General features: G+C 46.8%; 3 protein-coding genes across 3 annotated transcripts in view; 1 reads left to right on the top strand and 2 right to left on the bottom strand.

Annotated features, from left to right (window-relative positions):
• The first annotated feature begins 22,302 nt into the window (after positions 1–22,302).
• On the top strand, positions 22,303–30,685 carry LOC144601993 (putative G-protein coupled receptor 139). Its single transcript, XM_078414677.1, has 3 exons — positions 22,303–22,314; positions 28,301–28,457; positions 29,778–30,685. The coding sequence occupies exons 1-3, from the start codon at positions 22,303–22,305 to the stop codon at positions 30,683–30,685; spliced, it is 1,077 nt and encodes a 358-aa protein (XP_078270803.1).
• A 19,388-nt stretch (positions 30,686–50,073) lies between these two features.
• Positions 50,074–54,435, bottom strand: LOC144601573 (uncharacterized). The gene is made up of 6 exons (XM_078413776.1): positions 54,340–54,435; positions 52,754–52,953; positions 51,384–51,568; positions 50,799–51,275; positions 50,326–50,685; positions 50,074–50,206 (listed from the first exon to the last, which is right to left on the bottom strand). Exons 3-6 carry the CDS (start codon positions 51,426–51,428, stop codon positions 50,120–50,122), a joined length of 969 nt encoding a protein of 322 aa, XP_078269902.1. The 5' UTR covers positions 51,429–51,568; positions 52,754–52,953; positions 54,340–54,435; the 3' UTR covers positions 50,074–50,119.
• Positions 54,436–54,657: 222 nt separating this feature from the next.
• The window catches only part of LOC144601572 (uncharacterized), a 9,623-nt gene continuing 3,332 nt past the window's right edge, over positions 54,658–60,948 (bottom strand). The window contains exons 2-4 of the mRNA XM_078413775.1: positions 60,376–60,463; positions 58,671–58,860; positions 54,658–54,683 (exon numbers count right to left, since the gene is read on the bottom strand). Coding sequence (XP_078269901.1) covers positions 54,664–54,683; positions 58,671–58,860; positions 60,376–60,463 — 298 coding nt within the window. The 3' untranslated portion in view covers positions 54,658–54,663. The remainder of the gene's footprint in view (positions 54,684–58,670; positions 58,861–60,375; positions 60,464–60,948) is intronic.

The raw sequence follows: 60,948 nt of genomic DNA, 5'->3' as shown, positions 1-60,948 counted from the left end.
TGAACAATGATGCACAGAGCTATAGACCAGGAAACAGACTGTGGTTAGTTTGGTGAAAACAAGTATTAAAAATGAGACTCAACAAGATGACTGCCGATGGTACAACTTGAGTGTGGGAGGGGAGGAAGAGGGCTGCTTGAAGTGAGAGAAATCAATATTCATACCATGGTTGTAAGCTGGCCAAGTGAAATATGAGACACCCTTCCTCCAATTTGCATTTGAGCTCACTGACAATGGAAGAAGCCTCAGGCAGAGAGGTCAGTGTGGGAAGGGGAATAGAAGGGATTGGCAACCGGGAGATCAGGTAGGTTCAGGCGAACTTAGTGAAATGATTGCCCGCTCAAAGTTAGGCCTCGTCGATGTCCAATAGTTTCTACGCATATCATCTGCGAAATCTCAAGGTACATCTACATTGAAGAAGTCCTCTCTCTGACAAGAGTTCAGCAACATGCTCTCCCACTGCTCCCTCTCTGTGATTCCACCTGCTCCCCGACTACCACCAGGTTTTAACCCAGACTCACTACCACAGCCTCGTGTGTTTACTCGGTGTTTGCCTCCATCCTCTCCCCCGGGGTTTCCTGCTCCGGTCCCAGACCTTCCAGCCAACCCGGACTACACACTCCAACAGTCTATCTACAGCCAACCCTGACTACAGCCTCCCACAGTCTACAGCCAACCCGGACTATAGGCTCCCACAGTCTATCTGCAGCCAACCCGGACTACAGGCTCCCACAGTCTCCAGCCAACCTACAGCCTCCCACAGTCTACAACCAACCCTGACTACAGCCTCCCACAGTCTACAGCCAACCCTGACTACAGCCTCCCACAGTCTACAGCCAACCCGGACTACAGGCTCCCACAGTCTATCTGCTGCTTTTCGCAGGTTCCCAGTGCATGCCCTGCGTTGTTCCCAGTGCGTGCCCTGCGTTGTTCCCAGTGCATGCCCTGCGTTGTTCCCAGTGCGTGCCCTGCGTTGTTCCCAGTGCATGCCCTGCGTTGTTCCCAGTGCGTGCCCTGCGTTCCCAGTGCATGCCCTGCGTTGTTCCCAGTGCGTGCCCTGCGTTCCCAGTGCATGCCCTGCGTTGTTCCCAGTGCGTGCCCTGCGTTCCCAGTGCATGCCCTGCGTTGTTCCCAGTGCGTGCCCTGCGTTCCCAGTGCATGCCCTGCGTTGTTCCCAGTGCGTGCCCTGCGTTCCCAGTGCGTGCCCTGCGTTGTTCCCAGTGCGTGCCCTGCGTTCCCAGTGCGTGCTCTGCGTTGTTCCCAGTGCATGCCCTGCGTTCCCAGTGCATGCCCTGCGTTGTTCCCAGTGCGTGCCCTGCGTTGTTCCCAGTGCGTGCCCTGCATTGTTCCCAGTGCATGCCCTGCGTTGTTCCCAGTGCGTGCCCTGCGTTGTTCCCAGTGCATGCCCTGCATTGTACTCTGGCTGCCATGCACCAGGCCAGCAGGCCCTCACTCGGCCTTACTCACCCACACCTGCAGCAGGCCCCAACTGCACTTTATCCTATGTCAGGACCATAGACTTTCACAAATTCTTCCATGCACACCAAGACTTACTAAGGATCACAAGCTTGCCCGCCTCCCACACGACTGCCCACAGCTGCACCACGGGCTGAGACCGCGATGCCACCACCACCATGAGGAGCAGCCACAACATCCCTCATCCTAGGCCCAGAACACCCAAACTACCGCCTCTTCCCCAGAGCCAGTACGGCTGTCGCCACCTCTCACTGTCTCCTTAGTGCTGTTACTCCAGCCCCCCCGCGGGCAAACACCACGACTCTCCACTGCCCACCAGCCGGCTGGAGCCATCGCCTCACCTCAGCTCCAGGCTCTGCTCCATTCCAACAGCCTCCATGCTGTAGACTCTCTGACTCTGCTGGGTCCCACTGCTGCCTCCCTCCGACACGGCACTTCAGTAATGATTCCACAGGGTCTTCCTCTTCCCCCTCTTTTAACCAGGTTACCCCAACACCACCCCAACCCCCACCCACACACACACACACACACACACATGCACACACCCCCCCACACACACACACACACACACACACCCCACACACACGCACACACCCCCCCACACACACACACACCCCCCACACACACACCCCCACCCACACGCACACACACACCCCCCACACACACACACACCCCCCACACACACAAACCCCCCCCACACACACACACACCCCCCACACACACACACACACCCCCCACACACACACACCCCCCACACGCACGCACCCCCACACACACACACACACACACACACCCACATACACACACCCCCCCACACACACACACACCCCCACACACACACACACACACACACACACACACCCACACACACACACACACACACACACACACCCACACACACACACCCCCCCACATACACGCACACCCCCCCCACACACACACACACACCCACACACACGCACACCCCCCACACACACGCACACACCCCCCACACACACGCACACACCCCCCACACACACGCACACACCCCCCACACACACGCACACCCCCCCACACACACGCACACACCCCCCACACACACGCACACACCCCCCACACACACGCACACACCCCCCACACACACGCACACCCCCCCCACACACACGCACACACCCCCCACACACACGCACACCCCCACACACACGCACACCCCCCCACACACACACCCACACACACACACCCCCACACACACGCACACCCCCACACACACGCACACCTCCCCCACACACACACCCACACACACACACACCCCCACACACACACACACACACACCCCCCCCACACACACACACCCACACACACGCACAGACACCCCCACACACACACGCACACACCCCCCCACACACACACGCACACACCCCCCCACACACACACACACCCCCACACACACACGCACACCCCCCCACACACACACACGCACACACCCCCCCACACACACACACACACCCCATCCACACACTAGCCCTCCTCTCTAAAGACCCATCATCCCTCCCACAGGAACTCAGCTCCCCATCTGCCCACTCCCCGGCCCTCCTCTGACCCCAACCTCCACCCTTGTGTCTTCAAATCAAATCAAATAGCTTTTATTGTCATTCAAAAATAAATTTGAACGAAATTGTCGTTACCATGCAGTCACAAACAATAAAGAACACAAGACACACAACCACACAAGTTTAACACAGACCCTCCAGGCACACCCTCACTGTGATGGAAGGCAAGAAAAGTCTTATCTGCTCCTCCGTTCCTCATCCCGCAGTCAGGAGTCAAACTGCTGCTTCGAGGCGATCAAGGCTCCCGACTCCCGAAGCCCCGAGGAGGAGATTTAAAAACCATCTCCTCTGACCCCCTTTCCGATACGGAACGGTCTGTCCTCAGCAGAGGTCTCACCTTCGTTCCCCTCCATCCCCACTTCAATGAGCTCCGGGTCCTCCACGACGTGGAGCTTTTCTTCCATCGCCTCCGAGCCTTATTCTGTGGGAAGGAGTCCTCATCACTCAGTGATGACCCCTGCTCCCGTTTTCACCGGTCCCCCTCCTCTTGGACTCCCCCGGCTCACCATCTACCTTCTCTAGATCTTTTTATTTCTAACTGCTGGCGTGACAACAACCGTCTCAACGTTTCCACTCCCATTACCTGCTCTAAACTCACCCCCTCTGAACGTACAGCCCTCCGCTCACTCTGCACCACCAACCCCAACATCAAACCCGCTGATAAGGGAAGTGCCGTGACAGTCTGGCGCGCGGACGTCTACTGAGCTGAGCTGAGGCCATGTACCAGCTGATGGGCACCTCCTCCTGCTTATCCTTGGACCATGATCCCACAGATCAGCATGAGGCCATAATCTCACACATCATTTCTGATTTCATCACTCCTGGCTGTCTGCCCACCACAGTGCTTTCTCCCCAATACCCACAAACACAACTATCCTGGCACACCCATTTTATATGCCAGGTGCTGTCCTCCTGAAATCATTTCCATGTACTTTAACTATCCTATCCCTGCTGGTCCAATCCCTCCCTATCTATGTCCAAGATATCTCTCCTGCCCTTCATCTCTTTAATGACTTCCGCTTACTCAGCCCTACTCCCTCATATTTATCATGGACGTTCAGTCACTCAACGACTCTTTCAGCCATGAAGGCCACAAACCCCTCTGTTCCTTCACCGACCGCAGGACCTGCCGATTTCTCTCTACTAATACTCCTCCGCCTAGCGGAGCTGGGCCTCACTCAAAACTACTCCCACTTCCTGCAAATCAAAGGAGTGGCTATGGGCACTCGCATGGGCCCCAGCTATACATTGAACAATCCCTGTTCCAGGCGTACACTGGGCCTATCCCCAAACTCTATCTCTGTTGCATTGATGACTGCATTGGTGCTACCTCCAGCACCCATAGATTTCTTTAACCACCACCAATTTCCACCCTGCACTCAAATTTACCAACCATCTCTGACACCTCCCTCCCCTTTCTTGGTCTCACCATCTCTATCATACGTCTATTATAAACCTAGTGACTCCCACAACTATCTGGATGTCACTTCTTCCCATCCTAATTCCTGCAAAGACTCTATTCCTTATTCCTCCATGTACGCCGCATCTGTGCCCAGGACATCCGAGACATCCCTCATCCTTCAGGGAACGGTCTGTCCCCACTGCCATCACAGATGAGGCCCTAGCTTGTGTCTCCTCAGGACCCTGCAGCAAAGCTCTTGCACCCCCTCCCCCTATTCACAACAGGGACAGAGTCCCTCTGGTCCTTACCTTTCACCCCATCAGCCATCGCATACAGGACATAATCCTCTGATGTTTTCGCTACTTCCAACAGGATCCCACCACGAGTCACATCCTCCCATCTCCATCCCTTTCTGCCTTCCACAGAGATTGTTCCCTCTGCAAATCCCTGCTTAACTCATCCCTTCCCACCCAAACCTTCCCCTGCAACTGCAGGACATGCAACATGTGTCCTTATACCTCCTCCATCGGCTCTGATCATTTGGCTGAACACCTTTGCACAGTCCGCCTGAACCAACCTGATCTCCCTGTTGCCAAACACTTTAATTCTCCTTCCCATCCCCACACTGATCTTTCTGTCCTAGGTCTGCTCCATTGTCAGAGTGAGGTTAAACGCAAATTGGAGAAACAGCATCTCAAATTTCACTTGGGCAGTTTCCAACCCAGTGATATGAAAATGGATTTATCTCGCTTTAAGTAACCTTTGCATCCCCCTCTCTCCATCCCTCCCCCACCTAAGTCGGACCAGCTTGAAAGTCGTCTTGTTGAGTCACTTTGTCTATACTCATTTTCACCTGGGCCACAGCAAACAATGGCCTGTTTCCTTATTGTTGTTACTTTTTTTGCATATCTTTCATTTATTTTTTCTTTATCTGTCTACATCATTATCTTTATCTCCTGTTGCCTTTTATACGTAGAACGGTAGTTGAGATGCTGTGATCCTCGTACAAGACATTAATGAGGCTGCACTTGCTGTTTGGTTGTGCCACACTGCAATAGGAAACATGCCATTTCGCAGGCTAGAGTCGGGAGAAGGTTTATGATGATGTTGCCATGCTGAGGGCTTGACCTGTAGAGAGAGTTTGGGTAGGATAGGGCGACATTCTTGCAGGAGAATAGATCTGGTGAAGGCAGAGAATCTTTTACTCGGCTAGGTGAATCAAGAATTGGAGGGCATAGGTTTAAGCTGAGAGGGGAATGATTGAATAGTAAACTGAGATGCAACGTTTTGCACACAGTGAATGTAAGCATGTTGGAACGTGCTGCCAGTGGAAGTAAACGAGACAGTTACAATAACAAGTTTTATAGGACATTTAAATAGGCACTTGGGTGGGGGACGTTTAAATGGATGTGGGCCAATGGGACTATCTTAGATCGGCCTCGTTTTCGGCATGGATGAGTTGGGCCGAAAGGCCAGTTTAGGAGCTGTATAACTCTTTGATGTAATAAGAGAATTAAACTATGATATTGAACCATTTTGTATTTATTGTTTCAGCTGCTTTAAGTTGTGTGTATCTGGACATACAACGACGCTGGTTCTAGTGACGAGGATGTTATTGAGTGAGTGCCACTAAGCAGCTTGAGAGGCCACTTGAGCGACATTCATTGTCCCGTTTCACTCGGACGGATAGGCCAGCACGCAACATGTCCTCCCGTTTGCACACGTTGAATGTGGTGTCAGTTCAGGGCTGCACCTGGCGTAGCAAGTTCCTCTCACACGGTCACAATCGGCTGAAGGTTTAAAATAAAGAACATATCAATTACATGACCGAATACTATCTTTATAACTGCAGAGAAAACTGGGGGAGACTGTGAACGCACATAATGTAGGCATCAGGTCGACATAAATCCGAAGGAGCAACGCCTTATTGCTTTACATGATATTAGTGCAGAGCTGGTGGTACCTGTGGGAGCGGAAGTGTAAGTGAGGTTGAGCGGCGTTCAGACCTACAAGGTAAGCAATGGGGAATGCTGGGATCATTTACTCAAATTGTGTATTTCAATACCTTTTCCGATGCTGCAAATATAAACGGTGAGATCAATACAGTGAAGAGCAAAGTAGACAGGTGAAGCACGTTTTTAAAATATCAGCGCACGGAACAGAATGTAGGATCAAGAATCGTGCAACATTTTGCTCACTTTGTTTGAATGAAGAGAGACTGCACGAGGCACGGAATGTTAACACGCAGGCAAGTCAGTGACTGAACTTTGTGTAACTTTCTCACTTGCCTGCTGCAAAGGTGAGAACTGCTGTATGATTCACGTGTACCTCGGTACACGTGAAAATAAAGTATCATTGAATCGCTGAATCATTGCGTTAAAATGACCCATGACATTTGTTTTATAAGAGGTGGACTGTGAAGATTTGGAAGTGTTGATGCATTGTGGTCCTGACACTGCTCCTGGATTTATTACTTGATAGCCCAATGAAAGAGGAACAAGCTGTGGCAATTCAAAGAATGTTGTCGGCGTTGTCACATAGTCCCAGTGAAGTCTAGTGTTTGCACTCAGGCGCTAGATTAAACTAAAACAAATGAAAGGAAAGAATAGTATACCGGTGTAAAAGGGTAACTTTTCAGAACAATATTATGTGGCCATTTGGTAAATAAAATAAATAAAGTCATAGAGTCGTACAGTGATACAGTGTGGAATAAGGCCTTTCGGCCTAGGTTGCCCACACCGGCCAAATTGTCCCACTTACACTAGTCCCACCTGCCCGCGTTTGTTCCATATCCCTCCAAACCTGTCCTATCCATGTACTTGTCGATCAACTTGTTAAACGTTGGGATAGTCCCAGCCTCAACTACCTCCGCTGGCAACTTGTTCCATATACCCACAGCCCTTTGTGTGAAAAGGTTACCCCTCAGATTCTTATTAAATCTTTTCCCCTTCACCTTAAACCTATGTCGTCGGGTCCTCGATTCATCTAATCTGGGCAGGAGACTCTGCATCTACCGGATATATTCCTCTCATGATCTTGTACACCTTTATAAGATCATCCATCATCCTCCTGCGCTCCAATGAATAGAGTACCAGCCTGCTCATCCTCTCTCTACAGCGCAGACCCGCTAGTCCTGGCAACATCCTCGTAAATCTGTTCTATAATCTTTCCGGCTTGACAACATCATTCCTATAACATGGTGCCCAGAACCGAACACAATACTCTAAATGCGGCCTCACCAACCTCTTATACAACTGCAACGTGACCTCCCAACCTGGACATTCATTGCTGCTCTGTGTCTTCCCGCAGACTCACTATTACCAGTACTCCTGGCAAGTCCACAACAATAACTGAATTTCGCTCCTTTCTATTATTGTCCACAGACTGCGACATTATCTCATCCCAAACACAGATATCGCATCGGCTAATCGGAGAAGAAGACAGTTTTGAATCCACCCTCTGTAAATGCTGCCTGCCGCGTGTCTGGGAGGGGTGCAGGTACATACCATCGCCGAAAACTGTCACATAGCCGTCGGCGAGCGGCGGATTCAGTAGCAACATTGCCCAAACCAAGAGAAGTGCATTTGTCATCTTCCGCAATGCTTCCTGCTGAAGGTCAAAGAAGATCTGAAGGGCATCAGGGATGTTGTTGCATCTACACTGAAGCGGATGATGTGTGCTGTGGGGGTTGGTTTATTTATGGTGGGTGGTGCGTGTAGGGTATTGGTGGTGGGTGATAGAGAAGGACATGGTGTTAGTTGGTCGCGGTGGCCACTCAGATCACTGTTTCTATAAGGAGATATACATTTCCATCTGACCGTCAGTCCACGCTGCTTGACCAGGTGTACGATAGGTGTTGCATTAATAAATCTCTGTGCGATTCTGCTCCAAGACAGGCAGACGCCACACTGGTCCAAGTGGACACCTCCTCTCAACGTGACAAGCACAGAGAACGTAGAGCACAGAAAACATCGTAGACGAGTACAGCGCAGGTACAGGCGCACAATACGCCGAACACAAAGCCTGGATCAGCTCATATTTACCTGCACAAAATCAATATCCCACCATTCCCTATATATGTACATATGCCGATACAAAAGTGTCTTAAATGGCACTATGGCATCTGCCTCCAACAGAGCTTTCCATTCACGTACAAGCTCTGTGAAAGACTTGTCCGCCACATCTCCTGGAAACGCCAGCATCGCACCTTAAACTATGGCTCCAGGATTTGATGTTTCCGCCCTGGGGATTGGGTGCTGATTGGACCCCATGCTTCCCATAATGAAAACACTTTAATCAGGTCGCCCCTTGTGCTCCGGCATTAGGGAATGTGTTTTGTTATTCTTTACAAAGTGTTTGTGCAAAGTGTTGAGAGACTCTTTCATCACGGCTCCACAATGAGCAGCATAAACCTTCATCATTAACAGCAACGCAAATGGGATTTCAGAACTCTTTTCGCGTTTCAGCGATTCAACACCTGCTATAAATCCTCCTTAGAAGTCACGAGGATGTCTTCCTTTTCTAAACTCTTAAGCATCGCATTCTAGATTCCAATGTTCCCCGGCTAAAAATGTTTCACTCAGAACACACACGCACCTTCGGCTAAACTGAGGCGATCTGTGTAGAGATATCTTTGGTATATTTAGGTTTTTCAGCTATATTCCTATGCATGCCTTTCAGAAATAAGCCTACCTCTATCAGAATCCCGTCGGCCTCCACCACTCTGCTTCTGAAATGCTCCACCCGCAGCAGTACCCTGTTAATCTCTGTCAGCTTTACTGTGCAATCAGACGGACGGGTGGGAACTATGGAAACTACATGTACTATTCCAACTGTAACCTGAAAGATATCCCAGGAAGTTGTACGAAGGTTTCCACGCCTTTATGCCCAATGGGCGGTTTCATGATGCAGATGCGATATAGACTACCCAGTGTTCTCTTACTTTACATTAGGCCTTATGCTGGCAGCGGTGAAGGTCGTTGCAGGAGGCAGCGAGGGATCCGTATGTAAATGGGTAAATGGTTTGCGTCCCAAAGTGGATGACCCAACAATTAGAAGACACAGAGTGCTGGAGTAAATGAACATCCCAGGCAGCATCTCGAGGGAACATGGTGACATTTCGAGTCGGGGCCATACTTCAGGTGGAGGCTGAGAGAGGTGGAAGAGAGGAGCGGCGGACAAAGCCTTGGAGGTCATAGCTGATACTGTTGAGGAAGGTAGTTATTGGTAGGTGGTTGGACAAAGGTCTGAGATGAAAACTAAAAGGTGTGAACACAAAAGAATTTGAAGAATCACGAATGGAAGAAATCTAGTTGGGGAGGGGGGAATATGCACGAGGCTAGTTAGGGCACAGGATGAGGGCGGGGAGGAGGCACGGGGGGTATTATACAAGGGAGCAACAGAGTGGGGAGATACACGCAGTGACCCAACATTGGAACATTCAATAGAGTCATAGAGTGATATAGTATGGAAACAGGCCCTTCGGCCCAACTTGCCCACACCGCCCAACAATGCCCCAGTTACCCTCGTCCCACTTGCTTGCGCTTTATCCATATCCCTCCAAATCTGTCCTATCCATGTACCTATCTAACTTTCTTAAATTATGGGATAGTCCCAGCCTCAACTACCTCCTCTAGCAGCTTGTTCTATTCGCGCACCATCCTTTGTGTGGAAACGTTACCCCTCGGATTCCTATTAAATCTCTTCCCCTTCACCTTGAACCTATGTCTCCTGGTCCTTGACTTACCTACTCTGGGCAAGAGACTGTGCATCTACCTGATCTATTCCTCTCTTGATTTTGGATAAGATCACCCCTCATCCTCCTGCGCTCCTTGGAATAGAGAATTTAGAAGAATGAGAGGAGATCTTATCGAAACGTATAAGATTATTAAGGGATTGGACACGTTAGAGGCAGGAAGCATGTTCCCAATGTTGGGGGAGTCCAGAACAAGGGGCCACAGTTTAAGAATAAGGGGTAGGCCATTTAGAACGGAGATGAGGAAAAACTTTTTCAGTCAGAGAGTTGTGAATCTGTGGAATTCTCTGCCTCAGAAGGCAGTGGAGGTCAATTCTCTGAATGCATTCAAGAGAGAGCTAGATAGAGATCTTAAGGATAGCGGAGTCGGGGGGTATGGGGAGAAGGCAGGAACGGGGTACTGATTGAGAATGATCAGCCATGATCACATTGAATGGCGGTGCTGGCTCGAAGGGCCGAATGGCCTCCTCCTCTACCTATTGTCTATTGTCTATTGACCCAGCCTACTCAACCTCTCCTGATAGCTCACACCCTCTACTCCTGGCAACATTCTCGTCAATATTTTCTGAACCATTTCAAGCTTGACATTATCTTTCCAAAAAAATGGTGCCCACAATATTCCAAATGCAGTCTCACCAACGTCTTATACAACTGCAACATGACCTCCCAACGTCTTATACAACTGCAACATGACCTCCCAACGTCTTATACAACTGCAACATGACCTCCCAACGTCTTATACAACTGCAACATGACCTCCCAACGTCTTATACAACTGCAACATGACCTCCCAACGTCTTATACAACTGCAACATGACCTCCCAACGTCTTATACAACTGCAACATGACCTCCCAACGTCTATACTCAATACTCTGAATGATGAACGCCAAAGTGCTAAAAGCCTTTTTGACCACCTTATCTACCTGCGACTCGACCTTTCATTGAACCATGAACCTGTACTCCTAGATCCCTCTGCTCTACAACACTACCCAGATGCCTACCATTTACCGTGTAGGTCCTGCCCTTGTTGAACGTCCCAAAATGCAACACCTCACACTTCTCTGTATTAAATTCCATCAACCATTCCTCAGCCCACTTGGCCAATCCATCCAGATCCTGTTGCAATCGTTCACAACCATCTTCACTATCTGCCAAAACCACTAACTTTTGTAACATCAGCAAACTTGCTAATCTTGCCCTGTATGTTTTCATCAAAATCATTGATGTAGATGACAAACAGTAATGGGCCCAGCACCGAACCCTGAGGCACACCACTAGTCTCAGCCCTCCAGTCTGAGAAGCAACCTTCCACCATCACCCTCTGCTTCCTTGCATGGAGCCAATTCTCCATTCAGCTATCTCTCCTTGGATCCCATGCGATCTAACCTTCCAGAGCAGCCTACCATGCGGAACCTTGTCGAATGCCTTACTGAAATCCATGTACACAACATCTACAGCTCTGCCGTCATCGAACCTTTTGGTCACGTGTCCAAAGAAATCAATCAGATTTGTGAAACACGACCTCCCACGTATAAAACCATGCTGACTATCTCAAATCAGCCCTTGCCCGTCCAAATGCCTGTATATCCTATCCCTCAGAACATTCTCTAGTAACTTTCCAACTACAGATGTTAACCTCACCAGCCTATAATTCCCAGCATTTTCCCTGCCACCATTCTTGAACAGTGGCACAACATTTGCCACCCTCCATTCTTCCAGCATCTCTCCTGTAAATAAGGACGACTCTTAAATTTCAACCAGGGCTCCCGTAATTTCCTCTCTAGTTTTCCTCGAATATATCTGATCAGGCCCCTGAGATTTGTCTGCTTTCATACACAATAGTACCTTCAGTACTGCTTGGACAGTAACACCGACTGCTCTCAAGACACTTCCATTGACTGCCCCGAGTTCCTCCGTCCTATTGTCTTTCTCCTCGGTAAATACAGTGGAGAAATACTCATTGATAACCTTCCTCATCCCCTCTGGCTCCACACAGAGGTGACCTCTGAGTCCTGAGAGGTCCCACTCTCTCTCTAGTTACCCTTTCCCCCTTATGTATTTAAAACATATATTGGGATTGTCCTTAATGTTACTCGCCCATGCTACCCTCAGGCCCCGTTTTACCCTTCTGAACTCCTTTTTCAGTTTATTCCTTAGTTCCCTGCCTCTTCCTGTCCCACGCATCCTTCTTGTTTTTGACCAACGCCTCAATTTCCCTTGTCAGCCAAAGCTTCCTTCTGTTTGCATGCTTTGCCCTTCACTCTAACTGGGACGTACATATCCTGAGCTTTCGGCAGAACAATATTATGTGGCCATTTGGTAAATAAAATAAATAAAGTCATAGAGTCGTACAGTGATACAGTGTGGAATAAGGCCTTTCGGCCTAGGTTGCCCACACCGGCCAAATTGTCCCACTTACACTAGTCCCACCTGCCCGCGTTTGTTCCATATCCCTCCAAACCTGTCCTATCCATGTACTTGTCGATCAACTTGTTAAACGTTGGGATAGTACCAGCCTCAACTACCTCTGCTGGCAGCTTGTTCCAAATACCCACAGCCCTTTGTGTGAAAAGGTTACCCCTCAGATTCTTATTAAATCTTTTCCCCTTCACCTTAAACCTATGTCGTCGGGTCCTCGATTCATCTAATCTGGGCAGGAGACTCTGCATCTACCGGATATATTCCTCTCATGATCTTGTACACCTTTATAAGATCATCCATCATCCTCCTGCGCTCCAAGGAATAGAGTACCAGCCTGCTCATCCTCTCTCTACAGCGCAGACCCGCTAGTCCTGGCAACATCCTCGTAAATCTGTTCTATAATCTTTCCGGCTTGACAACATCATTCCTATAACATGGTGCCCAGAACCGAACACAATACTCTAAATGCGGCCTCACCAACCTCTTATACAACTGCAACGTGACCTCCCAACCTGGACATTCATTGCTGCTCTGTGTCTTCCCGCAGACTCACTATTACCAGTACTCCTGGCAAGTCCACAACAATAACTGAATTTCGCTCCTTTCTATTATTGTCCACAGACTGCGACATTATCTCATCCCAAACACAGATATCGCATCGGCTAATCGGAGAAGAAGACAGTTTTGAATCCACCCTCTGTAAATGCTGCCTGCCGCGTGTCTGGGAGGGGTGCAGGTACATACCATCGCCGAAAACTGTCACATAGCCGTCGGCGAGCGGCGGATTCAGTAGCAACATTGCCCAAACCAAGAGAAGTGCATTTGTCATCTTCCGCAATGCTTCCTGCTGAAGGTCAAAGAAGATCTGAAGGGCATCAGGGATGTTGTTGCATCTACACTGAAGCGGATGATGTGTGCTGTGGGGGTTGGTTTATTTATGGTGGGTGGTGCGTGTAGGGTATTGGTGGTGGGTGATAGAGAAGGACATGGTGTTAGTTGGTCGCGGTGGCCACTCAGATCACTGTTTCTATAAGGAGATATACATTTCCATCTGACCGTCAGTCCACGCTGCTTGACCTGGTATACGATAGGTGTTGCATTAATAAATCTCTGTGCGATTCTGCTCCAAGACAGGCAGACGCCACACTGGTCCAAGTGGACACCTCCTCTCAACGTGACAAGCACAGAGAACGTAGAGCACAGAAAACATCGCAGACGAGTACAGCGCAGGTACAGGCGCACAATACGCCGAACACAAAGCCTGGATCAGCTCATATTTACCTGCACAAAATCAATATCCCACCATTCCCTATATATGTACATATGCCGATACAAAAGTGTCTTAAATGGCACTATGGCATCTGCCTCCAACAGAGCTTTCCATTCACGTACAAGCTCTGTGAAAGACTTGTCCGCCACATCTCCTGGAAACGCCAGCATCGCACCTTAAACTATGGCTCCAGGATTTGATGTTTCCGCCCTGGGGATTGGGTGCTGATTGGACCCCATGCTTCCCATAATGAAAACACTTTAATCAGGTCGCCCCTTGTGCTCCGGCATTAGGGAATGTGTTTTGTTATTCTTTACAAAGTGTTTGTGCAAAGTGTTGAGAGACTCTTTCATCACGGCTCCACAATGAGCAGCATAAACCTTCATCATTAACACCAACGCAAATGGGATTTCAGAACTCTTTTCGCGTTTCGGCGATTCAACACCTGCTATAAATCCTCCTTAGAAGTCACGAGGATGTCTTCCTTTTCTAAACTCTTAAGCATCGCATTCTAGATTCCAATGTTCCCCGGCTAAAAATGTTTCACTCAGAACACACACGCACCTTCGGCTAAACTGAGGCGCTCTGTGTAGAGATATCTTTGGTATATTTAGGTTTTTCAGCTATATTCCTATGCATGCCTTTCAGAAATAAGCCTACCTCTGTCAGAATCCCGTCGGCCTCCACCACTCTGCTTCTGAAATGCTCCACCCGCAGCAGTACCCTGTTAATCTCTGTCAGCTTTACTGTGCAATCAGACGGACGGGTGGGAACTATGGAAACTACATGTACTATTCCAACTGTAACCTGAAAGATATCCCAGGAAGTTGTACGAAGGTTTCCACGCCTTTATGCCCAATGGGCGGTTTCATGATGCAGATGCGATATAGACTACCCAGTGTTCTCTTACTTTGGTGTGGTGTGGAGAAAATAACCTGCTCCTCAACACCTTAAAGACAAAGGAAATAATAATAGACTTTAGAAAGAATAAAACGGACATGGTACCATTATCTATCAGAGGGGAATGTGTGGAGAGGGTGGCGGATTTCCGCTTCCTGGGAATCCATATTGAGGAGGACCTGACGTGGAGCGTGAACACCTCTGCGCTGCTGAAAAAGGTCCAGCAGAGACTGCACTTCCTGAGGGTGCTCAGGAAGAATAACATCACTCAGAGACTGCTGTTGTCCTTTTATCGGTGCTACATTGAGAGCATCCTAACATACTGTGTATGCGTATGGTACACCAGCTGCACAGCGGCTCAGAGGAAAGCGCTCCAGAGGGCCATTGACAACGCCCAGAGGATTGTCGGCTGCCCTCTACTTACCTTGGAGGACTTACACAGTTCCCGCTGCATCAAAAAATCCCAGAGTATTATAAAGGACATTTCCCACCCCGGACACTCCCTGTTTGAACTGTTACCGTCAGGCAGACGGTACAGATCTACAAGGACAAGGACAAACAGATTTAAAAATAGTTTTTACCCCACTGCTATAAAGGCACTAAATGTAGCCGCCAAGGAACGCAGGGGCGATACATAATAAGAGACTGTGAAATCGACAGAAGGATGTAGGGTTGGGTGTTTATGCGTGCTATTTTCATGATATTTATTTTAGTTGTTTATCTGTTTTAAAATATTTTACCTTGTATGTATCGTTAGCTTTTAGAAATGTTTGAATGGTGCACTGACTGGCTGACATTTTACAATTTCGTTGTACATGGCTCATGTTACAATGACAATAAAGGAACTATTCTATTCTATTCTATTAGGCCTTATGCTGGCAGCGGTGAAGGTCGTTGCAGGAGGCAGCGAGGGATCCGTATGTAAATGGGTAAATGGTTTGCGTCCCAAAGTGGATGACCCAACAATTAGAAGACACAGAGTGCTGGAGTAAATGAACATCCCAGGCAGCATCTCGAGGGAACATGGTGACATTTCGAGTCGGGGCCATACTTCAGGTGGAGGCTGAGAGAGGTGGAAGAGAGGAGCGGCGGACAAAGCCTTGGAGGTCATAGCTGATACTGTTGAGGAAGGTAGTTATTGGTAGGTGGTTGGACAAAGGTCTGAGATGAAAACTAAAAGGTGTGAACACAAAAGAATTTGAAGAATCACGAATGGAAGAAATCTAGTTGGGGAGGGGGGAATATGCACGAGGCTAGTTAGGGCACAGGATGAGGGCGGGGAGGAGGCACGGGGGGTATTATACAAGGGAGCAACAGAGTGGGGAGATACACGCAGTGACCCAACATTGGAACATTCAATAGAGTCATAGAGTGATATAGTATGGAAACAGGCCCTTCGGCCCAACTTGCCCACACCGCCCAACAATGCCCCAGTTACCCTCGTCCCACTTGCTTGCGCTTTATCCATATCCCTCCAAATCTGTCCTATCCATGTACCTATCTAACTTTCTTAAATTATGGGATAGTCCCAGCCTCAACTACCTCCTCTAGCAGCTTGTTCTATTCGCGCACCATCCTTTGTGTGGAAACGTTACCCCTCGGATTCCTATTAAATCTCTTCCCCTTCACCTTGAACCTATGTCTCCTGGTCCTTGACTTACCTACTCTGGGCAAGAGACTGTGCATCTACCTGATCTATTCCTCTCTTGATTTTGGATAAGATCACCCCTCATCCTCCTGCGCTCCTTGGAATAGAGAATTTAGAAGAATGAGAGGAGATCTTATCGAAACGTATAAGATTATTAAGGGATTGGACACGTTAGAGGCAGGAAGCATGTTCCCAATGTTGGGGGAGTCCAGAACAAGGGGCCACAGTTTAAGAATAAGGGGTAGGCCATTTAGAACGGAGATGAGGAAAAACTTTTTCAGTCAGAGAGTTGTGAATCTGTGGAATTCTCTGCCTCAGAAGGCAGTGGAGGTCAATTCTCTGAATGCATTCAAGAGAGAGCTAGATAGAGATCTTAAGGATAGCGGAGTCGGGGGGTATGGGGAGAAGGCAGGAACGGGGTACTGATTGAGAATGATCAGCCATGATCACATTGAATGGCGGTGCTGGCTCGAAGGGCCGAATGGCCTCCTCCTCTACCTATTGTCTATTGTCTATTGACCCAGCCTACTCAACCTCTCCTGATAGCTCACACCCTCTACTCCTGGCAACATTCTCGTCAATATTTTCTGAACCATTTCAAGCTTGACATTATCTTTCCAAAAAAATGGTGCCCACAATATTCCAAATGCAGTCTCACCAACGTCTTATACAACTGCAACATGACCTCCCAACGTCTTATACAACTGCAACATGACCTCCCAACGTCTTATACAACTGCAACATGACCTCCCAACGTCTTATACAACTGCAACATGACCTCCCAACGACTTATACAACTGCAACTTGACCTCCCAACGTCTTATACAACTGCAACATGACCTCCCAACGTCTTATACAACTGCAACATGACCTCCCAACGTCTATACTCAATACTCTGAATGATGAACGCCAAAGTGCTAAAAGCCTTTTTGACCACCTTATCTACCTGCGACTCGACCTTTCATTGAACCATGAACCTGTACTCCTAGATCCCTCTGCTCTACAACACTACCCAGATGCCTACCATTTACCGTGTAGGTCCTGCCCTTGTTGAACGTCCCAAAATGCAACACCTCACACTTCTCTGTATTAAATTCCATCAACCATTCCTCAGCCCACTTGGCCAATCCATCCAGATCCTGTTGCAATCGTTCACAACCATCTTCACTATCTGCCAAAACCACTAACTTTTGTAACATCAGCAAACTTGCTAATCTTGCCCTGTATGTTTTCATCAAAATCATTGATGTAGATGACAAACAGTAATGGGCCCAGCACCGAACCCTGAGGCACACCACTAGTCTCAGCCCTCCAGTCTGAGAAGCAACCTTCCACCATCACCCTCTGCTTCCTTGCATGGAGCCAATTTGCTCTCCATTCAGCTATCTCTCCTTGGATCCCATGCGATCTAACCTTCCAGAGCAGCCTACCATGCGGAACCTTGTCGAATGCCTTACTGAAATCCATGTACACAACATCTACAGCTCTGCCGTCATCGAACCTTTTGGTCACGTGTCCAAAAAAATCAATCAGATTTGTGAAACACGACCTCCCACGTATAAAACCATGCTGACTATCTCAAATCAGCCCTTGCCCGTCCAAATGCCTGTATATCCTATCCCTCAGAACATTCTCTAGTAACTTTCCAACTACAGATGTTAACCTCACCAGCCTATAATTCCCAGCATTTTCCCTGCCACCATTCTTGAACAGTGGCACAACATTTGCCACCCTCCATTCTTCCAGCATCTCTCCTGTAAATAAGGACGACTCTTAAATTTCAACCAGGGCTCCCGTAATTTCCTCTCTAGTTTTCCTCGAATATATCTGATCAGGCCCCTGAGATTTGTCTGCTTTCATACACAATAGTACCTTCAGTACTGCTTGGACAGTAACACCGACTGCTCTCAAGACACTTCCATTGACTGCCCCGAGTTCCTCCGTCCTATTGTCTTTCTCCTCGGTAAATACAGTGGAGAAATACTCATTGATAACCTTCCTCATCCCATCTGGCTCCACACAGAGGTGACCTCTGAGTCCTGAGAGGTCCCACTCTCTCTCTAGTTACCCTTTCCCCCTTATGTATTTAAAACATATATTGGGATTGTCCTTAATGTTACTCGCCCCTGATACCCTCAGGCCCCGTTTTACCCTTCTGAACTCCTTTTTCAGTTTATTCCTTAGTTCCCTGCCTCTTCCTGTCCCACGCATCCTTCTTGTTTTTGACCAACGCCTCAATTTCCCTTGTCAGCCAAAGCTTCCTTCTGTTTGCATGCTTTGCCCTTCACTCTAACTGGGACGTACATATCCTGAGCTTTCGGCAGTACACTTTAAAAATCATCCGACTTGGCCGATGTTCCTTTATCCTTAAATAACCTGCTCCTGTCAACATGAGCGAGACCTTCTCTCATACCCACAAAGTTGGCCTTACCCCAGTTGAGCATTTTAACACATGGAACCACTCAGTCCCTATCCATAACTATCTTAAACCTAATTGAACTGTGGTCACTGGTCCCGAAAGGCTCCTCCACAAACACTTCATTAACTTTGCTTTCCCAATGTCCCAATGCAAGATCCAGCGTTGCCCTCTCACGATGTGGAGGCATCTACATACTGCTTAAGAAAATTATCCTGAACGCCTTTGAGAAATTGCATCCATTTAAACCCTTTACACTATGATTTTACCAGTCAATAATGGGAAAGTTACAATCCCCTGCGACAACAACCTTATTTGACCTGCAGCTGTCTGCAATCTCCTGACACATTTGTTCTTCTAATTCCCGTTGACTATTCGGGGGTCTGTAGTACACCCCCAACAAGGTGATCATCCCTTTCTTGTTCCTCAGCTCCACCCATATAACCTCACTAGACGAACCCTTTGTAATGTCACGTCTGACCATTGCCGTGACCTCCTCCTTCACCAACAATGTAGCCGCCCTCCTCTTTTTCCCTCACCCGTGTCTCTCCTGAAGCTCCTGTACCCGGAACATTGAGCTGCCAGTCCTGCCCCTCCCTGAACCAGGTTTCAGTCATGGCTACAACGTCCCAGTCGCTCGTACATATCCATGCCCTAAGCTCGTCTGCCTTCCCCGTCAGGTCCCTTGCATTAAAATACGTGCCGTTTAAATCAACCCTCCTTCCCCACAAAAGTTACGTTTAAACTAACAGGGCAAACATTGGGAACCAATGAAAGGGCACAGAGGGACATAAAAAGAGGACGGCAAAGGTTGTTCATCCCTGTCTGGTAAAAAAAACTAAAATGGGGAGGTGGCCTAACCAAGGGAAATCAAGACAGTGTTAAATCCACGGAAAAAGGCAGATGATTTGGACATATAAAGCAACAAAGCGGAGGATGGAGACATTTAGAACTCAACGGAGGAGGACAGAGGGTTCATTAGGTGGGGGGGGGGGGGGGGGTAGAAGAGCACGGAAGAAAGTTTGCGGGGAATAAAAGATTATTTCGATATGTAAAAGGGAAAAGATTAGTGAAGACAAATGTAGGTACATTACAATCAGAGACAGGTGGATTCCTAATGGGAAACAAGGAAATGGCAGAACATTTAAATGTTCTTCACTAAGGAAGACACAAACAATCTCCCAGAAATACTAGGGGACCGAGGACTTGGTGGGAGGGAGGAACTGTGGGGAATCCACTTGAGTCAGGAAATGGTGTTAGGTAAACTGTTGGGACTGAATGTAGATAAATCACATGGCCTGATGGTCTACATCCCAGACTACTCAAGAAGGTGGCCCCAGAAATTGTGGATGCACCGGTGATCATTTTCCAACGTTCTCTCAACTCTGGATCAGTCCCTGTGGACTCAAGGGTAGCTAATGTACATCCTACTTTTTAAGAAACGAGGGAGAGAGAAATCGGGGAATTATCGACCATTTAGCCTTACGTCGGTAGTGGGGAAGATGCTTGTTAAAGGTGTAATAGCAGCGCATTTGGAAAGCAGTGACTGGATCGGCCAAAATCTGCATGGATTTATGAAGGGGAAATTATGTTTGATTTTGGATTTTTTGGAGGATGTAACAAATAGAATCGATAAGGGGGAGCTTGTGGATGTGGTGTATCTGGACTTTCAAAAAGCCTTTGACAAGGTCCCACACAAGAGACCAGTGTGCAGAATTAGAGCACATGGTATTGGGGGTTGGATATTGGCAGATAGAGAACTGGATGGCAGACAGGAAACAAAGAGTAGGAATTAATGGGTCCTTTGCAGAATGGCAGGCAGTGACTAGTGGGGTGCCGCAAGGCTCGGTGCTGGGACCGCAGTTATTTACAATATATATATTAACAATTTAGACGAGGGGATTACATCTCCAGGTTTGCCGATGACACAAAGCTGGGTGGCAGTGTGAGCTGTGAGGAGGATGCTATGGGGTTGCAGGATGACTTGGGTACGTTGGATGAGTGGACAGATACAAGGCAGATGCAGTATAACGCAGATACATGTGAGGATATCAACTTTGATGGCAAGAACAGAAACGCAGATTATTATCTGAATGGTGTCAGATTCGGAAAAGGGAAGGTGCAGCGAAACCTGGGTGTGCTTGTTCATCGGTCACCGAAAGTAAGCATGTAGGTTCAGCAGCCAATGACGAAAGCTAATGGCATGTTGACCTTCATTGCGATAGAATTTGAGTTGAGGAGCAAGGAGATCCTGCTGCAGTTGTACAGGGCCATGGTAAGACCACACCTGGAGTATTGTGTGTAAGTTTGGTCTCTTGATTTGAGGAAGGACATTATTGCTATTGAGGGAGTGCAGCGTAGGTTCACCAGGTTAATTCCCGGGATGGTGGGACTGACATACGATGAAAGAATTGCTCGACTGGGCTTGTATTCACTGGAATTTAGAAGGATGAGAGGGGATCTCATAGAAACATATATTATTCTTAAAGTATTGGACAGGCTAGATGCAGGAAAAATGTTCACGATGTTGGGGGAGTCCAGAAAGAGGGGTCAGAGTTTAAGAATAAGGGGTCGGCCATTTAGGACTGAGATGAGGAAAAATGTCTTCACCCAGAGAATTGTGAATCTGTGGGATTTTCTGCCGGAGAGCGTAAACTAAAACGCACTAAAACACACTCCTCGAGAAGTTGAGTGAGGCATGTAGTCTAACAAAAGCTCAAAGGTATATGGACGATCACTAGACAAGCTAAAGAAAGCTGGTGAGGAAGTGGCGACATTTTCAAAATGTTTATATTGGCGATGACTGAGCGACGTGGATATAATGCACCAAAGGTCTCTTTCTGTGGTCCATGGAGTCAGAGTGCTGTAGAGAGTCAGCGCTAACTAAGGACATTGAGGCACATCGTTGTGTAACCTGTTCTGCCACTTCTCTGTAAATTACACATGCAGAGGACGGAGTGGAAAGGTTGGAGCGTTCAGCTTCAGCTAAAGAGCGCAGGGCCCATGGTCTTCGCTTCATATTCTGTGCAGCAGACCGACTCTAGATTTCTTTGCACATAGCACGCAGTGCGCTACTCTATTCTTCCCCGGTGCGTCATTTAGAGAGAATGGGCACATTCGCCTTTCTTAAATAATCTTTGTTTTGATTAACACCAAACGATGGTCACGACGCCGAGCAAAATGAACGATTAACTCATTCTCTCCCACATTGTAGATGGACATGTTTTTTAACCTCACAGAGACAAAGCAGAAAGCGCGTTTGATATTGACAGGATCACAGAACATGCAGTACGTTTTACGGAACAGATCCTGCGGTTCAGATACTTCCCAAATGAAACTCACGGCGAATGTTTGTTATTCAAGTTTCTCCTAAATCAAGTATTTTTGGAGGCACCAGTTCACCCCTCTGTTCCGCAGAGCTACCATGGCGCGAACGGTGAGTTGGCACAACAGTTAAGTGTCGTGCGGTCAAGAACACTCGTTCCATGAGAGACACGGTATCAATGGGGAAAATAAACTAGGTGGCATTTAATGTATAGCATGTTCCAAATTAAATCATTATGAGTAGGCACAATAACATGCAGCTGCCGAAAACTTCAGAAAATGAAACAAAGTACAGGGGGAATTCAGCGGCATTTGCGGCAGGAAATTGACAGACTATCTTTCGAGTTGCCATCCTGCTGCTGAATCGGCCTGAGAAGATGGGATCCGATCAGAATCTGGCCATTCCGTGCCTGATACTGCCTGAGCCCCTGCGCTTCTCCAACCACTTGAGCTTGATTTGAGAAGGGCAAAGATTAGAGGGAACTAAAACACTAGCAGCAATGGCGAATGACGTCACATGGATGGCGTGAAAGAGAAGCAGTTAATGTATTGGTTCAACCATCCTTCATGAATACTGGGATAAGAGGGAGAGGACTCCGATAATGCCCAGAAACGAGTAATCCATAGCCGACATCACGAAGAGGCATTGGAAACAACAGGTGCCTTGATATGTTCATCAGATATGTTGAAGAACTCAACGAACTCTATAACAGATGACACGGTTTGAATGGAACTGAAATAACCCCATTATTTCATCCCCACTATAAAGCCCTAGCAATGATCTTAATGAACCGAACCTGACATTGAATAAGTGAGGGAAGCGAGCGGGTGTTTTAAAAATGCAACTACAAAGTGCTTGCAAATAATCACAAGATCAGACAGAGCCAATCTAAGGAACATTCAAACCCTGAATAATAACTCTGTGGCAATTTTGGAGGACATGACGAGAATACCGTGACTTTTAGATTGGTGTTTCTGGCGTTTTAGAAGGCCGTTTGGTTAACGTATGAGCAGCGGGCAGACTAAAACATACAGATCAACCCACAGATACAGCCTGGTAATCAGAGTCAGGCAGAAAGTATAACGGTCCCGTTCCCGTTCCCAAGCAGAAACTGGAGATGTTAGATTAAGACTCCGTCATTTCAGAATTAAGGAACGCGATATACCTACGTTTGCAAGGGTGCCAGGGCCCGTGTGAAGCCTTTCAACCTTTTGTCAGAAACCAACGTGACCCTCTTAGTTCGCAATCTAATAAACGTACTCTCACCTGATTGCAAAGCATTCACACCTTCACACAACATGAGGAGAGTCATGCTTGTACATAACACCCCAAGTATGTTTTCACTAACTGTCTTACTGCAGCGATACTTCACTCATGTTGCATTCAGTCACCCTGCCATAATGACTTCCATTAAACAGTGAAGTCACAATGGCGATGTCCCAGTCCTCTGGAACCATTCCTGGATGTTATAATTGTTGGAAGTTCACTGCGAATGCCTCCACAATCCCGACAGCTACCTTTTCAGAACCACCGAGTGCGCCCATGGGGTCCAAATGACATCGACCTTCAAACCTCTCAGTATATAAAGCAACTTCTCATCCATAATCGCGACTGCATTCACTTCTGCCCACTTACTCTCTTGAAATTCTGTTACGTTGCCGGTTTCTTTCAGAATCAGAATCAGAATAATCTTTATTGTCGTCCAAAAAACAAGTCTTTTGGACGAAATTCCGTACCCACAGTCCAACAATAAGAGCAATAAAAATAGGCAATAACACACACAATCACAAAGCAACACAAAACAAACAAAAAGAAACGTCCATCACAGTGAGTCTCCTCCAGTCACCTCCTCACTGTGATGGAAGGCCACAATGTCTTTTCTCTTCCCCTGCCGTCTTCTCCCGCGGTCAGGCTGTTGAAGTTGCCACGTCGGGACGTCGGGGCTTCCGACATTTCACGTGAAGACTAACTAAAACAGTGAAGACTAACAGTGGTGGGGAAGATGCTGGAGTCGATTATAAAAGACGAAGTTGCGGAGCATTTGGATAGCAGTAACAGGATCGTTCCGAGTCAGCATGGATTTACGAAGGGGAAATCATGCTTGACTAATCTTCTAGAATTTTTTGAGGGTGTAACTAGGAAAATGGACAGGGGAGAGCCGGTGGATGTGGTGTACCTTGACTTTCAGAAAGCCTTCGACAAGGTCCCACAGAGGAGATTAGTGGGCAAAATTAGAGCACATGGCATTATAGACAATAGACAATAGACAATAGGTGCAGGAGTAGGCCATTCGGCCCTTCGAGCCAGCACCGCAATTCAATGTGATCATGGCTGATCATTCTCAATCAGTACCCCATCCTGCCTTCTCCCCATACCCCCTGACTCCGCTATCCTTAAGAGCTCTATCTAGCTCTCTCTTGAATGTATTCAGAGAATTGGCCTCCACTGCCCTCTGAGGCAGAAAATTCCACAGATTCGCAGCTCTCTGACTGAAAAAGTTTTTCCTCATCTCTGTTCTAAATGGCCTACCCCTTATTCTTAAACTGTGGCCCCTGGTTCTGGACTCCCCCAACATTGGGAACATGTTTCCTGCCTCTAATGTATCCAACCCCTTAATAATCTTATACGTTTCGATAAGATCCCATCTCATCCTTCTAAATTTCAGTGTATACAAGCCTAGTCGCTCCAGTCTTTCAACATATGACAGTCCCACCATTCCGGGAATTAACCTAGTAAACCTACGCTGCACGCCCTCAATAGCAAGAATATCCTTCCTCAAATTTGGAGACCAAAACTGCACACAGTACTCCAGGTGCGGTCTCACTAGGGCCCTGTACAACTGCAGAAGGACCTCTTTGCTCCTACACTCAACTCCTCTTGTTAAACAAGGCCAACATTCCATTGGCTTTCTTCACTGCCTGCTGTACCTGCATGCTTCCTTTCAGTGACTGATGCACTAGGACAGATCACGTTGTACGTCCCCTTTTCCTAACTTGACACCATTCAGATAATAATCTGCCTTCCTATTCTTACCACCAAAGTGGATAACCTCACACTTATCCACATTAAACTGCATCTGCCAAGCATCCGCCCACTCACACAACCTGTCCAAGTCACCCTGCAACATCATAGCATCTTCCTCACATTTCACACTGCCACCCAGCTTTGTATCATCTGCAAATTTGCTAATGGTACTTTTAATCCCTTCATCCAAGTCATTGATGTATATTGTAAATAGCTGCGGTCCCAACACCGAGCCTTGCGGTACCCCACTAGTCACTGACTGCCATTCTGAAAGGGACCCATTTATCCCCACTCTTTGCTTTCTGTCTGTCAACCAAATTTCTATCCATGTCAGTACCCTACCTCCAATACCATGTGCTCTAATTTTGCCCACCAATCTCCTAGGTGGGACCTTGTCGAAGGCTTTCTGAAAGTCGATGTACACCACATCCACCCGTTCTCCCCTGTCAATTTTCTTGGTTACATCCTCAAAAAATTCCAGTAGATTAGTCAAGCATGATTTCCCCTTCGTAAATCCATGCTGTCTCGGAACGATCCTGTTACTGCTATCCAAATGCTCCGCAATTTCGTCTTTTATAATTGACTCCAGCATCCTCCCCACCACTGATGTCAGACTAACTGGTCTATAATTTCCCGTTTTCTCTCTCCCTCCTTTCTTGAAAAGTGGGATAACATTAGCTACCTCCAATCCACAGGAACTGACCCGGAACTATAGAACATTGGAAAATAATCACTAATGCGCCCACAATTTCTAGAGCCACCTCTTTCAGGCACTGGGGATTTATCAGCCTTGAGTCCCATCAGTCTACCCAAAAAATTTTCCTGCCTAATGTGGATTTCCTCCAGTTCCTCTGTCACCCAAGGATCTCTGGCCACTAGAACATCTGGGAGATTGTTTGTATTGGGGGTAGGGTACTGACATGGATAGAAAATTGGCAGACAGAAAGCAAAGAGTGGGGATAAATGGGTCCCTTTCAGAATAGGCAATAGACAATAGACAATAGGTGCAGGAGGAGGCCATTCGGCCCTTCGGCCCTTCGGCCCTTCGAGCCAGCACCGCCATTCAATGTGATCATGGCCGATCATTCTCAATCAGTACCCCGTTCCTGCCTTCCCCTGACTCCGCTATCCTTAAGAGCTCCATCTAGCTCTCTCTTGAATGCATTCAGAGAATTTGCTTCCACTGCCTTCTGAGGCAGAGAATTCCACAGATTTGTAGAGTAAAACTTATGGCAGGCAGTGACTAACGGGGTACCCCAAGGCTCGGTGCTGGGACCGCAGCTATTTACAATATACATTAATAACTTGGATGAAGGGATTAAAAGTAACTTCAGCAAATTTGCGGATGACACAAAGCTGGGTGACAGTGTGAACTGTGAGGAAGATGCTATGAGGTTGTAGGGTGAGTTGGACAGGTTGGGTGAGTGGGCGGATGCATGGCAGATGCAGTTTAATGTGGACAAATGTGAGGTTATCCACTTTGGTGGTAAGAATAGGAAGGCAGATGAATGGTGTCAAGTTAGGAAAAAGGGACGTACAAAGTCAGGTACAGCAGGCAGTGAAGAAAGCTAATGGAATGTTGGCCTTCATAACAAGAGGGGTTGAGTATAGGAGCAAAGAGGTCCTTCTGCAGTTGTACAGGGCTCTAGTGAGACCGCACCTGGAGTACTGTGTGCAGTTTTGGTCTTCAAATTTGAGAAAGGATATTCTTGCCACCCGCTAGTTATGTTCAGGCAGTGCAGCATAGGTTCATGAGATGAACCCTGGGATGGAGGGACTGTCATATGAGAAAAGATTGGAAAGACTGGGCTTGTATTCACTGGAGTTTAGAAGGATGCGAGGGGATCTTATAGAAACATATAAAATAATAAAAGAACTGGACAAGCTAGATGCAGGAAAAATGTTCCCAATGTTGGTCGAGTCCAGAACCACGGGCCCCAGTCTAAGAATAAAGGGGAGGCCATTTAAAAAGCAACAAAGAAGGAAGGGACGAGGCAGAGTGTTGGCGAGGCGGCCATTGTGGGCGCCACCCGCAAGTTATGTTAAGAAAGTGAGGAGAGGTAACATTCAGTTGCAAAGTTGTAGGATTTTGACTGTGTTCTGAATCTGGAATCGCGAATATTACCCCGCTGTACAAGTAGGGAGCAAAGCAGAAGATCGGAAACTGGAGGCCGATTAGCCTGACGTCGGTGGTTGGTAATATTTTAGAATCCATTATAAAGGATGGGATTACGCAGTACTTAGATGTTCACGATAAACTCGGCGGTTGTGAAGGGAAGATCTTGCCTGACGAATCTGCTGGAGTTCTTTGAGGAAGTTAATAGCAGGACGGACAGCGGGGAGTTTGTAGATGTTGTTCTCCTAGATATTCAGAAGGCCTTCGACAAGGTGCCACACGTCAAGTTGCTCGGGAAGTTGAGCGGCAGTGGGATTAAAGGGAAGGTACTAGCATGGATACCGGGTGGGCGGGATGGCAAAAGGCAAAGAGTTGCAATAAAAGGCGCGTTTTCAGCTTGGCTACCAGTGACTAGTGGAGTTCAGAAAGGGGTCGCCTCCTCACATTGTATATTAATGATTTGGATAAGGGGATTGAAGGCTTTGTGGCCAAATTTGCAGATAATGCCAAGATAGGTGGAGGGGCTGATAGTGTAGAGGAAGCACGGACCTCAAGGACTTGGACAGGCTAGGAGAGTGGGCAGAAAGTGGGAGATGAAATTGAGTATTGCACATTGCGGAGTCATGCATCTTAGTAATAAGAATAAAGGCCTAGTTTGTTTTCTAAATTGGGAGTGAATCCAGTAATCGGTTGTGTAAAAGGACATGGGAATATGTTGCAGGCTTCCATAAAGTTAATTTGCAAGTCGAACTGGTAGTAAGGAAGGCAAAGTTAATGCTAGCATTCATATCATGAGGACTGGAATACAAAACTAAAAGAGAATGCCGAACAACACCGATTTACCGAGTTTGTTTGTTCAGTGATTATGGATAATTCGAGTTAAAATTACGTCGACAGTCGTCCCTCGTGGATTTCTCCCAGGTCTAAATAAAAGCGCACTGTTCTCAATCGCCTCAGACGGTCACAGATTTAGCTTTAGCAACCTCTATAGACATTGAAGTCATGGAAACAGCCAAAATCATTTCACACTGGCTGGAAGTGCTGAGGATCAAAAAAGCTTTTCGGGCGATTCAAAGTGTTTACTATCCGTTGCTCGCAGCGGTTAGCGTTCCTGGTAAGCATCGATGTATAGGATTGCCTCTGCGTGATTATTATACACCGATATATATCTATTGTCGAGCACATTGCAGCAATGTTCTCGTTGTACGCTTGGATCTCGGTACAAATATAGTATCCTGTAGCATTCGGTTGTCAATGTGCTGTTTCATTTTAACAATTACTTACTGCATAAATGCACCGTTTCACGTTCTGCAGACTTGATGACTAAATATTCAGCTACTAATTCTACAACTTCCACCATGACCATTCCCTCATTATCCATGTCTTGCAATCCATCCACATTATTCCTCTCATATTCCCGCCGCTTCTGCATTCAATTGATTCTATTTGTTGTTGCAAGAACCCGTCCATCCGCAGTTACCTCAATTGATCGCACTTTTTACAGTTCATTTCCCAAGTCTTCTGCTCAAACTCGCAGTGCCAGCGTTGTTCTTCCTCCCATTACCCGAGATTCGAGGGAGACCGGGTGTGGAAAGATATGTTCCGGGCGGACGGTGCGCGGTGAAGTTTCACCAGTTAATTCTTGGAATTGAGGAGTGCCTTATCAAAGTTGGCACGGGGTATTCGAACAATGAGCTCTATTGCATTGAGACTTTATATATATATATATATATATATACACACAATCACACACACATATGTATATTCATTACGGGTATGTGATTGTGAAATATGCGAGACCAGGAGTGAACAATGCCAAGGTCACGGAGGGAATTCTGGAAAGGAATGCACTAGTATATCTTAACGCAGAGGGCAGGGATATATTGTAAATTATGTTGCAGAGGCAGCGTAGACGCAGACAGCAATGATATTCAACACATAGATCGGTGGCTTTAAGTTTTCGGGATATGAAAACCAATTGATAGCAAATCAGACCGTATCTTATCGCTTGGCGAACCTGACGTGAGTCGCAGAATAGTCGAAACTATCTTCGAGTTCATTGCTGGTGTTGTGAAAGGTAACATTCCCAGCTAAATCCCACGGCCCTCCATAATTCATCTGCATTAATGAATTGAGCAGCAGCAGAAATCTACAAACGATGATAGTTTTATGCCACTACGTGCTTCCGTGCGTAATTCGTTGCTGTAACTTTCTGTTTCAGGGCCTTTTATATCAGGGGATAGATATATCTCTGTTACTTTCATGGTAAACGGGTGTAAGTACTTACTTTAGATAATAATGCATGTTCTACTGTTCCAGATAATTGGTTGTTTATTCTCTGAGCATGGTATGTACCTCAGCAGGTGAAATGTTGTTGAAAATTAGGGGATGTAGATTTCTCATCATGTTCTCCAATTCAATCACATGTTTACAGTGAACGTCATGACGATTGCCATCCTGTCCCGAGGAAGGTGTGGGCTGTCAACGTGCGTAACCCGCTACCTGGTGGCTATGGCGGCGGCCGATCTGCTGATTGCCATTCTGGACCTGATATTGAGGCATATTCCCATTCTCTATTGGAAGGAGTTCCGCTTTGTGCAGTTAATCCCCGTGTGCAATATCCACGCCGCCCTGCTCTTCGCCGCCACAGATTGTTCTGTCTGGTTCACTGTTGCTTTCACCTTTGATCGTTTCATCGCCATTTGTTGCCGGAAGTTCAAAAGTAAATATTGCACCGAGAGAACAGCGGTGGTTGTTCTAGGGACAGTTACTCTGCTGAGTTGTGTAAAGAATATATTCTGGTACTTTATGTTGACAGGTAGATACTTGCTGATGACCCATCCCTGGTTTTGTGCAGTAGAGCAAAAGGTTTATTCTTCAGAGGTCTGGGCAGCAATAGAGTTTCTTCATTATATAATCACCCCGGGAGTCCCGTTTGTTATTATCCTGTTGCTCAACTGTTTAACCGTTCAGCACATTGTAGCTGTGAGCAGAGCGCGGAAGAGACTCCGAGATCAGAACAAGAGGGACTGTGGTCAGAGTCCCAGAGACCCAGAGATGGAGAGCCGAAGAAAATCCATCATTTTGCTGTTAGTTATTTCCGGTAATTTCATAGCCCTGTGGTCATTGTATGTCGTTTATGTCATCTGCAAACGAGTGGTGTTGCTGGGTTACAAGTCTGCAGACGTCAATATTTTTGTGGAGCAAATTGGATTCATGCTGCAGCTACTCAGCTGCTGCACAAACACCGGCATTTATGCCGTGACTCAAAGTAAGTTCAGAGAGGAAGTGAAGAAAGCGGTGACACGTCCCTTCACTGTACTTGGGCAATGCGTTAAATAACGGAAAGTCCCGCAGTCTCACAAGTCAAGTCAAGTCAAATTTATTTGTCACATACACATACTCGATGTGCAGTGAAATGAAAGTGGCAATGCCTGCGGGTTGTGCACAAAAAAAATTACAGTTACACCATATAAATAAAGTTAATAAGTTACTAAACATAGCACAAAAAGTGTCGACAAAAATTTAGTCTCTGGGGTTATAAAAGTTGACAGTCCTGATGGCCTGTGGGAAGAAGCTCCGTCTCATCCTCTCCGTTTTCACAGCGTGACAGCGGAGACGTTTGCCTGATCGTAGCATCTGGAACAGTCCGTTACTGGGGTGGCAGGGGTCCCTCATGATCTTGCTTGCTCTGGATCTGCACCTCCTGATGTATAGGTCCTGCAGGGGGACGAGTGTAGGTCCCATGGTGCGTTCTGCCGAACGCACTACTCTCTGCAGGGCCATCCTGTCCTGGGCAGAGCTGTTCCCAAACCAGACTGTAATGTTGCCGGACAGGATGCTCTCTACAGCCCCAGAGTAGAAGCAATGAAGGATCCTCAGCGACACTCTGAATTTCCTCAGTTGTCTAAGGTGGTAAAGGCGCTGCTTAGCCTTACCCACCAGTGTGGCAATGTGCATTGCCCACGTCAGATCCTCTGCGATGCGGACTCCCAAGTATTTGAAACTGCTCACCCTATCCACAATAGACCCATTTATCTCGAGTGGCGTGTACGTCCTTGGATGTTTAGCCCTTCTGAAGTCCACAATCAGCTCCTTTGTTTTAGTGACATTCAAGAGGAGGCTATTGTCCTGACACCAGAGTGCCAGATCAGCCACCTCCTCCCGGTAGGCCTTCTCATCGTTGTTGGAGATCCGGCCCACCACCACAGTGTCATCAGCAAACTTGATGATGGAGTTTGAGCTGAACCTGGCCCCACAGTCATGTGTGTACAGGGAGTACAGTAGGGGGCTAAGGACGCAGCCCTGGGGGGATCCTATGTTCAGGGTGAGGGAGCTAGATGTGTGTTCCCCCATCCTGATCACTTGGGGCCTGGCAGTGAGAAAGTCCAGGACCCAGGCACACAGAGGGGTGCTAAGCCCCAGTTCCAGCAGCTTCTCAACCAGTCTGCTGGGGACTATTGTGTTGAATGCTGAACTAAAGTCAATGAACAGCATCCTCACATAGCCCCCCTGGCTGTCCAGATGAGAGAGAGCGGTGTGTAGAACCTGGGAGACCGCATCATCCGTGGACCTGTTTGGACGGTATGCGAACTGTAGTGGGTCCATGTTGCGAGGAAGGAGGGCGCAGATGTGCTTCTTAACTAGCCTCTCAAAGCATTTCATGACAACCGAGTTGAGGGCCACCGGTCGGTAGTCATTTAAACACGCTGGAGAGGCATTCTTTGGCACCGGTACAATGATGGATCTTTTGAAGCATGCAGGGACCACGGACTTTGCCAAGGAGAGGTTGAATATTGTGGTGAGCACTGGAGCAAGCTGAGTAGCACAAGACTTTAGTACTCGCCCAGATATACCATCTGGGCCTCCAGCTTTCCTCGTGTTCACACGCGTCAGAGCCCACCTCACCTCATGCTCGGACACCGAGAATGTGTGCACATCCCCGGCGGTGGATCCCCCTCCAGCCTCGCTAGCCAGCGCCCCTTCGGTGCTGTTTTTAGACGGCGAGCTGGTGGTGTTACCCGTCTCAAACCGTGCGTAAAAAGAGTTCAGGTCATCAGCTAAGGAGGAGCCGGCACTTCCGGTTGAGGGGGTGCTGGACCTGTAGCTAGTTATAGTCCGTAGCCCCTGCCAAAGGCGCCTGGTGTCCTGCTGCTCCATCTGTGACTCCATCTTGTCCCGGTACCTCTTTTTTGCATCCTTCACTGCCCTTCGCAGTCGGTAGGACTCTCCCTTGTAGTCGTCCATGTTGCCGGATGCCAGGCCGGAGTTGTAAGCAGCGGTGCGAGCATTCAAGGCCACGCGAATAGACCTGTCCACCCAGGGTTTTTGGTTAGGGAAGATACTGACCCTTACCGTGGGGATGATGGTATCGGCTATTGTGGCAATAAAGTCCGTAACCGCTTCCGCAAACTCATTTACGTCTCTGGAACTTGCTTGGAACATGTTCCAGTCGACTTCGCTCAGTGCATCCTGCAGCATGGCCTCTGAATGGTCAGCCCACCGCTTTACATCCCTCGTCACTGTCGCTTCCCGTACTATCCGTTGTTTGTACTCCGGCAGCAGGAAAAGGGCAGCGTGGTCAGATTTTCCAAAAGGAGGGAGAGAAATGGCCTTGTAGCCTTTCCTGAACGGCGTGTAGCAGTGGTCCAAAGTTCTTTCCCCCCTGGTGACACACGTGATGTGTTGGTAGAAGTTGGGCATGACCTTTTTGAGATTTCCCCTATTGAAGTCTCCAGCCACCAGCACAGCCGCATCAGGGTTCTTGTTTTGGTGTTGACACAACACATCGTGTAGGGTGGACAGTGCCACGTCGGTGTCCGCATGCGGTGGGATATAGACGGCTGTGATGATCACCGAGCTGAACTCCCGGGGTAGGTAGAATGGTCGGCATTGGATAGTCAGATGTTCCAGGTCCGGCGAGCAGGAACGAGAAAGTGTCTTAATATTCCCAGGATTACACCAGTTATTATTGGTCAAGAAGCAGACTCCTCCGCCCTTGGATTTCCCGGATTCTTCCGTTCTGTCCGCCCGGAAAACAGTGAAGGACTCGGATGGGCAGATCACCTGGTCAGGCACCAGCGGGGTCAGCCATGTTTCGGTCAGACAAAGGATGTTACAGTTCTTTATGTCCCTCTGGAATCTGATCCTTGCCCTCAGGTCATCCAGCTTGTTCTCCAGGGACTGGACGTTGGCCAGAAGTATGCTGGGCAGAGGTGGACGTAAGGCTTGGGTTCTCAGCCTGTTCCGAATCCCCCCTCGCTTCCCTCGGTGTTTTTTCCGACTTTCCCACTGACCTGCGCTCCCACTGCTGCTGCTGCCGCGGTGCGCTCCTTTGATGATCTCTATTGGTATATCGGTGAGTAGATTTCTGTTTAATAGTGCTCCTGTAGCGCTCGAGTTTAATTTTACGAGCGTTTCCCGGTCGTACATTGGTTAATGCTAAGTGCTAGCACACGCTAGAGCACTTAGGGATAATTTTAAAGTAAACATACCAGTTTAAAACGCACAGTTCCCGCAGAGCTACCACGACGGCGACTGGACTGGACCGCGCCATCTATCGTCTTTCCGCATTTCTCCTCATGCGATGTCTCCTCATTTTCTCCCCTGTGCACTGACGAAGGAAGAGCCGCCACTGTTCACTGTTTTTCCCTCGGGGTGTTTCGTTGCGCTAAGGCCAATGATCGATCTGAACTCTGTATACTTGGGCCGTTGAGACTTCTTCTCAACCTAAGTTCAGACAACATTCCCTCCCTCTAACCGGAGTTTGGATTCATATTCAAACGTTGTGCTGCGGCAGTTCCGCACACACGCGCGGTGACCCCGGCAGACAGCAGGGAGTGGCTTTGGTTACACTGAACACCATTTCTTCAATGTATTCGACTAATATTGTGGTTAATAACCTATTGAATTCTTCTGTATAATATAATATCTATGTGAAATATGTACATAGACAGTAATGCCGCTGCAAGTAAGAACTTTATTTTGTATTGCCTGTGCGCGTGACAATTTAAAAACACTTGACTCTTGAGTTTTCCTCTCAAACTAACTTCATAGGAGAGTGTTTCGTTTTGGAAGGAATGAAGATTCTTGAGCTGCTGTACAAAGACGCGAACATGCACTACCAGCACGACCACGTCCACGTAACATTGCCTGGAAACGTTTCTTTAACATGTTCGAAAGATCGATTAAAGAATGAGAAACAATGACGTTTCTAAATCTGGATTTCATTCCCGCTCTTCACACATCTGCATACAAAAGTCCCGTACCGCCCACCCCATCGCCACTGTTGTTGTTCACTCCATTTTGTTCGTTGAGCAATAGTAAAATCCTATGTGTACAGATACAGTCTCCTGGGGAATTGAAGATACGGATGCTTTCGTCTGCCGACTGTCCGCTCAAACCAGCCCAAGCCACACAACGGATACTCAATCTACACTGCGAGCTCAGTGACAACAAGGATGCAGAAACTCTGCTTTCTACTTGAGAATTAATCCAAGATTGGACGGGTCGTCACTATCGCTCCGAGGTGGAGATGCAATGGAGCGATGTTTCTCTGGGTCTGGTTTAGAAGCATAAGTGAAAATCAGACTCGAGCTTCCCTCGAAAATTATATCAATATCGATCTGTGTGCTCTCAGAGGTGCTAACGATTGAATTCAAAAGTTTTCAGAGACTCGCTGACCACCAAATGGATGAACTCCAAAAAATGTTCATCGCTATCTGACGAAAAAATAAAACGAGGAAGGCGGCTCAACCGTGGCGAACGAGGGAAATCAAGGATAGTGTTAAATCCAAGGAAGAGGCAAATAAATTGGTCGGAGGAAGCAGCAACCCGAAGGACTCGGAGAAATTTAGAACAATAGAGGAGGACAAAGTGGTTAATTAAGAGGGTGAAAAAAGAGCACGAAAGAAAGCTTGCGGGGAATATAAACACTGACTCTAAAAGCTTCTTTAGATATGTAAAAAGGAATAGATTAGTGAAGATAAATGTAGATCCTTTGCAATCAGAGACAGATGAATTCATAATGAGAAACAGAAACGGCAGAACAGTTAAATGAGTACTTTGGTTCCGTCTTCACTAAGGAAGACACATACAGTTATGAACAGTTGTGAACACTGCCCAGTCCATCACCGACTCTGACCTCCCCACCAACGAAGGGATTGCTCGGAGGCAGCCAGCATCATCAGAGATCCACACCACCCTGGCCACACACTCATTTCACCACTGCCATTGGGAAGAAGGTACAAGAGCCTGAAAACTGTAACGTTAAGGTTCAGGATCAGCTTCTTCCCTTTAGCCAACAGGCTAACCACAACCTCAAATAAGCTCTGAACCACAATAGACTATCATTATTATTTTTTTTTAAATTATTATAATATTATTATTATTACACACTATTGTTTCTTGTGTGTACGTATGTGTGCATGTATATGGATATATATATGTATATGTATATATGTGTATATACAAGGTATTTATTCACAAAATGCTGGAGTAACTCAGCAGGTCAGGCAGCATCTCAGGAGAGAAGGAATGGGTGACGTTTCGGGTCGAGACCCTTCTTCAGACTGACAGGGTCTCGACCCGAAACGTCACCCATTCCTTCTCTCCTGAGATGCTGCCTGACCTGCTGAGTTACTCCAGCATTTTGTGAATAAATACCATCGATTTGTACCAGCATCTGCAGTTATTTTCTTACACTATGTGTATACACACACACATATATATATATATATATATATATATATGTATATATATATATATATATGTATGTGTGTGTGCATATATACTGTATATATTATTATTGTGTATTGTGTATATTATTGTGTATGTATATATATATATAATGAACGAGAGAAAATAAAGTTCAACAGACAACAGACAACAGACAATAGGTGCAGGAGGAGGCCATTCGGCCCTTCGAGCCAGCACCACCATTCAATGTGATCATGGCTGATCATTCTCAACCAGCACCCCGCTCCTGACTTCTCCCCATACCCCCTGACTCCGTTATCCTTAAGAGCTCCATCCAGCTCTCTCCCGAATGCATTCAGAGAATTGGCCTCCACTGCCCTCTGAGGCAGAGAATTCCACAGATTCACAACTCTCTGACTGAAAAAGTTTTTCCTCATCTCTGTTCTAAATGGCCTAAACTGTGGATCCTGGTTCTGGACTACCCCAACATTGGGAACATGTTTCCTGCCTCTAACGTGTCCAACCCCTTAATAATCTTATACGTTTCGATAAAAGATTCCCTCTCATCCTTCTAAATTCCAGTGTATTCCAGCCTAGTCGCTCCAGTCTTTCAACATATGACAGTCCCGCCATTCCGGGAATTAACCTAGTAAACCTACGTGGCACGCCCTCAATGGCAAGAATATCCTTCTTCAAATTTGGAGACCAAAACTGCACACAGTACTCCAGGTGCGGTCTCACTAGGGCCCTGTACAACTGCAGAAGGACCTATTTGCTCCTATACTCAACTCCTCTTGTTATGAAGGAATAGGAGTAGAATTAGGCCATTCAGCCCATCCAGTCTACTCCGCCATTCAGTCTGTATATATACAAACACTCACTCGTACACACACATACATATATATATATATATATATATATATATATATATGTGTGTGTGTGTGTGTACTAGTGAGTGTTTGTATACATATACACACTGAACTTGTTTTCTCTCATTCATTATTGTTTACTGGTACTATTTTTACATATTCCTTTGTGCTGCAGCTAGGAATGTCATTCTTCTGTCTGGGAAATATGACAATAAAACACTCTTGACTCTCGTGGCTGTTGATCTCCCAGAAACACTAGGCGCCAAACTAAGAATGAACTGGTCCTTTTCAGCAGAGACTGGTGAGGTGCCGCAAAGCTCGGTGCTGGGACCCCACTTATTTACAACATATATTAACGATTAAGACAAAGGAATTAAATGCGACGTTTCCAAGTTTGTGGATGACACAAAGCTGGACGGCAGTGTGAGTTGCGAGGAGGATGCTATGAGGCTGCAGGGTGACTTGGATAAGTTGGGTGAGTGGGCAGATGCATGGCAGATGCAGTATAGTACGGATAAATGTGAGGTTATCCACTTTGGTGGCAAGAACAGGAAGGCAGATTATTATCTGAATGGTGTAAAATTAGGAAAAGGGGATTTGCAACAAGACTTATACATCAGTCACTGAAAGTAAGCATGCAGGTAAAGCAGGCAATGAAGAAAGCTAATGGCATGTTGGACTTCATTGCAAGAAGATTTGAGTACAGGAGCAAAGAAGTCCTTCTGCAGTTGCCTAGGGCCCTGATGAGACCGGTCGCACCTGGAGTATTATGGGCAATTTGGTCTCCTCGTTTAAGGAAGGTCATTATTGCTTTCAGGGGAGTGTAGGATAGGTTCACCAGCTTAATTCCCGGCATAGCCGGACTGGCAGATGATGAAAAAGTGGCTAGACTGGGCTTGTATTATAGAAACATAGAAACATAGAAACATAGAAAATAGTAGCAGGAGCAGGCCATTTGGCCCATTGAGCCAGCACTGTAATTCATTGTGATCATGGCTGATCATCCACAATCTGTAACCTGTGCCTGCCTTCTCCCCATACCCCTCGATTCCACTAGCCCCGAGAGCTCTATCTAACTCTCTTTTAAATTCATCCAGTGAATTGGTCTCCACTGCATTCTGTGGCAGAGAATTCCACAAATTCACAACTCTCTGGGTGAAATAGTTTCTTCTCACCTCAGTTTTCAATGACCTCCCCTTAATTCTTGGACTGTGGCCCCTGGTTCTGGACTCGCCCAACATTGGGAACATTTTTCCTGCATCTAGCTTGTCCAGTCCTTTTCTAATTTTATACATCTCTATAAGATCCCCTCTCATCCTTCTAAACCCCAGTGAATACAAGCGCAGTCTTTCCAATCGTTCCTCATATGACAGTCCCTCCATCCCGGGGATTAACCTCGTGAACCTACGCTGCACTGCCTCAATAGCAAGGACGTCCTTCCTCAAATTAGGAGATCAAGACTGCACACAATACTCCAGATGTGGTCTCACCAGGACCCTATACAACTGCAGAAGGACCAATTTGCTCCTATACACAAACCTTCTCGTTATGAAGGCCAACATGCCATTAGCTTCACCCCCCCCCCCCCCCCCCCCCCACGCCCCAATATTTAGTTTAAACCCACCCGTGCAGCAGTGGCAAACCTGCCTGCCAGAATGCTGGTCCCCCGCCTGTTGAGGTGCAACCCGTCCCTTTTGTACAATCCACCTTTACCCCAAAACAGATCCCAGTGGTCTAAGAATCTAAGTCCCTGCCCCCTGCACCAGCTCCTCAGCCACACATTCAGATCCCGTATCCTGTTCCTGCCCTCACCAGCACGAGGAACTGGAAGCAAACGGGAGATAACCGCCCTGGAGGTCCTGCTTTTCAGCCTTCTTCCGGGCTCTCTGAAGTCACGCTGCAGAATATCTTTCCTCTTCTTCCCGACATTGTTTGTGCCGACATGCACTACCACTTCCGGCTGCTCACCTTCATCCTAGAGGATGCACTGCATTCGGTCCATGATGTCCTGGATCCTGGCACCAGGAAGGCAACAGGCCATCCTTGAATCCCGCTAGTTGCCCCTGTCTGTACCTCTCACGATGGAGTTCCCTACTACCACGGCGCTGCCTGACGTTGGTCTCTTCGGCTTTGCCCCAGCGTCACGTTTTGCCTCGCAGACTTGTTGGCCGCTCAGACTGGCAGTGTCTGCTGGCCCAACAGTTTCCAAGAGGGTGACCCTGTTTTCAAGAGGTACAATCCCTGGGGTCTCTTGCACTCCAAACTTCCTTCCCTTCCTCACCGTCACCCACCTTCTCTCTTCCAGTACCTTCGGTGTAACAATCTCACTGAAGGTCTTGTCCAGGAACATCTCGTTTTCTCGGATGATTCTGAGGTCATCCAGTTGGCTCTCCAGTTCCCCAACACGGTCCTTCAGGAGCTGAACCTGGACACACTTACCACATTCATAGCAGCCAGAGGCACCATCAGTGTCCCTGACCTCCCACATCCTGCAAACATCACATTGAATCAGCTTACCTGTCATTTCCTTGTATCGTCTCACCCTCTCCAACTCTTGGCGTGGCCTCCTCCCTCAGCCTCCTCGCTCTCCTTGTCTCTCGAGCCAAAGTTTTCACTGGAATTTAGAAGGATGAGAGGAGATCCTGTAGAAACTTGCAAAATTCTTAAAGGATTGGACAGGCGAGATACCGCAAAATGTTCCCGAGTTTGGGGGAGTCCAGAACCAGGGGTCACAGTTTAAGAATAAGGGGTAGACCATTTTAGATGCGGAAAAACTTCTTCACCTGTGGGATTATCTACCACAGTAGGCAGTGGAGGCCAATTCGCTGGATGTTTTCAAGAGAGAGTTAGATTTCGCTGTTCGATCTAAAGGAATTAAGGATCTAGGGAAAAAGCAGGAACGGGGTACTGATTTTAGGGAAGCATCCATGATCATATTGAATGGCGGTGGTGGCTCGAAGGCTGAATGGCCTACTTCTGCACCTATTTTTCTATGTTTGATGTTTCCATGAAAATTGTATTGACTGAAGCAATGCGGACGGTATCTCAAGCATATGGATCCCTTTTCTCTTTTAGTATCTGCACTATTGTTATAACATCAGTGTTCACTTTCAGGTGGGTTATCTAAAAGCATTACTGATCTTACTTCTTGGCCACTTGAATATTTTCTTTGCTTCTCTGAACCTTTTCTGGGCTACCTCATAATATAAACATATACGTGCAGCAACTCTGAAGTAGATGCATATATCCAATCTCTTGTATTTACCGGATATAAACCGGATTACTCTAACCAGTAAAATAATAAGTATTGACAATCCTTTAGTAGAGGTAAACTCTCGCAAAGGTGAGCCATAACAGCATGAAATTGGCAGATATACTGAAGAGGAAAATGATGGATTTTCTCCTATTTTCTCTCTGTGGAGCAGGATTATTATCTGTCCTTTTACTTTTCCTCCTTTGCACGGCGAACCCTGTTGGCCAATATTATACATCTCACGGTCAGAGCATTGAGAAGAAAAATAATACCAAATGGAAGAAAAGGAGTAGTTATCGAACAAAAACAATAAAATACTTGCCATAGACATGAGGTGTAAAATTCGAATAAGACTTCGCCTTATTGGACAGTACCAGGGCAATTTATTCATTATGTACATAGCATCTAACACAAAATACCAGTGGAGATTTTTTAAACAGCTCAGGGACGCCACTGTACCAATGATCTCAGTGGTTGGTCTGGCCCTGCAATATCTGGGTGTCTTCTTGTGGCACCATATAGCTACAAACCGGTCGAAAGTAAATACAACTATTAGCCCGAGGCACCCCTGGTTACATAAATTAGAAAGGGGTTTTACCCGGGAGACGGGAGTAAGAGACAGGTGGTTCCCAGGAAGTTAAATGCCAATGAAACATGCAGTATTATGCCGGTGACTACAGCCAGAAGATCAGCCGCTGCCATGGCCAGGAGGTAGTAGGTGATGCATTTGGAAAGTCCGCAATTTCCTCGGTACAGGAACGCGATACCGATTATGTTAACTACAGAGACAGCGTAGAGGCGGAAGGAAATTGTAAGCTTTAATGAATAGATCATTAGATACGAACATTATATTCAGATGCCATTTCTTTGCTTCATCTTACTCCTCTAGTACCTTTGCTTGGGAGTGAGGAAGTTGGCAACCCTGAGTCTAGGTGCGGGTCCTCGGGTCAGGGGCGTGGCCTCTGTTCAGGTGGGGCCTGTTCAGGGGGCGTGGTCTGTGTTCAGGGGGCGTGGCCTGTGTTCAGGCGGTGGGGCCTGTGTTCCGTGGGCGGGGCATGTGTTCGGGGGCGTGGCCTGTGTTCAGGGGAGGGGGCCTGTGTTCCAGGGCGGGGCGTGTGTTCAGGGGGTGGGGCGTGTGTTCAGGGGCGGGGCGTGTGTTCGGGGGCGTGGCCTGATTCAGGGGGTGGGACCCGTGTTCCAGGGCGGGGCCTGTGGTCAGGGGGTGTAGATCAACCATATTTATCTCTGTCTATATAACCTTCACCACAGTGCTGCACTGTACGGAGTTTGTACGTTCTCCCCGTGACCTGCGAGGGTTTCCTCCCACACTCCAAAGACGTACAGGTATGTAGGTTAATTGACTGGGTAAATGTTTTTTTTTTTTTAAATGTCCCCAGTGGGTGTAGGATAGTGTTAATGTGCGGGGATCGCTGGGCGGCGCGGACTTGGTGGGCCGAAAAGGCCTGTTTCCGCGCTGTATATATATGATATGATATGATATGATATGATATCCTATGCATGATACATACACATTCCACTATATAATCCAGTCCAGGATTTAGGTCGGACTGGAGTCACTGATATATGGTTAGCTTGTTACTTGTTCCCTTGGTCGTTAGTCTGTGAGCTGAAGCGAGGAACGCAACAGAATGTATCGCTCACTCTGCATGGGTTTCATAAATGCTTTGTAATGGATGATTACTTTGTAATGGATGATTACAAAGCATGGTGTCAGAAGTTTTGAACCACTACTCCATTTCATTGCCTGCATTTATTTTGGTCCGTTTTTTTGTATAATTTTCCTGCAATGGCTGGTGCTTTTCGTAAACCCGACCCATTAGTGTTTGATGGGGACCTCGCTGAACGTTGGCGTATCTTTGAAGTAGATTATGGAGTGTTCATCCACGCGACTCACCATGATGAACCCGCTGATGTACAAGCCTCCATCCTCCTCAACGTGGCGGGCACAGAAGCCGCTCTACGGGCACAGAACTTCCACTACGCACCAGCTGAGCTTGATGTCGCGGGAAACATTGTCATCCTTGCCGAATCTATCCGAGACCCAGTGTGTCTCCTTAGAAAGTTCCGGCAGCTGTCAGCTGTGAACCAACTTGGTCATGGAGCACCACGGATTCTCTTCACGGAACCAGAAGGAAGGCGAACCAGTGGAATCCTACATCAGTGCTCAGAAGGACATCGCTGGCAGATGCCAATTTGGGGATCTATGCGACAACCTCATCCGTGGCAGACTCGTGTACGGCATCCTGAATGATAAGGTGAGAGGTGAGTTACTCCGGGATGAGGAGCTTACTCTGCTTAAAGCTGAACGTGCCTGTCAGGTTGCCGAGCTAATGTCGTGGTTACCGGTGTTCAAAATGAAGCAGATGACACGGAGAATTCTTCAAGAAGTTAAAAGCCTTTATTTGCAAACAACGGCTGGAACAATCAGGATGTCAACTATCTGACTGCCCACTTAGTACATCGGGCAGCCTATTTTTATAGGATTCTTTCAGCCTTATCTTCTTTTCCTTATCTCGCCCTCATACTCCACTTTACAGTTATTTATCTCTTTGCAGTCACCCTGTTTACCCTGCCACCATTAAACCCCACTCATTGATGAATGTCTGTATTTCTTCACATGTTGCCTTCCACTCTGCCACCATTAAACTTTCAAGTAATCACCCCACTCATTGATGGATGTCTGTATTTCTTCACATGTCATCTTTCACCCTTGTCTTCTATCCTGGTTCATCCATCAATGTTTCTCCTCCTCCTGAGCAGCAGTTACAGACACGTGTCAAGGGTAAGGAATGTCTAGAGCGCCTTAATTAGTTACAGAGGTGCCTAATGCCTAAGTAGTTATAAACCTTAAACAACAATGTCTAATGTATAAAATAATATCGTATTATCTCCCATATTTCCCCCCTTTGAGACCTACACGGTCTCACAGAAAAAGAAAACCACAAAAATGCACATGTTGTTAACTCAAATCATAAATCCACTCTCAACCATTAGCCCCCCAACTTAGGATTTTATAAATAATGTGCAGTTTGTCAGTGTTCTCCTTCCATCATGCTAATATCATGGGTCACTCGGCCAAAAACCTACCCCCATATGTCTAGGGTAGGAAAAAAGACCCAGCCTCCCTTACAACTACATTCGTAGTAATTCTCCAGAGTAAATTGCTCATCAGTATAGTATTCGATCGGAGGGATCTGTTTCTTTTGGAGGTGAATTGTGCCTGTATCCTGGAACAATGGCAGCTGATTCGCAGTAGCTTTCACTAGAAGAGATTTAATACATGGAAAAACACAACACAATACAATAGCAATTATAAGTAGGGTGATTCCGATAGTCATCCCGACTTTAACCAACCACGCTCCCCATCCGCCTAGAATGTTTTCTAGCCAGCCAAAGAGTTGGTGCCCGTAACCTGCATTCTGTTTAACCTCTGAAGAGTCTAATCTTGAACAATGCGTATGAGCATTTTGAAGCAGTCATCGTTTTGTTTCAGATTTATAGCACCTGTTTTTCTTTAACATTTCCATTTCTAGTTTTTCCAACTTAGACGTTTAATGATCAGTTTGCATCTCAAGCATGTTTCTTCACCCTGACTTTCTAGAATAACTAAGGAGGAAGGTGAAGGGTGAGTGTCCGACCCCCTCCTCATCTCAGAAAACCCACGCCAGCACGAGGAGAATGTATAAAGTCCGTACAGACAGCACCCGTAGTCAGGATGGAACCCGAGTCTCCGGTACTGCAAGTGCTATAAGGCAGCAACTCTACCTCCTCGCCACCGTTAATGGAATTAAATGCAGATAAATGTGAGGTGTTGTATTTTGGGAAGTCTACCAGAACAGCACCTACACAGTTAATGGCAGTGTTGTAGAGTACAGGCGATCCAGGAGTGCAGACACAGACATCCTTGAAAAACGCAGCACAGATAGGGTGGTGAAGAAAGCTTTTGGCAAATTGACCTCATCGGTCAAGAGTATTGAGTATAGAAGTTGTGTTACGTTATTGTTGTGCGAGACATTGGTGAGGCCAAGGTTCTATGGCTCTGAGCATTCTGAGGCTCTATTCACAAAATGCTGGAGTAACTCAGCGGGTCAGGCAGCATCTCAGGAGAGAAGGAATGGGTGACGTTTCGGGTCGAGACCCCTTCAGATTGATGTCAGGGGGGGGGTACAAAGGAAGGATATAGGTGGAGACAGGAAGATAGAGGGAGATCTGGGACGGAGGAGGGGAAGAGAGGGACAGAGGAACTATCTAAAGTTGGAGAAGTCGATGTTCATACCACTGGGCTGCAAGCTGCCCAGACGAAATATGAGGTGCTGTTCCTCCAATTTCCGGTGGGCCTCACTATGGCACTGGAGGAGGCCCATGACAGAAAGGTCAGACTGGGAATGGGAGGGGGAGTTGAAGTGCTCGGCCACCGGGAGATCAGTTTGGTTAATGCGGACTGAGCGCAGGTGTTGAGCGAAGCGATCGCCGAGCCTGTGCTTGGTTTCGCCGATGTAAATAAGTTGACATCTAGAGCAGCGGATGCAATAGATGAGGTTGGAGGAGGTGCAGGTGAACCTTTGTCTCACCTGGAAAGATTGTTTGGGTCCTTGGATGGAGTTGATGGGGGAGGTAAAGGGACAGGTGTTGCATCTCGTGCGGTTGCAGGGGAAAGTGCCCGGGGTTGGGGTGATTTGGGTAGGGACGAGTGGACCAGGGAGTTATGGAGGGAACGGTCTCTGTGGAACACAGAGAGGGGAGGGGGTGGGAAGATATGGCCAGTGGTGGGGTCCCGTTGTAGGTGACGGAAATGTTGGTGGATGATTCGTTGGATCCGCTGGCTGGTGGGGTGGAAGGTGAGAATGAGGGGGATTCTGTCCTTGTTGCGAGTGGGGGGAGGGGGAGCAAGAGCGGAGCTGCGGGATGTAGAAGAGACCCTAGTGAGAGCCTCATCTATAATGGAGGAAGGGAAGCCCCGTTTCCTGAAGAACAAGGACATCTCTGAAGCCCTAGTGTGAAACACCTCATCCCTGGCGCAGATGCGGCGTAGACGGAGGAATTGGGAGTAGGGGATAGACTTTTTGCAGGGGACCGGGTGGGAAGAAGTGTAGTCCAGATAGCTGTGCGAGTCAGTGGGTTTATAGTAAATGTCCGTCACTAGTCTGTCTCCTGTGATGGGGATGGTGAGGTCCAGAAACGGGAGGGAGATGTCGGAGATAGTCCAAGTATATTTAAGGGCAGGATAGAAATTGGAGGTGAAGTGTATGAAGTCAGTGAGTTCTGCATGGGTACAAGAGGTAGCACCAATGCAGTCGTCGATGTAGTGGAGGTAGAATTTGGGGATGTGGCCGGTGTACATCCGGAACAGGGATTGTTCGACGTACCCGACAAAGAGGCAGGCGTAGCTAGGGCCCATGCGAGTGCCGATAGCTACGCCTCTGGTTTGGAGGAAGTGGGAGGAGTCAAAGGAGAAGTTGTTGAGGGTAAGAACCAGCTCTGCTAGGCGGAGGAGAGTGTTGGTCGATGGGGATTGGCTGGTTCTGCGGTCGAGGAAGAAACGGAGGGCTTCGAGACCATCCTTGTGGGGGATGGAAGTGTAGAGTGACTGGACATCCATGGTAAAGATGAGGGAGTGGGGGCCTGGGAACCGGAAGTTATCCAGGAGATGGAGAGCGTGTGAGGTGTCTTGGACGTAGGTGGGGAGGGATTTAACCAGGGGGGATAGGATGGAGTCGAGGTAGGTGGAGATAAGTTCGATGGGGCATGAGCAGGCAGAGACAATGGGTCTGCCGGGACAGTTGTGTTTATGGATTTTGGGTAGGAGGTAGAATCAGGCCGTGCGGGGCTGGGGAACTACAAATTTGAAGGCATTGGGGGGTAGATCGCCGGAGATGGTGAGGTCCGTGATGGTGCTGCTGATAAAGGTCTGGTGTTTATCAGTGGGGTCATGGTCCAGGGATAGGTAGGAAGAGGTGTCTGAGAGTTGTCGTCTGGCCTCGGTCCGGTAGAGGTCAGCACGCCAGGCTACCACAGCCCCTCCTTTGTCAGCGGGTTTGATGACTAAGTCCGGGTTGTTGCGGAGTGAGTGGAGGGCTGCACGTTCAGGAGGGGAGAGGTTAGAGTTAGTCAGGGGAGTGGAGAATTTGAGACGGTTAATGTCACGCCGGCAGTTGGAGATAAAAAGTTCTAGTGAGGGTAGTTGGCCAAACGGGGGGGGGGGTCCAAGAGGAGGGGGTCCGTTGGAGACGGGAGAAGGGGTCATCAGTGGGGGGTGAGGACTCCTTCCCATGGAAAAAGGCTCGGAGGCGGAGGAAGAACAAGCTAACTATATCAGTGACTCCACTCCTACCTAAATCCCGGACAGGGTTACATAGTGGAATGTGTATCATGCATATATGTGGTGAAGGTCATATAGACAGAGATAAATATGGTTGATCTACATCCTTCCTCTTAAAGAAGCAGATCACAATTAAACAAAATGCTGCCTGACCTGCTGAGTTACTCCAGCACTTTGTTTCCTCTTGGGTATTGGGCCGCACCTGCAGTTCATTGTTTCTACAATAGAAACATAGAAAATAAGTGCAGGAGGAGGCCATTCGGCCTTTCGAGCCAGCTGATCGTCCCCAATCAATAAGCCGTGCCTGCCTTCTCCCCATATCCCTTGATTCCACTAGCCCCTAGAGCTCTATCTAACTCTCTCTTAAATCCATCCAGTTTGTCGGCACGGTCGACTTCTATCACCGTTTGGTGCCAGCAGCCACCAGGATCATGCAACCGCTGTTGAAGGCCCTGGCCAACAAGCCGGAAGAGCTGGTTTGGGACATCGCAGCCACGACCGCGGTCAACAACGCCAAAGAGGCACTTGCAAAGGCATGTGGTCTAAATTTTAGCATGTGAGCAGAGCCATAACAGATTTTAATAATCTGTCTGCAAAACTTCCTTCAACATCAAGGTAGTTTGTTTGTCCACCACATTCCTTTCAGTTAAATAATTATAAACCCAAGAACCGTTCTAGGTATTTCACCGTGTAACATATGCCAACATTTTAATGCAGTATCAAACTGATACTATTTTAAAGAATCGAGACCAGGATCAATGATTTTGCATGCAATCAGAACACTGATGGGCATTCTGATAGTTTTACCTTATTTCACTATTTACTGAGAAGGCCATAATCTCTATTATCACCTTACTTTCTCCCACAACTCTCCATGTTCTTGTCTATATTTTACGGAAAGACATTTGATAAATTCCAGCTCATCTCAGGCCTTGGTGCTTTGGTAGTGCCAGTCAATATTGGGAAATTAAAATGCCCTCCTATTATAGCTGCCTGCAATCTCCCAGCATTTTTATTCCAAAGGGGGACACCTACAACAACCTTTAACCACACAGGCAACCAAAGTCCACCCACGTCCACCTGCGCGCGACAAGCTACGACCCTGAAAGACAACTGAAGACAATTCACATCATTGTGTCCTCCAAAGCAATAGAATCACCCAGTATCCCTATTAAAGGGGTGTACGGTCAGCTTTCCATTCATTCTGCATCTGGACTATTTGAAAGTGATGCCATGAGAAAATACTCTGAAATACAATAACTTCATACATCAATCTTTCGACAAAATGTCAAAAAATTCCTTTATTGAAACAAAGTTTTTAAAAAAGGTTGATAAGAACATACAACAGTAACATACAACATACAAACTATAAACCTCAATAAATTTTAATAAACTTCAAACTTTAAATAAAAAACTTCAAACAGGATTGAAGTACAAAAACATGCAAAACCTAACGTCATTTATGTGTACACATTACAGTGATGGGTGATCAGATTAAATATCCAAACTAAAGTCCACACTTGGGTCCTGGGTCTCTGTTCTGGGGGTAATCCCTGGTGTCACTGGTGCAAGTGTGGGTGTGTCAAGGCAGGGCTCGTCTGTTATTGCCGGCTGCAATACAATGTATGCCTGCTGTGATGGTAATGTTTTATTCACAAAATGCTGGAGTAACTCAGCAGGTCAGGCAGCATCTCGGGAGAGAAGGAATGGGTGACGTTTCGGGTCGAGACCCTTCTTCAGACTGATGTCGGGGGTGGGACAAAGGAAGGATATAGGTGGAGACAGGAAGATAGAGGGAGATCTGGGAAGGAGGAGGGAAAGGGAGGGACAGAGGAGCTATCTGAAGTTGGAGAAGTCGACGTTCATACCACCGGGCCGCAAACTGCCCAGGCGAAATATGAGGTGCTGCTCCTCCAACTTCCGGCGGGCATCACCATGGCACTGGAGGAGGCCCATGACAGAGAGGTCAGACTGGGAATGGGAGGGGGAGTTAAAGTGCTGGGCCACCGGGAGATCAGTTGCGTTAATGCGGACCGAGCGCAGGTGTTCAGCAAAGCGATCGCCGAGCCTGCGCTTGGTTTCGCCGATATAGATAAGTTGACATCTAGAGCAGCGGATGCAATAGATGAGGTTGGAGGAGGTGCAGGTGAACCTCTGTCTCACCTGGAAAGAATGTTTGGGTCCTTTGATGGAGTTGAGGGGGGAGGTAAAGGGACAGGTGTTGCATCTCGTGCGGTTGCAGGGGAAAGTGCCCGGGGTTAGGGTGGTTTGGGTAGGGAGGGACGAGTGGACCAGGGAGTTGCGGAGGGAACGGTCTCTGCGGAACGCAGAGAGGGGAGGGGATGGGAAGATATGGCCAGTGGTGGGGTCCTGTTGTAGGTGACGGAAATGTTGGTGGATAATATGTTGGATCCGCTGGCTGGTGGGGTGGAAGGTGAGAACGAGGGGGATCCTGTCCTTGTTGCGAGTGTGGGGATGGGGAGCAAGAGCGGAGCTGCGGGATGTAGAAGAGACCCTAGTGAGAGCCTCATCTATAATGGAGGAGGGGAAGCCCCGTTTTCTGAAAAACGAGGACATCTCGGAAGCCCTAGTGTGAAACACCTCATCCCGGGCGCAGATGCGGCGTAGACGGAGGAATTGGGAGTAGGGGATAGACTTTTTGCAGGGGACCGGGTGGGAAGAAGTGTAATCCAGATAGCTGTGCGAGTCGGTGGGCTTGTAATAAATGTCCGTCACTAGCTCCGCTCTTGCTCCCCATCCCCACACTCGCAACAAGGACAGGATCCCCCTCGTTCTCACCTTCCACCCCACCAGCCAGCGGATCCAACATATTATCCACCAACATTTCCGTCACCTACAACAGGACCCCACCACTGGCCATATCTTCCCATCCCCTCCCCTCTCTGCGTTCCGCAGAGACCGTTCCCTCCGCAACTCCCTGGTCCACTCGTCCCTTCCTACCCAAACCACCCTAACCCCGGGCACTTTCCCCTGCAACCGCACGAGATGCAACACCTGTCCCTTTACCTCCCCCCTCAACTCCATCAAAGGACCCAAACATTCTTTCCAGGTGAGACAGAGGTTCACCTGCACCTCCTCCAACCTCATCTATTGCATCCGCTGCTCTAGATGTCAACTTATCTATATCGGCGAAACCAAGCGCAGGCTCGGCGATCGCTTTGCTGAACACCTGCGCTCGGTCCGCATTAACGCAACTGATCTCCCGGTGGCCCAGCACTTTAACTCCCCCTCCCATTCCCAGTCTGACCTCTCTGTCATGGGCCTCCTCCAGTGCCATGGTGAGGCCCGCCGGAAGTTGGAGGAGCAGCACCTCATATTTCGCCTGGGCAGTTTGCGGCCCGGTGGTATGAACGTCGACTTCTCCAACTTCAGATAGCTCCTCTGTCCCTCCCTTCCCCTCCTCCTTCCCAGATCTCCCTCTATCTTCCTGTCTCCACCTATATCCTTCCTTTGTCCCACCCCCGACATCAGTCTGAAGAAGGGTCTCGACCCGAAACGTCACCCATTCCTTCTCTCCCGAGATGCTGCCTGACCTGCTGAGTTACTCCAGCATTTTGTGAATAAATCGATTTGTACCAGCATCTGCAGTTATTTTCTTATATATGTGATGGTAATGTTGTTGCCTGCCGACAATATGGCATCACTGGTGGTGGCATCAGTGGTGGTCCCATCAGTGACTGTGGCTGCAACACAGAAACATATCAATATTAAGTGAAAGGCAAAGAAATCAAAGCTTTTCACAAGCTGTGTGTGACAAAGAATTCTACGTACAATTCACAAAAAGCATTATAAAATTAGATACCTGGTGAGCCTGCTGCTGTGGTGGTCCCATCAGTGGCATCTGCTGTGGTGGTCCCATCAGTGGCATCTGCTGTGGTGGTCCCATCAGAGCCTGTCCCATCTGCTGTGGTGGTCCCATCAGAGCCTGTCCCATCTGCTGTGGTGGTCCCATCAGAGCCTGTCCCATCTGCTGTGGTGGTCCCATCAGTGGCATCTGCTGTGGTGGTCCCATCAGTGGCATCTGCTGTGGTGGTCCCATCAGAGCCTGTCCCATCTGCTGTGGTGGTCCCATCAGAGCCTGTCCCATCTGCTGTGGTGGTCCCATCAGTGCCCGTCCCATCTGCTGCAGTGCCCGTCCCATGTATCCCATCTGCAGCAGATTCTGCAACACACATGAATTAATTGTGAACCTTTCATACATAACTATGAATTTTAAGGTCAAATATTTAAGTCAAATGTCCCCAAAATCCCACAAAAATCACTGAAAGTATTTACTGGCTGGGAGAAGTTATGGGCCATCGTCATGGCAGCGATGGTGTAGTTAAACCACACGTTATCTGGGATCTTGAGCAGCTCATTCTTCAAGAATCCCAGGAAGGTGTCACGTGGTGCTGGGGCTGTGCCACGGCCTCTCTGGTCCCTGGTGCCTGTTGCATGAGCTGCAACACCAATGAGTAAGATACAGGTCAATAATTTTGGGGGAAAACGGAGAAGTGGATGGATGGATGGATAAGACGAGTTCTCTGCCAAAAATTCCCCAAAAGTACTTAGGGCCTTGATCTGCTCCTGCGGACTGGCCTCTCTCTCCTGCACTTGCTTTTCCGTTGTGGTGGAGCATGCAGTGGGGCTGGCAGTGGTGCTGTTCTTTTTGCTGTGCTGCTGACTGCTGCAGGTGGTGGATCCAGAGGTTCCCTCAGGAGCATCAGACTCCTCCTCACTCGAGCTTCTGGGAAGTGGTCTCCTCTTGTCAAACTGGAAGGAAATAAATGTGTTTTTACAAACTTTCAAGACCATCAGGACATGGCAAGCAAGATGACAATCAAATGATCAATTTCACAATGTCTATGTTGTAATAATTACTTTCTTGGTGCTGCGTCGAGTCTCAACTCGTACTATGTGTGACATGTTGAAGGACCATTTGTCCAGGATCCACTCCTGCCTCTGGGTCAATATCTTGCCACCAGACCCCCCTGACTTGTTAACCTTCTGGGACAGCTTCCCATACCTTGTCCTCTGGCTTTTGAAAAACACACATAGTTGGTTATCTGTAAAAAAAGATCAGTGTGAATTGCCTGCATGCAAGAGAATGGAGACAACCACTGTCACCTGGCGATACCCTATGACAGCACCTACATCAGGAGACGTCAAGCTACCATCATCGGTCAAACCCACTGTGGCCAAAAAGTTTGCAACATCTCAAAATCCAGTGGCGACCAGAAAAATGCTACGACTCTTTGGAGACGACTCACGACGTTACAGGTGACACCCTGGTGACCGTGTGGCCAGAGCCTAGTCTCCTAAACAATCGCCTAAGTGGGACAGGCCCTTAACTCCCATCTATGACCTATTCAGTCTCCTGGATGACCCAGAGGTCACTCAGGTCCTGCTGCAGTTCCATAACACGGTCTGGAAGTGGCTGCAGCTGGAAGCACCTCTTATACCTGTAGTCCTCAAGGACACTGGAAGTCTTGTTGACTTTCCACATCCTGCAGGAGAAACATACTGCTGCCCTAACTGCCCTCTTCACTGCACCAGACCAGGGAAGATTTATGAAAGAAAAACAGACTGTAGCTGATCCTGCTGCACCCCTTTATGCCAAAGCCTCGCACTTACCCTCCACGTGGCCTCACCCCACACGGCCGCTCCACTAGTGTCTGCCTTCCTTTTAATGCACCCATTAGGAGCTGTCACTCCAGGATGCTGCCGCTTTCAGCTGCACAACTGAATCTGCCATCATATACTTGCTGACATTGAGCCCTGCTTTTCTGTTCCCGTTTTCAGTTGCTCACTGAATAGGATACTGATTAAATAATCACAATTAATCACAATCACAATCATATTTATTAGCCAAATAACTAGATCATTATATTGCTATAAAAAGTATTCAAAATATTTGGAACAATTAATAAATAAAGTTTATTAATAAAGTTTACACATAGTAATGAATCATATTTAATTTGTAATAATTGAATAGGATACTGATTAAATAACTAGACAAATAAATATAAAACTCTCAACCAATGGCTGGGTGAAGATCCATCAAGCCCCCTGTGTTCAACACCAGCCACGCTTAAGCACATCCTCACTGGGTGTAAAGTGAGCCTCTCCCAAGGACGGTACACCTGGAGACATAATCAAGTGCTCACATGCCTGGCAGCGACTCTGGAAAGCAGGAGAACAACCAACAATGCCCTGCCGCCCAGAACAACTGACCCAGTTATGGCAATTACCTTTGTTCGGGAGGGAGACCAAAGGCAACGGAAAACTCCACCAAGGACCAGGTTTGGACAGCTGGAGGCAGCTCGGGACTGGCAGATGCTGGTGGACGTAGACCAACGGCTTACGGTTCCATCAGAGATAGCCATCACCAACTTGAGGCCTGATCTTGTCCTCTGGTCTAACTCTCAGCACATGGTGTATTTTGTGGAGCCTTCGAAAGAAAGAAACTGTGATATACAGAGCTTGCAGCGAAGGCAGAACAGCGGGGAGCAAAGATCTGCCTGGTAGAAGTTGGATGTCGGGGCTTCATGGCAACATCAACAGTCAGACTGATGAAGGACCTGGGGATCAGTGGACAAGCCCTACGCCAGGCCATCAAGGAAACATCAGGGGTGGTAGAGCGGAGTAGCCAGTGGCTCTGGCTGAAGAGGAAAGACCGCATCGGTCTCCCAAATAAGCCGGCTAGGCAGATGCAGAGGGGGATGGCTCTGGGACGCCAGAACACACTGCTGAGCCTACTGGAGACATCGTGGCCCCATCAGTGAAACGTTGATGACAGCAGGAGCCCACTTGATAACCCCAATGACGTGTCTGCCCAGCCTTTCTCAACATCGGAGAAGCGTAGGTGAGTGCTTTAGCCTTCCATCACCATCGGGAGAAATTGAGAGTTGGCACTTTGGATTTTAACATCACGTCCTATGTATTTGAAAACACTGCTATTAAAAAAGTATTCAAAATATTTGGTAAAATTATCTTTAATAAAGTTTGCACAGAGTAATAAATCATATTTTACTTGTAATAATCGAATAGGATACTGATTAAATAACTGAATATATTGCTATAAAAAGTATTCAAATATTGGAAACAATTACCTTTAATATAATTTACAGTAATAAATCATATTTAATTTGTAATAATAATTTTTTTGAAAGATTGGACCATAGTTTTCATTTTATAAGAACTGATGGAAACAAATGAATGCACTTTTCTTTTAAAAAAAGTACAATTGTTAAAAATGAATAAATTAATTGCATTCTGTATCAGGAAGTCATAGATTTTGCCCGACATCAAGAGATTTGGCTCGTTCTAGGCTGTGACAAATATTTGGGTGTCTATAAATCTAAAGATTTGTAGACCCAGTGGTCTATGAATCTAAATCCCTGCACCAGCCCCACAGCCATACATTCATATCCACTATCTCCCTGTTCCTGCCCTCACTAGCACGAGATACAGAAAACAATCCAGAAATAACCACCCTAGAAGTCCTGCTTTTCAGTCTTCTTCCTAACTCTCTAAACTCACTTTGCAGAACCTCCTTCCTCTTCTTCCCGACGTCGTTCATGCCCACATGCACAACTACTTCTGGCTGTTCACCTTCCCTCTTGAGGATGTTCTGAAGTTGGTCCGAGTCATCTTGAACCCTGGTACCAGGGAGGCCACAGACCATCCTCAGCTAATTGCTCAGCTAATCCCCGCACTCACTCTTAACCTGCCTTCCCCTGATGAGATTGAAGGCATGTGCTTCTCCCGACCTTCACTGAAAGACTACAAACTTGCCTTTGGCGCTCTTTTTAAACCTACATTGCCTGTGACTCACCAAGTCCAGCCAACGGTCGTTCTTGCTGCTGCTTCTCCCAAGTTTCCTGATGATATTGACCCTTGCTTTCAGTTTATCAGCCACCCTCTTCAGGTGTTCACGATAGATGAGGGTACAGTCCAGGGTAACTCTGGGGTACATGGGGAATTCCTCATTCTTCACCGGCTCACCACAAAAGGACACAGAGCTTTGCATTGGCCACCCGATTGCTGATGTGGATGCACACATATCGGAATGGCAGGAACAAAGTCGAAGTTGCGTTCAGATCTTGTATTAGACGTCGGGGCTTAAACTCGATCCTGAATACCATGGCGGATATCGCAGTCATTGTTGTTTAAAGGTTTCTGCAAAATAAGATAAATTAGAAATATACTAGTCACAGTTTGCAAAATATCTTTTGTAAGGGAGCACAGTGACACAGATGGTAGAGTTGCTGCCCCACAACGCCAGAGACCCAGGTTCGATCCTTGACTCCACTCAGTCTACCTAAACCTACTTGATCTCCAAAATGCTGAACACTTTAATTCCCCCTCCCATTCCCATACTGACCTTTCTGTCCTGAGCCTCCTCCACTGTCAAATGGTGCAAATTGTTGGAACAGCACCACATATGTTCCTTGGGCAGCTTACTCCCCAGCGGTGTGAATATTGACTTCAAATAACCCTTGCTTTCCCTCTCTCCCCCATCCCTCCCGCTCCAAATTCTGACCAATCTGATTATCCTCCCTGATTACATTTTCTCTGTGTGCTTCGTTGTCACCTTCTCCTAGCTAACAATATCTGTTCTCTATTTTCCGTGATGTCGTATTCACACCTTACACTTCCTTTTCACTGTGTTCCCCTCTCCCCCGACTCTCAGTCTGAAGAGTAATTGCTTTAAGATATTTATGCTGTAAGCTTTACAAGTGAAAGCTGACGCTGTAATAAATAAGCAGTGTTCAAACTAAGTATATACAAACAACACCAAACATCGGGATTTTTTTAACCAAGATCGAGTTCAGTACAACAGCCACATCCTAGTATTCTGGCACCCCTGGACGCAACTTGTCTACCTAAACGAAGACAGACAAAATAACCATTAAACACGTAAGTCTGGCTTAAGAGATCATTGCTACAATTTTGATGGTAAACCTCGAGAAATGAAATATCCGCGAGCAAAAATAATCCATGCACTCACCCCATGTATTTACATTGAGAAACTATGTTTAGTTTCAAATGGCTACAGGCAGTATTTCAAAGCAAAAGACAGCAAAGTTATCCAGAATATTTTATAGTTTCATTTAGGAAAAGACTGAAGTTGCAAGATCACTTTAACTGATAAATTGTCCATTTGGTAGTAAAATAAATCTGGATTCAGCAATGCGGTTTCAATCCATGACCAAAACTGGATTCAAGAAATCTTCAACAGAAGATCAGCTCTAATAGAAATACTGGTCCTTAATTTCTAACTGGAATTCTCAATGTAATGGTAATCTCTGCACCAACTATCAACACAGACTGGATATCCCTACTATTTTGGCTATTCTGGTATTAAACATTCCCAGCCACAAAGGATCAAAATTTAAACAGAAAGAAATGAGCCAATTTGTTTTAATGTGGAATGAGTGTGACCTTTAATTAATTACAAGGATTTAAAGTATAAAGGTTATAAAAAGGGGGAAGTGCAGATCTTAACTTAGAACCTTTCAAATAGTGGTACACTTTTCTTATATAGTGGTACATCATTTGTTTTACTGAGATATCTATTTTATCTTTAGCAACTGCAGAATTCAAACTGAAGATTAAATATAATTTATCATATTAAAAGAATGGCTAGGAAAGATTTATAGGGATGTGGGCCAAACACAGGCATGTAGTTATTCCCTTTACCATGTATCTGTACACTACAGACGGCTTGCTTGTAATCATGTTTAGTCATTCTGCTCACTGGGTAGCATGCAACAAAAAAGTTTTTCATTGTACCTTGGTGCACATGACAATAAAGTAAACTTAGAACTAGTGTAGATGGGGCATTTTGGGTAAAAGGCCTGTTTCCATGCTGTATGACCCTCATACTGAAATGTATATTTTATCTTCAGTAGCTGGAGAACTCAAACTGAAGATTAACAATAATTATATTAAAAGACAACATTTATCATAAATCTATTATACATGTTGTATTAAAAAATAATTTTATACCCTGCAGTTTCACCCAATCAACTGATGAAGACTTTTTTTTCAACAGTTTAAGTATACTGACGTTTGATTCCCCTTTATTTAAGTGGCGGCAAGAGTGGGCCACTGGAGGCCTTGCAACAGCCTGGGGCTCAATTAGATCAGGCGCCGCTCCAAATGGCCATGCGTGTGGATCAGATGCAGCCTGCAGCGGCGGAGCAACAGTGGAGGGCATGGTCACATCGCCTGGTCAGGCTGACCCCTGCAACCCCAACCCACTGCCACCTTCTGGACAATGGGCCTTTATGGCCAAGTTAAGACTCTCACATTTTTAATATCTCTGAACTTGAAGGGCACAAGATGTCGCTGGAAAAATGGCAACTCTCGTGTAGTGCCTCACTGTTATCTACTAATCTCACACTCCTGTACTTAAGTATGATTGTGCCCCATTTACAACAAAACTGTATACAAAATATGAATTTCACTCCACCTAGGTACATGAGACAATACAGGACCATTGAAGTGGCTGTCAAAATGATGCTCTCAATATTAAAAGCTCTTGAGCTTTCATTTCATAGGTTATAGGAGCAGAATAAGGCCATTCGGCCCAACAAGCCTACTCCGCAATTCAATCACGGCTGATCTATCTTTCTCCTCTCAGCTCCATTCTCCTGCCTTCTCCACATAACACCTGACACATGTACTAATCAAAATTCTTAGTGTGTAGGAAAGAACTGCAGATGCTGGTTCAATTCGAAGACAGACACAAAATGCTGGAGTAAATCAGTAACACAGGCAGCATCTCTGGAGAGAAGGAATGGATGACGTTTTGGGTCGAGGCCCTTCTTCAGACTGAATCAAAATTCTTACTTGTAGCAGCACAACAGATATGTAAGCATTGTACTTTTAGCTTGTAGTTTAGTTTAGTTGTACAGCACGGAAACAGGTCCTTCGGCCCACCAAGTCCGCACCGACCAGCGATCCCCTCACATTAACACTATCCAACACACACAATGGACAATTTATATTGTTACACCAAACCAATTAACCTACAAACCTGTACGCCTTTAGAGTGTGGCAGGGAACCAAAGATCTAGGAGAAAACCCATCACACGGCACTGGGAGAACAGATAAACTCCACACAGACAAGTCAGGATGGAACCCGGGCCACTGGCGCTGTAAAGCAGCCCCTCTACCGCTGCGCCACCGTGCTGCCCTCCTTTGTAAAACCCATTGAATTATTTTGTGATCATTCTCCATTACCAAATACAATCTTGCAGCATTCCCCGATGCAGCGCCACCTACTGGACACTAGGGTGCTACATTCCTTCTTTACCCCTACCCCAGCACAAATTCGCTTCTTAAAATACAAAGTTCTGCTAAGCAAAGTGATTTAGGTCTTTGCAAACACATAAATCACCCGCATACTAATTCTTCCTATTGTATCGGTAGAGAATGTATTGATGACGCACACTTTCTGATATAGATCATTAAATAGGATTGAGAAATCGCACCCTGTCTGAATTTCCCCCTCCCTATCTAATCACCCTTATTATTTGGTCCAAAGACACAAAGCAACTGGAGTTCTTCATGCTCTGCATGAATTTCAACCGCCCAACATTACTCAATAGACACAAACAGAAGCCAGGTTCATGTATTTTTTAAAGAGGGGGATGGGGAAAGGAAGAGGGAAAGATGGATTGACCAATCTTATTAATACATAAAACTATAACTTTAATCACCAATTGCAAGGTATTATCTCATTTACACTGAGCACACAATTCAAATCCATTTGTTCTTTTTGGTGACTACTTCATTTCAAGTATTATGTTCAGTTCCTAATAAATTGCTGTTTCCTTATGGATATGTCAGAGCAAAAGGATTTTTGTTGACCATGCACAATGCGTGGAATTGGTTTGCCAGGTTCATCATTTCCTTCCACTGGTTCTACCCTATTCTTTCTCCTCGAGTGCTTGTTCTTCGATTTCTTTAAACAGTGCATGTCCCACATTTCAACAGTCATTGCAAAGGGATTCTAAACAGTATTCATACTTTGTAAGCAACACACTTTGCTTACTTACCACGATGGTTTAGATTTGGTTGATTCATCTTGTGACCGAACATCTGATTTCACCTGCTTAAGGTTTTGAATACCATCCCAAGTATGCAATTCCTTACCTGCTTCATTGGCTGATGATCCTTCAGCAGGCTTGACTTTGTTCCTCCATCTCCTCTGTCTTTTCTCACTCTCCATGTAATGTAGTTCCATATCATGGATTTCATGTTGGGTGAGTGGCCTTCCATGGACCATCCATGGCCCCGTGTATTCAAGGTCTATTTTCTTCTGACCCTTTACCTTCCCTTTAATCTGACATCAAGAACAATAATGAAAATTATTTTAATGCATAAAAACCCAACAAAAAAAGTGAATTCTCCATGGCTGGCATGAGGAATTAGAGGGAGTGTTAAAAAGCTCATAAGTCATCAGAAATAGTTTTAGACCGGAAGAATGGGAGCAATTAGAACTCAGAGGAGAGCCAAGAAATGGATAAAGAAATGCCAGATGGACTAAAGTCAAGGTGTGCAAAATCATGAGGGGAATAGATCGGATGGATGCACAGCCTTTTACCCAGAGTCGGGGAAATTAACAACCAGACGACATAGGTTTCAGGCGAGAGGGGAAATATTCAAGATAACCCAGAGGGTCAACTTTTTCCACACACAGGGTGGTACTTATATAGAAGGAGCTGCCAGAGGATATAGTTAAAACAGGTACTATAACAGCATTTAAAAAGCACTTGGACAGGTACATGTGGATAGGAAAGTTTTGAAGAGATATGGGCCAAATGTCAGCCAATGGGACTAGAATAAATCTCAGTTGGCATGGATAAGGTGGGCCGAAAGGCCTGTTTCCATACTGTGTGCCTCGAATGGTGTGAACATAAAATGGACTGCAGGAGGAAAATACTAAAAATGGCAGGTGTGGGCCCTCACAGGCAGAAACAGGGGAATTAAAGATGGAGAATGGCAGACAAGTTAAATAATTTATTTCAGTTTGTCTTAAAGAAATAATGCACGTATACGAGAGAAAAAAAGCCAGTGGGAATGAGAAATGGAAGGAAAGGAGTACGAATCAATAAAAGAGAAAAAGAGTTGTCGGCAGATTTAACTATAAACCTTTGCGCAAGACATGTAATGCTGAGACTGTATAAGGTTCTATAAGGAGAGATGCAATGTGCTGGCTCTGAAGACGGTCCAGAGGAGGTTTACAAGAATGATTCAGGAATGAGCGGGTTAGCACATGATGGGGGTTTAACAGCACTGGGGCTCTATTCGCTGGAGTTTAGAAGGTTGAGGCGGATCACATTGAAACTTACAGAATAATGAAAGGCATGGGGAGAGTGAATGTGGAAGGGATGTTTCCACTGGTGGGAGAGGCTTGGACCAGAGGTCATTGCCTCAAAATTAAAGAGTGCTCTTTTAGCAAGGAAGTAGAAGTGAGGAGAAACTTTGTTAGTCAAATGGTATTTAATCTGTGGAACTCATTGCCACAGAGGGCTGTAAAAGTCAGTGGATATTTTTAAGGCAGAAATAAACAAATTCTTGATTAGAACAGGTGTCAAGGGTTATGGAGGGAAGACAGGAAAATTGGATTAGGAGGCAGAGATCAGCCATGATTGAATGGCAGTGGACTTGATGGGCCGAATGGCCCGATTCTACTCCAAAACTTGTGAACTTTACATACGTTATATTATTGATACCATTAGTTTAGAATTAATAAATTACATTAACATTAACTGAAAACTTCAGTTTAGAAATTGATATGAATGTTATTCCAATGGCATGATGTTAAAACATTTTGTGCATATATATCACTACCCACCGCATTAATGATGTCGGATAATGGCTGACAGGGAAGACAGCTCTGGCTCCGTTCACCTTCCTGGGATAAAGACCTTTCATCCTGTTCTCTGCGTTTACAAAGACAAAAATATGCACATTTTTAGTCATTTTAACATTTTACATAATTAATTCCCAGTCAATATTTCTGCTGGCAATGCCATCACTGATTGCCCATACTTCACTTCAGTAATTGATACAGCTGTGCCTCTTGGAAGTTGGTGGGTCTCAGAAGAAAGGCACCTGAGAATGCACTTGTAGACTTTCCACCAACTACATCTTGTGCACACTTCCAAATTCTCAAAACACTATGGTGTTAAGATTCAAACAGCAAACTCATAATAACCCGAACTCTTGCTCTCAGGATTATTGGCGCAGTGGTTCCAGCACTAGTGCTCACACACGGTCAAAATGGTGCCTTATATAATGACAAAGTCATGTAGGAGATGCATTAAAATGAGGATTGACTAATATAAAAATCTGAAGTGGTGTGTGAATGTGACCCAGATTTGGTTTTAACCAATTCAATGCTTACACTAATAAATGTTGTTACTAT

This window comes from Rhinoraja longicauda, chromosome 17 (genome assembly GCF_053455715.1).
Source record: "Rhinoraja longicauda isolate Sanriku21f chromosome 17, sRhiLon1.1, whole genome shotgun sequence".
In the NCBI taxonomy this organism is placed as follows: domain Eukaryota; kingdom Metazoa; phylum Chordata; class Chondrichthyes; order Rajiformes; family Arhynchobatidae; genus Rhinoraja; species Rhinoraja longicauda.
The sequence above is the reverse complement of the archived record's forward strand: the minus strand, read 5'-3'. Positions and strand labels throughout refer to the sequence as shown.

Coding starts and splice junctions, on each gene's coding strand:
- LOC144601993 (XM_078414677.1), top strand. Junction 28,458..29,777: donor CGCAGCGGTTAGCGTTCCTG/GTAAGCATCGAT, acceptor ACATGTTTACAG/TGAACGTCATGACGATTGCC.
- LOC144601573 (XM_078413776.1), bottom strand. CDS start 51,428: ATGTCACACATAGTACGAGTTGAGACTCGACGCAGCACCAAGAAA. Junction 50,686..50,798: donor CCCATAACTTCTCCCAGCCA/GTAAATACTTTC, acceptor TGTGTGTTGCAG/AATCTGCTGCAGATGGGATA. Junction 50,207..50,325: donor CACAGCAGCAGGCTCACCAG/GTATCTAATTTT, acceptor TCTGTGTTGCAG/CCACAGTCACTGATGGGACC.